Raw genomic sequence first — 72089 nt, 5'->3', positions numbered from 1 at the left:
CTTGAGCCCCACTGTAATCATACACTTAAGCATGGTGGCGTCCAAAGGGAAGGAAGCTAGAGCAAAAGAGTCGCCAACAAGTTTTAGGAACTTGTAAACCGTTCACAGGGTGAAGGTTACACCCTTTCACGATCCATGTGATCTCTAACTCCATAGTGGTCCTGAACCATGACTGAATATTCGGGGATGAAGGTACAAATCCAACCTAAAAGAGATTGAACCTGCCCTAAAAATAGACCTCTACTTTATTCTTCTCATATTCATGTGCGCTTTCTAACTAACATGCAATCAATAGGTTAACCCTAAACCTGTTTATATAAGTTGGTTGAATATTAATGCACAAACAAAACTATTATTGGCGATCACTTGAATTATAATCATATTAACCTAAACAAGATTATTAATTATCTTATTAAGCGTGATTACAAGTACGAATTCCCTTTAAACCTGCAAGAGAGGGCATGACCAAGCAATAACAATAATAATATATATCAAGCAACATAATAATGACAATCATCATCATAATAATATTCTCAATAAAGCATAATATTAATAGCAAGATCCTAGACATGATACTAACAAGGTTAATAACAAACCGTAGCATGTCACTAAACATTAAAAATCAAAGCTTTAGCCCTGACATGACACTAACATGATATTAGAAAGAATAGGAAGCATCATAATAAACATACATAATATCAAAAATATTAGTTAATCCTAAACATGATACTAGGAAGCAATAAAACATCCTAACATGATACTAGGAATTAACAAAATAATTTAAGCATGATTTCTATATCAATAAAGCCATTAAAGTACTTACTTCGATGCCTCGTACCTCTTTCTAATAACAAAATACACACGTTAGTAACTTCAAGGAAAATAAAAAAATCAAACAATTAAATTAAATAATTAAAATAGAGATTTGGGACCAAACCCTCAGAAATTATAAACCTTTCACGTTTAGGGCGAAGACAACTTCAAACTTGGCTAGGTGTGTCTAGAACTTGTGAATGAGGAATTTTGAGAGAGGGAAGGTTTAGAAAAAGAATAGAGAGAGAGAAAGCTTTTAGCTTTTAGAGAGAATAAGAGATGATTGATTGTGAATAATTGATGAATAATGATTGTTGATGAATCCTTGATTTATTGATGAATGATTAAAAACAGAGGAGATACGACCCCTATTTATAGGAAAAATAGAACGGGATCAAATCAAGTCCTATTCGGAATAAAACTAGCATATGTCGTCAGGCGACAGACATCAGCGCCAGGCGACAAGCTTAGCGCCAGGCGACAGAATTTGTCGTTTGGCGCTAATTAAAATATAAAACGCGATTTTGTACGAAATCCTCTTCTTAATATGATTAAGCAGCAAATTCCACGTTAAGCAGATTAAAATCATATTTGTGCCAAATCACATATTTTTTTCAAAATAAAACTCTTTAAAATATAATTATCAATCCTAATCTCATTAGAATTAAAAAGGAACCTTCTAAATATTCTAGAAGATTAAAATTAATCCTAATAACCTTAGGAATAATAATTAATAGACCCTCCTCTAGATCATTGAGCCGCATATAAAATCATTTTAGGCCCAATTTAATTTAATCCATAACTTCCTCATTATTCATCGGAATTGGGCTTATAATATATCATTGAAAAGCTCTTTTCGAGCCCAATCCAACTACTCTATTATTGGACCCTTATCATGGACCAAACAAAATTGGACTGACTACTTTTCATAAACAGAGTAAGGAAAGAAATATTTTCAAAAACAGAAAGATAAATATTTCAATAAAAACATCCTCATCACTAGACCTTTCACACTTTCACCTTGTTCAATAATCAAATGACGTGAAAGGTATTCATCACTGGGTTTGGTTTTGGGGAGACACATTTGGGTGTCTACAGAAGCCCCCACTTTGACTGAGTTTGGAGAAACGCAAGTTTCGAAAACGAAAATTCAAAGTAGCAATAGGGACGGAGAATGATTCAGAACGTTCTGCGATCCTAAATCATTCTTGTAACGCCGATACCTGCAAACTAGCGTTAGTTAAAACAGATAAAAGAGTTAAGAAACGTGTATCTTGCACCGTCGAGCACACGCCTCTGGAGTAACCGATTTTGTTTGACGATCTTCCTCAAGCTAGGGGATATCGCCTGAAGACTGCTACGCTTGCAGCTGCCTTCAATTTCCGCTGTTTATGACCATCTTCCACATCCTAGGGAACACGATTGAAGATAACTTCGCTTAAAGTCACCTCCTGTTTTCTGATAACCTTCCTCATCCTAGGGAACGTCGTCGAAGATAACTCCGCTTGAAGCCATCCTTAGTTGTCTGACAACCTTCTACATCCTAGGGAACGCCGTCAAAGATAAATCTGCTTGAAGTCATCCTCAGTTGTTGTGATAATATTCCGAAGAAAATTATCGAAGACCAACGCTTGTTGATCCTCAAAGCTCGCTTGAACTTTGCTGCTGTGATATTTGCTGAAATTACCGCGGTGCCAGTACGTCGGCGCATTTTGCTGCTTGTGAACCATTACGTCGGTGCTTGCGATGAGCCAATGTTTAGGCGCTTTAAGCTAAGTGAGACGATCTTTTATCAGGTCGATCACTTACTGTGATTGTAATCGAGCCGATTACTTAATCATGTCAAATTGCTTATAAGGGCTAACTGGCATACCAAGGAACCCGAAATTGCTGTATAAGGTCTGCATAGTCATTTATGGGGGCCACACATCCTGTTGCTGCACCAGCGGACGCTGCTACGATCTGTCGCCAGGATTCAGCTCTGTCGCCAGGCGACAGGCATTAGCGCCTGGCGACAAGATTGTCGTCTGGCGCTGACGTCGGGTTTTTTGAATAAAATCCCTTTCTTCTTCATTTGGCCGTGGCTGTTGCTGTTGTTCGTGATTTTGCTCGGAAGTTCAACTTACTCGTTCTCCTAAGTTTCTCAACCAAATTTGCTCAAATTTGTTGCAAATCAAAGCTTATTTCAGCTAGTTTCCCGATCCATGTAAGTTTTCTTCAAACTTATCTCGGTTTTTGCTGAATTCGAACATATTCATGCGCGGGTTTCTGAAAAATTCGAACCCAATTGTGCTTAATTCATTTCGTTCGTTAAGTCTTTTGCCATGAAATTGCTTGATTATGTTTATACATTATCTTGGGAGCATTTTGAGACTTGTTTTACTCAATTTGGTGAAGAAATGAGCAAATTGCCATTGTTGAACCCCTTGAGTTCGTGAGAACAATGTGACTTGTTTCTCGTGTTTTTGCTAGCCATTCTTGTCAAATTTGTCACAATATTTGTCATAATATTGCAAGAAATTGTTTGATTGCTGAAAATTGCCATTTATGCTTGAGTTGAAATCATGCTCTGTTTTAGTACTACGTACTCTGTTTTTGGCGAACATAGTATCATGCGGCTATGCGAACCTTAGATACTATAAAACCTTAATTTTCTGTTATTTTGCATAACATATCATGGCTAGACGATGAGGTTCCAGTTCTCGTTCTAGGGAGGCTCATCGGGAGGACGATCCCGTTGATGCCGGCGTAGGGACCTCTTCTTCTCTAGGGGATTTCCCAGAGTGGGACGAGCGCACTCTGTACTTTACGCCCGAGTTCCATAACTCAGAGCGCGTTAGGCGTGGGATTCACAGTGGGAGAGTTCGTTGCCATGGTTCTGGCAATGACGCTATCGGTTCTTTGTACGATACTTACTTCCGCGACCATGATGGTTTGCGTCGCCTATGGGAGTCTTGTGGCTTGACTCCTCTGCTCCGAGCCACTCGGGCTCTGTATTCTTTCGGGTCGAGCCGTTACATGATTCGAGCTTTGGTGGAGTTCTTTTGGGACACCACCAACACCTTCCATTTCCCTTGGGGTGAGATGACTGTTACCCCTACCGACTTCAGTCTCATTACAGGGTTGGAGTTTCGTTCGGTCACGCTTCTATTTGATAGCGAGATCACAGTCTTTTCTCCAGTGGTACTGGAGGTGTTGGGCCCTATCACTGTTCGGTCTCGTAGTGAGGCTGAGTCGACGCAGCTTAGCTCTAGGTGCATTCGTCGGTCCACGCTCACGACGGCTTTTCATGATGGTGCGACCACCCCTGAGCAGCAGGTGCGCATATTCGCTCTTATCTTGTTGCCAGGGACCTTTTTGCCTGATAGAGGTAGTCGAGTGCTACTCTACTACCTGCCTGCTCTTCGTGACCTTCACATGGTCGGGTCGTATGATTGGGCCAGCTTGGCCTATGTGGACTTCCTAGTCGAACTGCGACTTTCCAGTCATCATAGCTCTTTCGAGGGAGATATCGCGCTTTCTAGATTTTGGAGACTCGTAGAGGTATACTTTATTTTATTAAAGTTATCTCTAGATCTACATTAAAATTTACTGACACTTCTTTGTCTTTGTAGATCTGTATCTACGAGTACTTTCTGTCTCTTGTGCCGGCGAGACCTACGCCTTGCGAGCTTCCCGTTGCTGCCTGTTGGGGAGGCCGTCTCAATGACCAAGCTTGTTCGAGAGTTGATCCTCTCGGTATGTTCCTTGAATACTTGTCTCTTAATACCTTTTAGTAGGATTTCATCTCATGAATATGTGTTTTGTAGGAGCCTGCTATAGAGTTTCGACCGTGGGCTGATCTGGAGATTCCTGCGCTTGTTGCGCAGTACACTGCTCAGCGTCGGTACTTTCAGGGGACGTATGATGTAGTAGTGTACTTAGGTGAGAGAGTGGCTATTCAGCACTCCTCAGAGGTTTTTGTCGTTCTTGCTTGCCCTACTCGACACATGTTTGGCCAGACTAGATTGAGGACTTTGGCGAGTAGGTCACCAGCGGGTACTCCGTGGCGAACTCACGTCCGAGTGGAGCAGTGTTATGGGGAGATGTTGTTGCCACTTCTGGCTCCACCACCTATTTTTCCAGAGGGAGGAGAGGTATTCCTCGTTTCCTGTGTTTGTCCTTTAGATAGCCCCCAAGTAGATACTAATAATTTGGATTTGTTTTGCCAAGATACGCGTGTAGAGTTCGTTCCTCCACCGGTATCCATTACCTATCAGGGGGTGTATGGTCCGGTCGAGGAGATGATTCCACTGGCTCCTCTAGAACATCGTTTCATCGAACAGTCTATACCTCGGCATCAGACTTGGGTGAGTCATTTGTTCATTGTGTACTTATATATCTTTGATTGTTACTGACTTTGTCTCTTAATAGTTTACACGCGAGGTGGTAACGAGGATGGCGAGGGGTATGGACGCCTTTCGCTACCAGCTGGTGAGATTGAGGGACCGAGCCTCCTGTCGTCGTGACGACACTGCTACAGAGGTATTTCTCTTATCCTTATCACATGTTTTATTTGTTTATTTTTGCATCTGACTTGATTTATTTTTGCAGGGGCAGCCTATTCCTCCGCTACATACTCGAACGAGACCCGAGGCTAGTAGAAAAAGATCTGGGTTTGGCTCGAGACGTCGTCGTACCTCTTCTGGTGGCCAGTCGGAGATGGCTCCTACCAAGAGATCAGAGGGTTCGGGCTCTTCGTCTGAGGGTGCACCTGTTAGGCCGACAGGCCAAGGAGGCGTGAAATCGGCTCCTATAGGGGGTGGTGGGACGTACGAGGTTGGCTCGTCGTCGCAGAAGCCACAGCAGCCTCAGCCGTTAGCGATTCAGCGTCAGGGTGATCTTGGAGGTAGTGAGGAGCATACCCCACGATCTACATTGTTCTTTGACGCTTTGGGAGTTCCTCCTCATTTGCGTCCTCTGGCACCGTAGCTGTACCTATATTTACTTTTATTTGACTTTGTAGGACTTTGCTAGTTTATATTATATGACTCTATGTTAGACGCCCTGTATATTCAAAATTCTATCTATTTATGCTTATTTTATCTCTGCATTTTTATTTTCCATTTTATGTGCATGTAAGTGTGTCAAAAATTGTGACTAATTTTGACAATTTTGCGCGAAAATTTCCGTCATTTTTATTATCAATGGAGGGTATCCGACTTTCTCCCCCAAAAGAAAAAATGAAAAATAAAATAAACTTTGACTAAAATAAGCTTAAAATTAATTAAGCTCAAATTAATCGAAAAAAGTGTTTGAAGTAATGTTGGATAAGGTTTTAAGACAAAAGGTCAGAAATCTGTAAAGTCAATGTTTGAAATCGATTCATAGTCGAAAAAAAACGATTTGCATAGCGTGTCAAGCTGGCGTCGTGTTGGCTTTCTGTCGCTAGGCGCTAACCTTTATCGCCATGCGATAGGCCTTGTCGCCAGGCGCTGCACCTGTCGCCTGGCGCTAATCTCTTTTTCTCCGAATCCTTTCGGGATTCGAATTGTACCAGTTTTGTGCATAAATAACCCCCAAATCTGCCGATTTTGTATATTTTGAACAGATACAAAAATTTATAGTTTTAACTCTCATCAAGCAATCATGTCTGAGAGTTTTAGTGATTTTACTCGTGAGTTGTACCTGTTTTTGACTGTTAAAGAGAGAAAAGAACTTGACTTTTTTCACTTGGGAGGTATTTATGGTATTAAGGGGGTAGACATAGATATAGATTTTATTCATACCGCCTTAGAATATTGGGATCCAGACACCCATTGCTTTAGACTAGGCTATGATGAAATTAGTCCTTTACCGAAAGAATTTGGTGCCATTTTAGGCTTCCCCTCTTTAGATCTTGCGGTAATTCCCAATGTGAGTGAATATTATTATAAAGACTTTGAGCGTTTCTTTAATCATAAAGACAGGGATCTAACAACTATCGTAGAAGGAAATGTAGGTAATCTGAAAGAATTTGCACGCCATTATTTCGATAGACCATATTCCGAGTCTTTTCATGTTTATAGGAGGAGAGCTTTCCTCTTTTGTATGTTTAGCCAATATCTCCTCACTAGTGGTAATATTCGTGAGGGACAAGCAATTTTAGTATCTTTTATGGAACAAATTGAATCAGGGAGTAATCCAATGCCTTTAATCGTTGGAGAAACTATGCTTAGTTTAGATGAATTAAAGAAAAATCCAAAAGCACCTTTTCGAGGTTCTCCAATTTTATTACAAGTAGAAAAACAATATTTTTAATTACGGAAATAAAAAATATATATTTTTGTATAGTAATACTAATTATTTGCATTGAATTTTTGCAGATGTGGCTAATGGAGAGGCTAAAATTAACTAGTCCTCCTGATAACATTGACAAGTATACGCCAAACTACTTTGTAAGGCGAAAGAAACGCTTTTCCATAAAGATGGGCCGTCGGGAGTGGAGCAAAATATTTGCCTCTTGTGATTTTGCGATCAAGTGGGTCATTCCTTGGTGGAAAATTGAGAAGATGGTTGGTGTCAACAAGCAACCCTTTTTCCGTCTTCATAGCTTATCAAAGTTGACCTTTTATTACCCCTACAGGGTAAAAAGACAGTATGACCTTGCTCAAACTATTCCTTCTAGTGATCTTCGTTGCCCTTATGAATTTCCTGTTTCACAAGATATGGAGAGGTTTGATAATTATTGGAGTGCTAGGCCTTTATGGGAAGTTGTTACCCAAAAGGTTCCTCCTTCTTTGTCTAAAGATGTGAAGCAATGGATACTTGGTAGATCTAAAAAGGACCAGAACAAAGTTCAAAGTAAGACCAATGTGAAGCATCGTCTTGGAAACAAGAAAGCTCCTGTTAAGGAACGCCTAGGTGAAAAGGTTGAATTCAAGACTCCTGTTATGCCTAAGAAGAAACATACTACTAAGAGCAAGGAAAAAAGAAAAGCCGACTCTGCAAAGAAAGTGTGGGTAGAAAAGAAACATGGTGTAATGGCTAAAGGAGAAACTATTGATACCAAAATTGAATGCAGATCCTCTAAAGGATGCTTGCTAGCAAAAGTAATGGATGAAGAAGAAGAAGCTGACAAAAATTGGAAGAGAGCAAAGAAAGAGAAGAAAGATTAGAGCATTGCTTTACTTTCAATTTATTAGACAATTTTAATTTTTAAGTTAATTTATTTTTTAAGCTTTCATTTAAATTCCATCAATAATGTAATTTTACTTTATTTTATTAATGCAATTTTTAGCTTTCTAAATAAAATCAACGTTTACATTATAATTTCCATTAAATCAATGAAAACACTTAATTATTTTTCTGAAAAATATTCGAGTACGGAAGTCGAAAATTTCCAAAATACACCGAAATTTGCCCAGTTTAATGCGGAAAAATTGGCGTCGCAATTTAGGTATGTCGCAAGACGCTGCTGCTATCGGCCGACGCTGACGTCTGTTGTCAGGCGACAACTTTTCTGAGATGTGTTTGAAAATTTTCGCGCCAATTGCTCTGAGTTGATTTGTTGACGTTGGGATGCAAGATTTGTAAAAATTAAAGTGGCCGCACCTTATAAGGGTTGCCTACGTATCCTTTCCTAAGGAATCAGGTCAAACGTAGCTCTCTTGAGTTATCCTACTCAAGTAATTATGGGTAGTACTTCTTAAGTTGGTCAACATTTGTCATGTTTGAGAATTCATTGCCATCCATATTAGTTAGTTTTGCAGCACCTCCTAATAGGATGGTTTTGACAATTATATGGTCCAGACCAATTGGGCCTAAATTTGCCTCTTGGATCCAACACATTTTTCCTTAATGCTTTTAACACCAAATCTCCCACTTTGATGTTTCTTGTCTTGACTTTCTTGTTGAAGTGTCTAGCCATACGAGTTTGATAGCATTGCGTATGATGTAGAGCTTCTAGCTGTTTTTCATCGAGTAGAATTAGCTCCTCATATCTTGCTCTAGTCCATTCAACTTCATCGAGTTTACTTTCCAACGCAATGCGTAAGGAAGGTATTTCTAGTTCTACAGGTTGTACGGCGTCCATTCCATAGACTAAACAAGATGGCGTATTTCCTGTTGACGATAGAATTGACGTGCGATAACCCCAAAGAGCAAAGTGGAGTTTGTCAGGCCAATCTTTGTAATTTTCTGTCATCTTCTTGATGACCGTCTTTAAATTTTTATTAGCTGCCTCAACTGCACCATTTGCTTGAGGTCTGTATGGAGAAGAATGATGGTGTTGAATGTCATAGTTTTGTAACAATTCTTCACATTCTGCTTGAAAGTGAGTTCCATTGTCACTTATCATTTCATGTGGGACTCCATATCGACAAATAATGTTTCTTTCGATAAAGAATGCTACATGTTTTGCGGTGAGTTTTGCATATGATTTTGCTTCAACCCATTTAGTGAAGTAATCAATTGCTACTAATATGTATTCATGACCCCCTGTTTCTGGAGTAGTAATTTTTCCAATGATGTCTATCCCCCATGTTGAGAATGGCCATGGTGATGTATAGGTGTAGAGAAGAGATGGAGGAACATGTTGTAAATTAGCGTATATTTGGCATTTAGGGCATCTTTTGACATATTAATGACAGTCCCTATTCATGGTAGTCCCATAATATCCTTTGCGAATTATCTTTTGGACTAGCATTTTGCCATTTACATGTGTTCCACATACTCCTTCATAGACTACTCTCATAGCCCTTTAGGCTTCCTTTTTGCCTACACATAGAAGAGTCGACCTTTAGGTACCCTTTTGTGTAACTCGTCGTTGATGAGCACATATTGGGAAGCCAAAAGTCTTAAAGCTCGTTTTGCTCTTTTGTTAGCATAGGGTTGATATTCTCCCTTTGTGACATAGTTAAGGATGTCTGTATACCAAGGTTCTTCCTTTTCTTCTTCTTCTTGGGTTACTTCATCATCCTCTATTGCTTGGATATAAGCTGGTTTATGCCTTTTTTCTATTATTAAAGGCATTTGCTCAATTTCCGTAGGAATCCTAACCATTGAGGTTAGTCTTGCCAAGGCATCAGCAAATTGATTTTCCTCTCTAGGTAGATATGTGTATTCTACCTTTTCCAGTTGATTCGTGAGAGTTTCCAGGTAGGTTTGGTAAGGGGCCAAGCTTTCACTCCTTACTTTCCATCTCTTGGAAATTTGATTGATGATCAACGAAGAATCCCCGAAAATTCGAAGTCTCTTTACTCCCAACGCTAATGCTGTTTCGAGGCCTACCACGCATGCTTCATATTCTGCAGCGTTGTTGGTAATGTCGAAATCTAGCTTTATGGAGATTGGAATATGTTCTTCTTTAGGTGATACCAATAGTACTCCTACACCACATCCCTTTTGGTTTGAGGCTCCATCGAAGTAGAGAGTCCAAGTATCATCTTATGTGACCACTAAGTCTTCGTCTGGAAAATCATTCTCGTGTATAGGTGTGGAATCTTCTATTGGGAAATCTGCTAAGAAATCTGAAACCACAGATCCTTTAATAGCCTTTTGGGGCATGAATCTTACATCGAATTAGACTAAGTTGACTATCCATCTTGATATTCGCCCATTTAGTGTAGATTTCTCGAAAAGATACTTGAGTGGATCCATTCGAGATACTACAAAGACCGTATGAACGAGCATGTAATGTCTTAACTTGGTTGTGGCCCACACTAATGTGAGGCACAATTTCTCAAGTTGTGTATAGCGTATTTTATACTCGAGCATCTTTTTACTTAGATAGTAGATGGCGATCTCCTTTCCTTCTACTTCTTGTACGAGCATAACCCCCATTGTCTCTTTAGTGACTGTTAAGTACAACCTAAGAGGGATTCCTGGGAGTGCTGGTGCTAATACGGGAGGATTAGCGATGTAGGCTTTGATCTTTTCAAAGGCTTTTTGACACTCATCGTCCCATATTACTGGTACATTCTTTTTAAGCTTCTTGAATATTGGTTCACATATTGTTGTCAATTTAGATATGAACTTACTTATGTATTGCAACCGGCCAATGAATTCCCGAATTTGCTTTTCGGTTTTGGGCGGTGGCATTGACATGATTTCTTTGATCTTGGTTGGGTCTATCTCTATTCCTCTAGAGCTAATGACATATCCCAAGAGTTTTCCTGAGGTAACTCCAAAAGCACACTTGGATGGGTTCAACCTCATGTTGTATTTTCTTAACCTTTCAAAGAATTTTCTTAGGGCTACCAAATGCCCTGGGCGATCCTTTGATTTCACAATCATGTCATCTACATAGACTTTGACTTCCTTGTGCATCATGTCATGGAGTAAAGCAGTTGCTGCTCGTTGGTTAGTAGCACCGGCGTTTTTCAACCCGAATGGCATCACCGTGTAGCAGTATGTGCCCCAAGGTGTTATGAATGTTGTTTTCTCCATGTCTTCTTCTGCCATGAGAATCTGATTATACCCTGCGTATCCATCCATAAATGAGAGAAGTGCGTGGTTTGTTGTATTATCTACTAGAATATCGATGTGTGTTATAGGGAAGTCGTCCTTTGGACTTGCCTTATTTAGATCTCGATAGTCGACACACATTCGTACCCTTCCATCCTTCTTCGGAACTGGGACTACATTTGCAACCCATTCGGGGTATTTGGATACCCTGATAAAACCTGCTGTTATCTGTTTTTGTACTTCTTCTTTTATTTTAAGGGCTACGTCGAGTTTCATTCGACGTAACTTTTGTTTTACAGGTTTCATTCCTGGAATTAGTGGAATTGTGTGTTGAGCTATTTCTCTATTAATGCCTGGCATATCTTCATATGACCAAGTGAATACATCGATAAATTATTTTAATAGATTAATTAAATCGGTTCTTTCATATTTATTAAGTGTTAATCCGATTTTCACTTCTCTTTTAATGGTTGGATCTTTTGAGATATCAACCGTCTCAATATCTTCAATTACCGGTGTTTTGTTTTCAAGTGTTTCCATTGCTTTAATTATTTCTTTGTCATTTTCATTGTTAGTTAAGCAATGCTCATCATCTTGGGTTAAAGAATGACATGAGGAGTAAGCAAATGAAGACATATTATTAAACTCAGAAGCCATTACATCAAATAAAGCTATGTCCGTTGGGAGTTGATTACTAACTATTCTAGGAGAAGGTGCTAAAATAGAAGAACTAGGATAAGGTGCTATAACTAAGGACTTAAAAGACTCGATAGGGGAAGACTCTGACTCAGACGATTCTTCGAACATTGGTCCTTGTCCTGTTGTTATGGAGATCTTTCTTCCACTTGGAGTGGTCACCTTCATGGTCTTTCGCCATCCTTGAACTAGACCCTCCGCTGGAGTGATAAGTTTGGAAGGATCAAAGTTATCACTCTGTAGTACCGTTTGAATGAGCAAAGAATTGTCCTCAATATAAGTTGGCTCATTCTTTTCATACCCAAAGAGAAGTCCCATGACATTGAAGTCAAAGCATGGGGGTGCTTTCTCCTTATGGATAGGAGTTGGGACATCATCTAGAAAGTTACAGTCCAAAAATATTTCAAACCCAGGTTGTCTTATCCCATTCTTGACAAAGGGTTTAGGAAATTCATAGCATGGATAATCCTCTCCCTCTTTTATGAATTGTCCATTTAGGGTAAGAGGATAATGATCCATTGGGATTGCTTTCTTTTGGGTACGAGCATTCCTACGCACATTTGCTTTTTCCCGGGCTTGCTTAAGATCTTCCGGAGTCGATTCAAAACCAAGTCCAAAAGTGTCCAATTTAGGGAGGCCAGGTAGTCCTATTTGCTTTGCTATCCCTTTCTTCTTTCCGAGGGTCATTCCAGGAAAGTGTCCTTGTTTCTTGAGGATAGCATTTACCGTCATGTTAGAGTGGAGGTCGTAGTGAAGAGGGGTCCTTTCATCCTCCTCAATTAAGGAGACCTCTTCGTTAAAGCCTCACAAGTCATCATCATCTTCATCGTGCTCCACATTTATGATGGGATTCTCGAGAAAGTTAGCCAACCCCTCAGGAGTGGTTTCAGAATCTATTCCTATTTTGTCCAAAGCATTCATCACTGCCAATATATGTTGATGGGATGTTTCTAAGAGTTTCCATACGTTCATATCAACTTTAGCCTTCTTTAATTGCTTGACAACATCGTTGTCTTCTATGATGGGTATAGGAACTTGCTGAGTAGTAGGAGTAGGTTGTTGCACAATAATGGGAGGTTGCATTCTCCCGGATCTTGTGAGGACACCTATGGGCAAATCTTCTTCATCCCAAATGTCGTCCACTGGATATATTGTGGAGAGTGGGGTCTCTTCCATATCCTTAAGGTAGACATCCTCATCGTCACTGAACCAAACTCCATTAATAGTAGCATCTTTCTCTTGTGGAATTTGGACTATCTTTTTTATCATCAATTAGTTTCTGAATTAAATCCTTAAATTTAAAATAGTGTTCTATTGTATGTCCTCCTGATTGATGATATGGACAGTAGAACCTATCCGTCCTCTTTAGTGATTCAAATGGTCTCGGTTCGAGAGGTTTAATCTTGCCACTCTCGGAGAGCATTTTGAACATATTCGCATAGGTGTTCCCAATTGGAGTGTAGGACTTATGGCTCCTTTTGGGTGTTTCGACTACTTGAAGAGAGAATGGTTTCTTCATAGTAGTCTTTATAGGTATTACTTCTTTATTGACATGTTTATTTTGTTCTTGTTCTGTGCGTTCAAGAACTCTTCTACACATGCCTATCATTCTCTCTACCGAATATACGAGGAGCAACATATCTTCTTTAGAGGGCGGTCGTTGCATTAGGGACAATTCACTCATGGCGTCGAAGAATACTTCTTCCTCTTCTTCAAGGGCATGAGTTTCTTCGACTGGTTTGATTAAAGATGAGGGATCAATACAACTTTCCTCATCGGAAATAGCCAAGGAGTCAGAAAGTGGTGCACTATTGATGCTTGGCTTCTTGCTTGCGGGAGGCACTGGGAGTTTATTGTTATCGATCAGGTCCTGGATAGCTTCCTTTAGCTTCCAGCAATTCTCAGTAAGATGGCCCCTACCTTGATGGTACTTGCAGTGTACATTGGGGTTCCAATTAGTCGTTCTCTTTTCGACTGGTGGATCCCAAATGGTTCAATAGGAGTTATAAGACCCTTTACATGAAGACGGTCAAATGCGGTGTCATAACTCATACCAATAGGAGTAAAGTTTCTCCTAAATGGTTTCTTTTGTCCTTGATTATTCTTGGCGAGGACTTCTTTCAGATTAAAGGTGCTAACATTATTTGAGTGGGTGGTTTTAGAAGAAGAAGGATTGTCGTTCTTCTTTCCTTTCCAGCCACTGTTGGAGTTAGTGTTAGCAGCTTTTTGTTTTGCAAGGTCGTCTTCAATATTAATTCCAATGTCATAGACGGCCTTGAAAGTATTCAAGTTGCTTTGATACTTGAGATGTTTAGAATATTTTTCCTAGAGATTCTTTATGAACAATCTCACAAATTCCTTTTCAGTAGGTACTTCAATCATCTTAGCAGAGGTTTTAATCCACTTATTAAAGAAAGAAGTAAAACCTTCATTCTCTTTTTGTTTAAGTATCTCAAGTTCCCTATGATCAGTTTCAACTTGAATATTACACTTGTACCTATCAATAAAAGCATTTACAATAGCATACCAAGTAGAGGTTTTCTCTTTGTCAAGGGAAAAGAACCATTGTTGACAAACGGTTTCGAGTGATAAAGAAAACAATGTATGAAATTTTTTCTTATCTATCCCCTTAATGTTCATTATTGTCTCGAACGCTCTTAAGTGGAAGTAAGGATTATCCGTTGCCTTGAACCTAGGGATGTCATTTGCATTGAACTTCTGCGGAACAAGTTCCTTGTCCATTGAGACCCCTTGTGAGCTAATGCCCTGGAATCTATAGTCATTTGCTCAAGCTTTCTTGTATGAGCTCCATTTGTTGTTGCCTCACAGGGTCATTGACTTGAAGAGCTATACTCTTCATCAATTCAGTTAGGTTGGCCACGTCCTTCTTGAGTTCATTAACTTCTTCTTGAGATGCCATTATCTTCTTGGCTTTTCTTTTCCGACTGATGGGTTTGTCAAAAAGGAGTATTTGAACAAATGTATTGTCTTTGATTAACCGCCCTTCCTTTCTTGACCAAGCGCTGTAAATTAAACCATTTATTTGTCTTAATGACTTGACTCAAATTTGACTTTGACTTTATTGATTTTAAAAAACAAAAAAGCAAAGATAGGTTGTATTTTTGAGGATCAAGTAAGGGTTTAAACAAGTATGGTTTAATTGGAGGATTAATATCCGACTTACCCCCTTAAAAAAATGACGGAAAATACGCGTATACAAGATTCTCTAGACATGGTCAAAATGTGACATATTATGTGTGTGCTTTATTGGTGAATGTGAGTGACATACTTTGACTCTTGTGTGAGACCATGAGACTATGTGCTTAGACTCAATTAAGGACTGAACATGGTTACTGTCATTAATAAACCGATTAAACCGTTTTAGCAAATTGATTAGTCAGACTCGAGCAAAAATACGGGCTGTCGTCAAACGACAGAACTGTCGCCAAACGCTAAAGGTCAGCGCTAGACGACAATATTGTCGCCTGGCGCTAATCACTAGCGCATGGCGCCACATTCCAGATCTCTGCGCCATTACTGGAACATCGATCTAAGACTGTTTCCAGTATTTTACTCTAAAGGGACAAGCCTAAAAGCCGTACTAAGTCAAGTTTGATCAATTTAATTAGACTTTAATCATTTGTTAATTAATTAATTAAATTAGCAAAGTCCTTTAGTCATTAATTTATTTAACTCATTCACAAGTCAACAAACAGTTAGGGGAAAACACATATAAGATATGCACAACAAATAAAGCACAAGTAGTCATATAGTCACGATATGATGCAATGAGTTTGCAACCTAACCATGGCTCTAGTTCTCTAAAGTTCGGGATATGGGTTAGTCAAAGAGGGTCCATGGTTATGAGTCCAGATGCACCGCGCGGAAGCCTTACCTTTGGAAGGGTTGGCGCGAGTGGATGGGACCCCGCGAGTTAAACTCGCTTCCACGGTTTGGTGAATTCAACAAACTCGGATGTACCCTTCGTTGCCAGGAGCGTTCGATTGGGTAGATGGAGCGTGAATCCCTAGAGGGTTATGGCCATATGTAGAACACATATGGGTTTCAGAAAAAAGGGAAAAACTCAATCAGGAAGTAAAACCGAGGAAACAGTACTAGAAACTAGTCGAAACAAGAAGGTAGATTTCTAGCTCAGTATTGGAAGAATTTAGCGCGAGAAAATAGCGTTTATCGCCAGATGATGTTTCTGTCGCCAGGCGAAAGAATCATCATTCAGTGATGACGCTGTTTTCTCAGCGCTAATTCCTACATGCCTCGACAACTTTCTGTTCTTGAATTTTCCAGCTTTTTCGAAGCATTATTTTGATTTTAGTTGTGAAAGATATTTTCCTAATTTCCTACGTGTAAAAGTCTTATGTTTTTGATGCATTTCGGATGGTCTTTCCAATGCGGACCTTTTTATGCATATGCCACAATGTTAATCAAAATTACGCACATGAAATACTTGGAACTTTTCGAGTTTCATCCACTCATTCTAAATTATTGCCAAAATAAATTTTAGGAATTAAAATAGAAATCCTCCCCAGTGGTGTCGCCAAAAAACTGTAGGGAATATTTCAAGCATCCCACACTTGAGCCCCACTATGATCATACACTTAAGCATGGTGGCGTCCAAAAGGAAGGAAGCTAGAGCAAAAGAGTCGCCAACAAATTTTAGGAGCTTGTAAACCGTTCACAGGGTGAAGGTTACATCCCTTAACGATCCAGGAGATCGTTAACTCCAATAGGTCTGGAACCATGACTGGAAGTTCGGGGATGAAGGTACAAATCCAACCTAAAAGAGATTGAACCTGCCCTAAATAGGCCTCTACTTTATTCTTCTCGTATTCATGTGTGCTTTCTGACTAACATGCAATCAATAGGTTAACCCTAAACCTGTATATCTATGTTGGTTGAATATTAATGCACAAACAAAACTATTATTGGCGATCACTTGAATTATAATCATATTAACCTAAACAAGATTATTAATTATCTTATTAAGCATGATTACAAGTACGAATTCCCTTTAAACTCGCAAGAGAGGGCGTGTATCAATAACAATAATAATATATATCAAGCAACATAATAATAACAATCATCATCATAATAATATTCTCAAGAAAGCATAATATTAATAGCAAGATCCTAGGCATAATACTAACAAGATTAATAACAAACCCTAGCATGTCACTAAAAATTAAAAATCAAAGCTTTAGCCCTAACATGATATTAGAAAGAATAGGAAGCATCATAATAAACATACATAATATCAAAAATATTAATTAATCCTAAAAATGATACTAGGAAGCAATAAAACATCCTAACATGATACTAGGAATTAACAAAATAATTTAAGCATGATTACTATATCAATAAAGCCATTAAAGTACTTACTTCGATGTCTATTACCTTTTTCTAATAACAAAATACACACGTTAGTAACCTCAAGGAAATAATAAAATCCAATTAAATTAAATAATTGAAATAGAGATTTGGGACCAAACCCTCAGAAATTATAAACCTTTCACGTCTAGGGCGAAGACAACTTCAAAATTGGCTAGGTGTGTCTAGAACTTGTGAATGAGGAATTTTGAGAGAGGGAAGGTTTAGAAAAAGAATAGAGAGAGAGAAAGCTTTTAGCTTTTAGAGAGAATAAGAGATGATTGATTGTGAATAATTGATGAATAATGATTGTTGATGAATCCTTGATTTATTGATGAATGATTAAAAACAGAGGAGATATAGCCCCTATTTATAGGAAAAATAGCACGGAATCAAATCAAGTCCTATTTGGAATAAAACTAGCATTTGTCGCCAGGCGACAGACATCAGCGCCAGGCGACAAGCTTAGCGCCAGCCGACAGATGTTAGCGCCAGGCGACAGACTTTGTCATTTGGCACTAATTAAAAGATAAAACCCGCTTTTGTACGGAATCCTCTTCTTAATATGACTAAGCAGCAAATTCCGGGTTAAGCAGATTAAAATCATATTTGTGCCAAATCACATATTTTTTTTAAAATAAAACTCTTTAAAATATAATTATCAATCCTAATCTCATTAGAATTAAAAAGGAACCTTCTAAATATTCTAGAAGATTAAAATCAATCATAATTACCTTAGCAATAATAATTAATAGGCCCTCCTCTAGATCATTGGGCCGCATATAAAAATCATTTCGGGCCCAATTTAATTTAATCCATAACTTCTTCATTATTAATCGGAATTGGGCTTATAATATATCATTGGAAAGCTCTTTTCGAGCCCAATCCAACTACACTATTATTGGACCCTTATCACGGACCAAACCAAATTGGAATGACTACTTTTCATAAACAGAGTAAGAAAAGAAATATTTTCAAAAACAGCAAGAGAAATATTTTAATAAAATCATCCTCATCACTAGACCTTTCACACTTTCACCTTGTTCGATAATCAAATGACGTGAAAGGTATTCATCACTGGGTTTGGTTTTTTGGAGACACATTTAGGTGTCTACAGGTAGGCATAGGGAGGAAGAAACAATGGTGGAGAAAGCTTAAATAGTGGAGGTGTCGGTGGAGCGTCCACCTTAACTCATTAGTCCATCAATGCAGTACACGTAAACAACACAAATTTGATGTGTACATTTCACTATTCTTTTAACTTACGAATTTGCCATTAGTTAAATAAAGAATGTTTATCAATAATATCAATGGGGGCTCCCTCCTATTTCACTAGTGATGAGCCTCCCCAAGTTCCAAGTCTTAACTTATGCCTTATTGTAAAACCGTAGAGCAATGATATATATATATATATATATATATATATATATATATATATATATATATATATATATATATATATATATATATATATATATATATATATATATATATATTTAGGTTAGAAACGTTAGATATAACGGTTGAATTATGAATATAGTTGTTTGATAAATTTGAATGTAATTATGTTCGATCACCTTATGTTGCTACCTATCTGTACTGTATAAAAATACAAATCACTCATGCAACATGTCACCTCAATATCGTGCCAAAGGCTGGTCAAGATTATAGAAAACCTAGGAAACATATAGGGTGGAGTTGGAACCGTTGTTTAGAATGGCTTATACTGTTACATCGAGTGTTTTTATGTACCCATCCGTTTATAAATGTTTGTCTCATTTGAAATCTTACATGATTTTAAGAAAAGTAAAAAATAATAATTTAACGATAATTGTACTTGTATATACTTTGTGTAATTAAACTTTCTATCAATCTATGTGTGGGTATTTAATAATCTAATCAACTACCTCCATCTTTCTAAACTCTAAACTAGTCCTATATGCAAGCTATGTGGGCTTTGATGTATGAATATGAAAAACTTTTATAAGGTCTAATTAACTATGGTGTTTTGATTTTTGCTATTTTTTTTTACTTTGTTTATTTTAATACTAATTTTCATCTTTTGATTGAATTTATCTATTAAAAAGTGTAACAAAATACTGTATTTATTGTTTTGAAGTTAATTATTGTGAATTATCAAAAGGACATGATAATTGTTGTACACCAAATTAATTATTTTTTCTTAATAAAGGTGAGCATAGACATAACAAATTTTATGTAATTGAACAAAGTAACTTATTAATTATTTGTGATTGTTGACATGCAATTAAGATTAATTGTTATATTGAATTTTCATGTTTTATGTATTCTAGAGGGAAATTTTCCTTTTTATTATGATTGATTAATTTTTTTGTTGAAGAATTATTTACTTACAAAAAGCTCTTTTATTTTCTTTCAAAAAAAAAAAAAAAAAAAACTATTTTATTTAAAGCTTGATTGAACTTTTTATTGGAATGATATTTCTTTCCTTACATTAGCTAATATACCAAGCCAATTATCTTAAATTATTTAATTTCTTTTTATATTAAAAAATGATGAATAAGGGGCATTATGGGTACTTCAAAGTTTGGACACCAAATTTTAACTCCCCTCCCCTTGCCTTGTATAATAGATTTTAATACGTATTTGTATAGCTTTGGTCAAATCTTAAAGTTCGTTTACTTTTTTTTTTCTTTTTTTTTTAAAATACAATCTATGTCTTGTTATGTTGGTCTGGTTGTATTGGTTACATTCTATACTAATTTTTAATAGCAAGAACATTTGCAAACAATATACGCTGCCACGTCTTGGGTTTGCCCTCCTAAAGGTCATGTGAAGATAAATGTTGATGCTCACGTTAATGGGGGTACGGGTGGTGGTATTGGTGCAGTGGAAAGAGATGTAGAAGGCTTGATTTTATGGGCTGCTGTAAAAAGAATTTCGGCTTTGTGGGAAGTAGAACTAGCTGAATGACACGAGGAAACCCTAGGTCGTTGATTTCTAAGTATCCCCAATCAAAACCAAATTTATAACCAAACCCAACCCTAAGTATAGGGGAAAGTCCGGGTCGAACCCAAGGGAATGCGGTATAAGCTAAAGTCTCTAGTTAAGCTATTCCGAAATCTTAAACAATAGGGTTGGTCTAAGATAGAAAATCAACTCAATCAAGCTAACAAATAGAATTCAATAACAAAGCACTAGGGATTTAGGATCCGCATGTACTCACGATAAACTTGTTAATTTGTCGGGAATTTGATCATTCAAGCAATGCGAGGGAAAACGATATTTGCAATCAAAATCACTTAAAGAGCTATTTCCTCGAGTCAAGCTAGATGTCTCTACAAATGGCTTCAAAGGAAAATCGCAAAACAAGATCAATCGATAAGAATAGCTTCCAAATAAATTTTTCGTGTCATTGAAAACTACTATGTAATCTAGCTTGATAAACAAGGTTAGCTACTCCTCATCAAATCAAACATATGCACAAATCCCATCAACCAATTTAATCACATCATCAAATCAATCATAAACCTCTAAATTGGCTATAGCTTATCACTCATACATGCTTCACCACTTCCCTAGCTAGCAAAGGAACTACTCACTACACATTGTAAAATTGAAAAGCATAACAAAACTAATCATCAATATCATCATCAACATTGTAATCCAAATATCAACAACCAAATCAAACAAACTATAGAAATTCAAAAATATATCAAGAATAAAACATAAAATTGCATTAAAAAGGAAAGAAATCTTACAAAACTTTGATCAATATCAAAGTAAATGGAGATCAAAATGTAGCAATCATCAATTAGCAAGTTTCTCTCTCTAAAATCTAAGAACAAAGTTTCCAAAATCTTGAGCTTCTCTCTCTAAAATTCCAATCAAAAATCTAATTCTAATTCAATTCTAAGCTTATTCTCCTATTAATTCTCTCTCTAGAAATGAAGAAATTCTATATATAGTAAAACTAACAAAGGAGAAGATAGTTAGCCGTCCAAAAAGAACCCCAAAAGGCGCGCCCTCTCCTCTTAATGCGCGACTGCAAAGAAATGGGTACGGAACAGGGGGAAAGCAGGTACGCGGCCGCATCTCCCACCTGCGCGGTCGCACACAGGGCCTATACGCCCGCGCCAAGCTCGTGCGCGCCCACGTCTGGAGCTTCCTCGTGCGATCATTGATGCTCCCATGCGCTCCACTTGATACATGTTGGGGGTGGCAGTCTCCAAAGGTCTTCACGGTAGGTTCAACACCGATTTTAATGCCCACGCAGCATGAGAGCGCGGCCTTAAAGACTTGGTTTTTGCACTCCTTCACTTTTGAGCTTCAAGGGGAGAGGCCGGCTTGCATCTTGAGCTTTATAAACCCCGAAAAAACGCCATTTAGCTTCTTAAACATCACCAATCTCCTGAAATCAAAGAGAAGCTAACAAATAAAGGAGAAAAGGAAAAATAAACTAAGAAATACAAGAAAATGGGAAAACAACTAAGGAAAACACAAACTAGAGAAATAACAAGTAAAACTAAAGAAAAAGAGATAGAAGAGATATAAAAGCAATCAAAATTCATCCTAAAAGAAGCTAAATGAGTGCCATAAATGACACTCATCACTGAAGCAGCTGCTCTGTGATTTGGATGTCAGGTGGCTCGTAGACTTTGGTTCACTAAAGTTTGGCTTGAAGGCGATGCTCTTGGTGTGATCAACATTATGCATATCTTCTCCTCTGTTTGGTCTCCTATTTGGTTAGTGTATGATGATATCAATTTGCTAGCAAAATCTTTTGTGGAATGTAAGTTTTCTCATGTGAAAAGAGCAGGAATGTTGTAGCCCACTCGATAGCACGATGGGATACTAGTAAATGTAATGAGCATATTTGTACGAGTTCTTTCCTCCAAGGCCTATTAACCTTGGTGGAGCTCGATCTTATTTAATTAATATATTGCTCTTTTTTCATATATGGGTTGGGATCCGGTGAGACCACCCTTTATGTGAGAACTCGCACTTTATATGAGGATAAATCTCAGCTGCTAGATTATATCAAATCCAACAACTGAGATTATAACCCAAAGCCTGCCTAACTAACAATTACGCATATGAAATTTTGTGTAATACCCCGTATTTTTGAAACATATTTTCTAATTAATTAGTATTATCTTAAAAGGGTATTTTAGTAATTTATTTTACTATTTGAATTTTGGAGCCAAAACGATATTTAAATTTTGGCGCCAAAAGTATTTTAAAACTCAATTATTATTTTTGGATTTTGGATAAGATTTATTATCCATTTATTTTATTTTAAAACCTGGATTATTTATATATATTTCGGATATTTTAACTAAGCAAAAATTATATTTTAATTATTTAATTAGGAGGTCCGAATTTCCTAAATAATAAGCTTTGATTTTCGGATTTTCTAAGTGTAGAAAATCTGATTTTCTTAGCGAATTTATTTAGTGAATAATTGATATTTTCTTAATTAATTATTTTATACAATATATATTATTTACACAATTATTTCCTTAAAACTAGTAAATTAATTCCCTAAATATCTAAAGGGAGGTCCGAAAATATGAGTTTAGGAAAGCCCAATTTTCGGCCACCATGATGGATTTTTGGGTGATTTATTTTTGGTAAATTGTATTTTTATTTATCTCCTTACAATCTCTTACTTTTCTTAATTTTATTTTCCATCTCACAAAGATTTGATCATCTTATTTCCCTACCTTATTTCATCCTTGATTATTCCCCAAGTAATCTCTTTTGCCATATTATTTTTCATGACAACACATTTTCCTTAATTCTATTATTCTTAATCACCTTAATATTTAACTTTTCATAATTTTTTAACTCTCTTCTCCAAGTAATTTCCTTAATACTTTTTACCATAATTCTTCCCTACATTCTCCTACCATAATTCTTTCATTCGTGAGCCTATAATTACCCCCTCATATCTCTCATATTCTTCACACCAAAACTCAATTCTCTTTTTCTCTCTTATTCTTCTTCTTTTTTTACCTAAACCTTTTCATACTTTCTTCTCCTCTTTTTACACAAATCAGCCCATATACCTTTGAAGCCAATTTTCGGGCACTTCTGATCAGTTTTTGGGGTATTGATGTTTCACAAAAGATTGTTCCTCTCAAAAAATCCTTGAGGTTAGACTCAAGAATCACCCAATTCGGAGTTATATTTAAGGAGTTATGGCCTCTGCAAGTTCTGCCTATTCTTTCCAACGAAAATTCAATTCTCTTTAATTCTATTCATTTTCCTTCTTCATGGTTAGTTTTCTAAAATACAAATACCTATTTCAAAGTTATAATTTTATATTAAAGTATTATTTTAAAAGAGTTTTATAGTCCATGCACATTAGATTTGAGTTTATGTTGTGCTAACCTTATGGTTATGTTATTTGCAAGGTGTATTCATGATTGAACTTTGAAAATGCGAAGTATTAATTGATATTCGAAGTCAAGGTACGTTTAGGTAGCTAGATACTTTCAAAAGTGATTTGGTTTGAATAGCATGTTTTATATGATTTTATTGGTGATTGAATTAAATTGACTTGAATTATGATTTATGAAATAAAGTATGATTTTAAGATGTGTGTTTTTAATAAATTGATCTTGATATTATGATTTTATTGAACTAGGGTTTATGAAATAAAAAGTATGAGTAAAGGATTGTTTTTAATAAATAAATTAAAGGTTGATTTTATGTCATGTCTTGATTAATTAAATTATTAATCATGTTTTAAAGGTTTGATTTTAAAGGCATGTGGAATTTAATCAAAAGGAGTTTGAATTACATTGGAATTATTAAAAAGGATTTATTGAATTATTGAATAATTATTATTAAAGCTTTATAAGCATGTTAGTAATCCCACTATACGGATTTGGTTTATTTGATAAGACTTTGGACTTTGTATGACCGAGTCTTTCCTTAAGAATAGCCTTGTTATATAAAGAGATTAGCCTGGGGGGTGTGCACACTTGGGTGAGGAATTTGGATATTTAATGGAATTGATTTTAAAGGAATTGGTTTTATTAAATATTATTGAATTATTGGAATGGTTGAAATATTGGAATTTGGTTTTGAATCATGAATTGGAATTATTGGTTATTTATTGGAATTGGTTTTAAAAGCATGTTTGCTACTAAATTGAATTTAATTATCTTACACTTATCGTACTTAGCATATTTTGCTAATTCGTATTTCCTATTTGTTTTGGTTCGCCCTGTTTGCCTTAATGGTAAGCAGTGTTGACTAATTTCAGGTGAAGTCAATATGTGAGCATTTGGAGTCTCGGGAATATCTTCATCTAGATTAGGAATGTCAGTTCTTATTTTTATTTATGAGTACTCATGACAATGGTTACTATTATGGTTTATTAATAAAAGAGTGTTGAAGTTTCCGCTGCAAAGTATTGGTTTTATTTAGTAAGTTTGGTAGCCTTGCGTAATCACGCGGCAGTAATACGCTTAAATCTAACTCTACAGTATAATTATACGTATTTTTCTAGTATTTCCGTAGAGGGAGATTTGGGGGTGTTACATTTTGTTACCTCCAATCTCTGCTTTAACTTTTTCCTCTATTCTGTCTGCAAATCAAAGCTCAAAAACTATCAATGGCGATTCATTATTTATGCTCTTCCTTCTTACAAGTAATCTCTCTATTCTTTCTGCACCTCGAAGCTCAATAATGGCAACTAATTAGAAATTATCATGGGTCGACAATTTCTCTCTCCTATTCTTATTAAACAGTAAACAATTTCAACGGTCAACAATTTCATCAATCATTGAGGCTTGTTCGTACTTTTGATTTTTGAATTGCATGTTAACCTTAATGTTCAATTTTTTTTTTTATTTTACAGCTCTGAAAATTTTGGAATTGCATCAATTATTGAATTACATGTTAATTTAGAATTTTCATTAAAATTATCGAATTACATGTTAATTTTTGAATTGCTTTAATAATCATTGAATCGCATGTTTAATTGCATCAATTATTGATTTGAATGAATTTACTTCTTTGAATTTTTTTGAATTGGATCGGTTATTTAGGTTTGATTAATTTGATAGAGATTTTAATGATATCATATTAAACTTCATAGTGACTGTAATGATATCAGATTAAACTTATGATAAAAAATTAAGAAATGTTATGAAATTTCCATTTGAATGCTCTTATTATGTTGTTAGTAGGTTCTTATTTTCAATTGAATGTTGTTATTATGTTCTTATTTTCACTTAAATTTAAAATGAGCAAACCTAAATATGTATAATAATAGAACATTTCTTACAGTTTTCTAAACTTCTTATTGAGCAAAATAGAATTAAAATGAGCATATATTAATGAGATTCACAGGTAATTCAAGGATTTATAAGTACTCAGTATACCTAATATGCACAACAATGCATTTTTCTTTTCCAAATATAGGAGCATGAATAACTCAATCTTACAATAATCAACAATTATAATGATTCAGATAAAGTCGAAGCTAATGATTGTTATTTAAGGAATAAACACAGTTGTTCTGGAAAAAATGTGCAAATAGATTATGAGCAAAAATAATTAAAATGAGCAAATATATTCAAAATGAGAAAACATATTATGAGTTACTTGGTCTGCTTGCCTAAGCACAAGCCCCACCCCCTTCTTGGTCTATTTCCTGCATAGCAACCCCACTCCGTTCTTCCACTTCCCTGCACAAAATTATCCCCCCCTGCCCCCTCCTTCTGCTTGCACTTCTGATTTCAGATTCTAATTTCAAAAACCGATTTCAGTTCTAATTTTAGATTATGAAATTATTGTGTGTGTGTGTGTGTGTGTGTGTGTTATTGTAAGAGTGTATGTGTAAGCGTGTATGTTTGCTTCTGCCCATGTACGTTCTTATTTAAGAATATGATTTCAGTTCTTATTATTGAGTGTGTGTGTGTTTAAGGGGGTGCAGAATTATAGCGGATCAATTACAATTATGTTTTCTATATTATCGTGTTATTCACTTGTTACCGTTTTGTTGATTTGCTCTTCACTTGTTCATGACTTGTTATTTCTATTATGTTTAATGACAGAAATGATGAGCAACAACGAAATGATTGGAGCTAGTGTGCCAGCAAAAATACTTGTCAAACCTTCCAAAATTTTATAGAATAAAGGCACTGGAGTTCATGCATCAAATGAACAGAATACAAAGAAGAAAGGGACTGGCATTGATAAGTCAAATATTGAAACAAGAGGTAGAAGTGCAAAAGACTACACGGAGAAAAAGAGAAAGTTGTAGAACAAAACCAGAAAAAACATGAGATTAAACAGAGGTTGTGGTGAATTAAGTCATCATGATATTATAAATTGTCCAAAAAAAGTATACATATAAGATTTAATATTTTTAGCACATCCCCTCATTATTTATCGAACATATAGAAATTTTGTGTTTTTAATTTTGTTGAAATTTAGTTAATTTTACATTTCTTAACGAAATCAATTTTTTGCTTATTTACTCATTTCTCAAATGAGCAATCAATTTTTCTTAAACATGTAGGAGTGTCTTGTTCATTATGAGATTGATTTCATTAGTCATCGGAATGTTATGAGGTTGAGCAAATTAGCTATTGAATAAATTAAACTTGCAGCAATTGATTCTATCATTGAATCATATGAATCTGTGGTTATTATTTATTGAACATATAGTTCGTATAAATGAGCAAAAGAGTTAGTTGCTCATTTTTCAAATGAGCAAACATTTCTTTAATTATTCATTAAATCAGCAAGCATTTCTTTGCTCATTAGTAAAATGAGCAACCATTAGTTTGCTCATTTGTCAAACAAGCAAATAATTTGTTACTCATTTGTAAAATAAGCAAACATTTCTTTGATCATTTAGGAAATGAGCAATCAATTTTTTGCTCATTTAACAAATGAGTAAATACTTAGTTGCTAATTTAACAAATGAGCAAAAACTTAGTTCCTCATTTGTCAAATGAGCAAATAGTTAGTTGCTCATTTGTCAAATAAGCAAACATTTCTTGATCATTTGGGAAATGAGCAATCAATTTTTTGCTCATTTAGCAAATGAGCAAATACTTAGTTGCTAATTCAACAAATGAGCAAAAACTTAGTTTTAGTTGCTTATTTGTCAAATGAGCAAACATTTCTTTAATCATTCATTAAATGAACTAGCATTTCTTTGCTCATTTGTGAAATGAGCAATCAATTATCTGCTCACTTGACAAATGAGCAAATATTTCTTTACTCATTTGTCAAAATGAGCAAATAATTTGTTGCTCATTTATAAAATGAGAAAATATTTCAAATAAACGCTAGGTATTAAAGTCACCATAATATAACCACCACAAAGTCACCATAATATAAAGTCAACACAAAATATCCAATTTCGATTCAAATATAACCACCATTTTTACATCATTCAAACACTACCAAAGATCTAATTTCGATTCAAACTAAGTATCTAATTTCGATTCAAATCAACACTACTAAACTACTTACAGATTGATAAAATCATTTTTTCTCTACTTCCCTAAACCTAGAAAGCCAAATCAACACCACGTGTATCTAAATCAACACTACCGAGTAAAATACCGAGGTTTCACTAAGAAGTAGCTTTCTTCAGCCTTTTCTTCTTTGCTCCTTCAGCCTTTTCTTCTTCAGCCTTAACAAAAAATTTCTTCTGCTTTTTCTTCTTCTAAGGAATTTGTTTAACGGGCTGAATTGTGTTTACTTCAATTGAAATTATTGACATGGTGTACTTTACACGAAGTTTTTCTATGATTATCACCTGTAAGAAATAAAATAGAAAAAATAAAGCCATAAGAAAATTTTAAAAAATGTAAATGCAGGAAGGAGGGTGAAACAGGAAGCAGAAGAATATGATATATAATGTAAAACACCTTGGCAGGAAACATTTCTCCTTTTTTCAAATGAGCACAGAACAATTTGCTCATTTGAAAAAGCATCAATACTAAAGAAAAGTCATGTTTCCAGATGACAACTTGTATGAGTATAAATCCAAAAAAAAAATTTGCTTTAAATAGATGGGACACAAAACAAGTAGCTCTAAATGACAAATTATGAATGATGGGTCGCCTAATTACAGCATATAAAATTACTACAAGTATAAACCATCACTGTAATGGATAAAAATTAATGAATGGCGAGATCAATTAACAAGGGAAAGGTTAAACTACTTTGGGAAGTAAGATTGAAGGTTTAGGCCATCATCATCCTCTCAAACCCCTATATTGACCATAGCCAGAATTCAAAAAAAGAGGAAAATGTTATCATTTGAGCAAAGAATAATATGCTCATTTGACAAATGAGCACAGAATAATTTGCTCATTTGAAAAATGAGGAAAGAACAATTTGCTCATTTGAAAAATGAGTAAAAAATAATTTGCTCATTTGAAAAATGAGCAAATTATTGCCTGCTCATTTGACAAATACTATTGCTTTGCTGTCAACTAACTTTCTGAAATTGATTCCCATAATTTGAACAATGGACGAGGTGAAATCCGACTATGCAATGTCCCATGAACGTGAAACTTCAAAACCTCCACTTTATTGCCTGACTTCAACAAACCTTGAAATTCATTGCTGGATTCATTTCTTCTACCTTAATCATTTGTGTTTTTTTTTCTTTAATGTTTCCCTTAAAACCTTTTTTTCCTTTGTCCTTAGAAGCATTCGTCTTGAAGCTCCTTCCCTTATGTTGTGGAAATGTAGAACCACCAACAACCCCTAATTGTGATGCCCTGCTAAATCTTGGTCACCACCAACATTAGCAGCAAAATCTGTCTCAACAAATGTCATGCTCATACAAAATAAAAAAATATTCTAATAATCATAAATATATATATACATACATACATATATATATATATATATATATATATATATATATATATATATATATATATATATATATATATATATATATATATATCACATAGATTTTTTTTTTTTTGGAGGTGTAGTGAAGAGGATACTTTAGGGGAGGGTCTGGAGTATGTTATGATAGAGAAGCATAGGATGATATATTATCTAATGCTCAATTGTCAAATAAGGAATCAATAATTTGCTCATTTAGCAAATGAGTTAGTTGCTCATTTGTCAAATGAGCAAATACTTAGTTGTTAATTTAACAAATGAGAAAAACTTTAGACTAGTTGCTCATTTGACAAATGAGCAAACATTTCTTTAATCATTCATTAAATCAGTAAGCATTTCTTTGCTCATTTGTCAAATGAGCAAATAATTTACTCATTTGTAAATAAATAAACATTTGTTTGATCATTTGGGAAATGCGTGGTTCCCTTTTTTTTTACTAATCAGAAATAGAAATCAAAATCCCACATAAGTCGATAATTTGACTAAAAATAAAATTAGAGGCGCCACTCTATTTTTGCCCGAATAGAGACGGTCTTTTTTTTATAAGTATGGTATTAAGAAATTAGAGATTTAGGTACGGGGTATAAGTTAGGAAGATCGAACGTTTGGAATTCGTCTCTTCCTTTGTTCTAACGAACATGCTCTTACTAAAACGTTGTTAATTGGTTATGGTTATTCACATGCTTTTCCTTAAACTAATGCATAAAAATACGAAAGTTTCCACATTGTCAATCACACTCAAATGTAAAATAAAAGTGAATTAAACCTTATGAGATATGGTGGGTTTGAGCATTAAAGTTGCTTTACGTACCATTTATTGTGGGATTTGAATCCACTCCCGGATCAAAACCATACGTAGTTCTTACAAACATCCATTTATACATGGTCAAGATTTCATACAAGGTTTCGAGAAGGTTTATTTTTTTTGGGAGGGGTGTTCGATCCCTATAGGGTCATTTGGATGAGGCTGAGCAATCTTGCTTTCGAGATGGAGGTCAATTTATCAAGGTTGAGGAATTCACTAGAATTAGCGACACCATAGGAGTTTCTTTTAGGAGAATGATTTTTTGTTTGTAAAATGCGTTTCAATTAACGACTTTACTTAGGGTTGACCAACTTCTGAAAAGAGATTGTATGGGCTTATTTGAGTGTGCTTAAAGGGCATTTTATTTGGTATGAATCGAGAGGAATACGAAGGAAATATATTTGAATTGTATGAAATTGACCTATGCAAAATGGACATTTCATATGGCTTAAATCTAAATGATAGGTAGTGAATTGAAAATCTTGATCATGTTAGATTACATAAGTGATCTATCAGAGATAATGCAACTTTAAAAGTATAATCTTCCGTGGCAAATAGATCATCTCGTAACTTATCATGATTGAAAATTCAATTTTACCCTCTTATTTTTATATAAGCCATAAACCATAACTCGAAAGATTTATTTTATTAATAAAATGATACAAGCATGCAAAGACATATTTTACTTAATTAAAAGTTAGTTGTCTCTTTATTAAGAAATGCATAAGGAAATTTTGCTCTTTCAAATGGTGATGGAATTAAAGCTTAAACAAAAGTCCTTTAAAAAGTATAAGGCATTCTATTCCAAAATAAATAAATTATTTATATTGTTCCTTTTACATAACCATAGGATATGAAGAAGACTTGAGAAAACAAAGGATTTAGTCTTAAGATGATACATATGTGTCTCTTTTTGGATGAGATTAAAATTAACTTGAGATATGAGCAATTTATAGTTTCCTCAAATGACTTAACTTAAAATATTTTGAGAGAATATTTACCAGAGGTATATATAATAGGGTGACACAAATTACATAATAATGTTCATTCTTTTCTTCCTTAAAGTTCTTAAGGGTTTCAAGTTTCCTTAAACTTTCGGGCACCATAACTTATGTTATAACGGTTGGATTTGAGCATATGATAGGTCTTTGGAAAGGTCTACCTGTCTTCTATAACATTCAAAATTTGGGATCCATTCAACGGTTGAATTAAGAGATAATGAATTTTCTCTAAAATCACGCTAGTTTGGGACGTTCATGGGGAATTGGGTGATAAGGGTCAAAGTATTTCGAAATTGGCATGATCCTTTTAATGGTAAATTAAGGACAAACATGTAGATGCTCTATAGGAAATTCTTCCTTTTTAGAAGTCATTTGATATGCCAAAAAAAAAGGGTATTCTTGGTTGGAAAGAACAGCCTCAAACCAGTTTAATATTTTAATACCTTGTTTTGTAAAAATCATGGAAAATAGAGTATTCATCCTATGAGAACGTGTGACCCCAATTTAGAAAGCTTGAGGAATCTACTTTCTAGGTAGTCAATTCAAATTTTATTATTAAAAAAGGATATTGGTCGAAATTGGAACATGGACAGACCTGTAGTAAGAAATTTGTGGTGTTACTAAGCCTTAATGTTTAATTTTTTGTGGATTGGTTAAAATTTATTTTTATAAAAATCCAAGTCTTATACACTCCTAAATACATAAGCTTTCTGTAAAAATTTTATTTTTTATTTTTATCATGGAAAACGATTTTTTACATAATAAAAAGTAAAGTGGTCAAAAATGGTACTTTGCTAGAATTCCATCATCAATTCTTTAGAGCTTCCTTTTGCATTTTGTACAATTATCATTATTTCCATTTCGTGTTCTAAAAAATGAAGACACATACAAGAGGAACAATCAAACAAACCACGTATACTCACTCTCGAACTCACTCGGGGTCGGTCAAATTCTACTTGGTTTCCAAATTAGGAAACCAGCACGTATAGTGCCTAGGAGTTTACGGAACACACAAAAGTAGAAAAGTTAGTAAATGTATGTAAAAATAATTGGAAATCACAAATAAAAGGAAAGAAAATATTACCTTTGACTTTGGGTAGCTATCTTGAGGAATTAGTAAAAGTAATGTCAAATATGATCGATGAATTTGGGGTCAAATCCTTCTACTATATTTTTTTATTTTTATTTTACTGAAAATAAATTTTTGATTACTTTTTTTTATATCTAATTATAGTGCCGAAATAATTTAGACTTCATTTATGAGTTTTTTTTTTTAGTAGTTCTCTTCAATATTTTTTATTCTCCCCTTCTTTGTGAAGAGTGGGTGGTATTTATAGGAGCAAATGGGAGCTAAAATACAAAAAACAAAGAATATACTACTTATACGGAATAAATACGTAAGAATACAAGAGTTGGGTAGAAATGGTAACAAAATTCATCTTAATGAGGTAGAGGACAAATAGAATTAGCCTACTACTACATGCAAAACTTAATTACTAATTTGATTGAATAAATGACAATATTATTAATGACTAAAAATAATTAAAAACACTAATATAATTTTAATACAATTATTATTTGATACTACTTTCCTTTGAAGAGTGTATTTTCATGTACTTACTCTTCGTATTTCAAACTTACCATAGCCAAGTCAAACTACTACGAAACCCACTTATCAGAAAATAACAAGGAGAAAAATGGCGTTTGCCATTGATTATGGATAGTCATATCACCTTATCGTTTGGGAATAAACACAAATCAGTGATACAACGTATTGTCATATCACATCATTTTCTGATTTTCGTTGCTAAATTACAACCATGGCTTACCATTTTCTTTCTCTGTAGGGATTTGACATATCAAATGAGTGGTAATGGCAGAGGTATATTTGCTTAGACCCACTCTTTCACTGTCAAATATTGTCATCATTGCAATAACCAGGAAGAGAAATAGCATGCATACTTACACTTGTTATTTCTGAGTGTATGGAACAGAGAAAAAAATGAGTCATGAAGGTATAGCTGTAATAGTGTTTTGGTGAGGATTTGAAAGGAAGGAAGAAGATGAAAAATGGAGTAGTAGTACGTTAATCACAAAGTTCCATCTAATAAAAAGACATTTTATGAGTGAAAAATTAAAAAAAAATAAAGTAAAAATAAAAAATAAAAGTTGGGGGCGGGGGGGGGGGGGGAAGCCGTGACTTTAGCATTGGTAATTGTATGCATGCACATTTTCATGCATTTTTGTTTTTTAGTCATTGTTATTTTATTATTATTTTATTATTGTTATTTAAGCCGTGGCTTTTACTCTTTTGTAGCATATTTTCATGCACATTTTCATACATCTTTGTTTCTTAGTCATTGTTCCTTAGACATTTTCATGCACATTTTTAAATTCTTTTTTTTTTTTAATTATGTATTAAAAGGTGATTGAAAATATTAGAATAATAATAACAATAAGATACATGAAATCAGTAGTGCTAAACTTTATCCAGGGTTAGAAAGTGATGCTATAGGAACGGTCACGGTTTTAAAATTGTACAGATTAAAGGGTCAATATTTGATACTCTCGATCAGGATATGTCAAACGGAATAATTGTTACATACGTCAGTGGTAACAATATCATTTTTATTTCATTTTTAAAAGATAACATTATTACTATTATTAGACTAAACGATTACACGATTAGGATATGATAAAAATACGGATAAGATTTACTCCCTGTAAAAGGAAGATTTCCCTTATCCGAAATCACCATTCACCCCCTTATCTATCCAAAAATACACCCCTTACCTTTTCATCTTCGGTTTCCATGGCTCCCGCCAACCAAAATCGTCAAGCTCCATCTCCTTTCGACGAGCATTTTTGAGTGCTAAATTTATATTTAGCTTTGATTATGGCGTTAGTAGTTCTACTAATAGCGTTGATGATTTTCATAATCATGAATAAATGACGACTTGAAGTTTCCGGCACAAAGTGTACAAGGTTCGAGTTGCGCTTCAAATTAACATCGTGTTTTATTCATAAATTAAAAGTACAAATTATAAGAGTTTTGTGTACTCCGAAATTATAAATAAACATCACTTGCATTCATCTCTAATTATTGCGGTTGTTGTATAATTAAATTTGTTATTATAATTGTGAAATTATGCAAAATTTATTAGTCAATTGAAAGTAAAAAAAAAAAAAAAAAAAAAAAAAAAGGTATAAAAATAGGGGATCAAAATTTGGTGTCTACAAAATGAGCAATCAATTTTTGCTCATTTAGCAAATAGTTAGTTGTTCATTTGTCAAATGAGCAAATACTTAGTTGCTAATTTAACAAATGATTGCAACAACAAACATAACATACATTTCATCATATATGCTATACAAAATCAAAAACCTGATATTTCATAAATGAGCAACAAAATATAAAACGAGCAAGTTTAATCCAAACAATAACTATTATACTAACCAAGAAAACATAAAATGAGCAAATAAGAACCGTACATTTTCCTTTCCAAAGGTACAGCCGTAGAATCTTTAGCATGGGTAGAATCAATAGCATTAGTAGAATCCATAGGAACCGAAGAATCCATAGCATTGAATAGTTGTACAATTATAAAATAAACCGAGAAAAATGTAAGCTAACTAAAACAGTTCTACCATCCTATATCGTACTCAATTATTTACAACGATTGTATTTCCATACACATCGATCATTCTATTTGTTGTAAATTGCAATGATTATATTAACCACAAAGATAAATTTAAAGTACAATATCATTAAGAATAAAAAAATAAATAAAAAAGAACAGGGTAAAAGGAAAAGCTAAAAAACCATATGTGATAATGGGTGCCTCTTTGCTATGAATTGCTTCTTTATTAGTGTGTCTGGCTGTCATGTTGCTTCCTGATTTCTACTTTCACTTCTATTCTCTCACTCTTTGTAATAATTGTGCTAATGAATTGATTAATACATTGCATCATATCTTTTGATTTGGTTTATATCTGAAACTGATTAATGCACACAGTTGGAGACATAATTGATTGTCTTGACATCTTAGTAAACGAGTGAATTTTTTTTTTTTTAATTATGTATTAAAAAAAAAAAAAAAAAAAAAAAAAAAAAAAAAAAAAAATCATCCTTCTGCGCCTATGCCTCAGGCTAGGAGTTCTGAAATTGATCACTTTATGGAGTGTTGGGCACATATTAGCCACTTCTGCATAGATAGTTTTCTCTTAATTATAAGCAAATACGAGTTTGCCAATTATAAAATTCAACAACCGAAACTAAGATCATACTCATATTATATCAAAAGTCATTGAAACTCAAAATTATATCATAAAATTAATCAAAGTAAGCTATAATTACTCAAAAGATGATAATTAAAAAACAAAAAGCGAACAACAAAATTGCAGATTGTAAGTATTCCAAAAACAAAGAAAAACCCTAAATAAAATACAAAAAAATTAAAAATTACACAAAATTAAAAAAAATCTATGATAAAATTCTCCAAATTGGACACCTAATCGTGAGAAATGTCTACAAAAATCGGCAAAAATATCTCAGCAATAACAATCGAAATCACAAATCACTGAGCAAAAAAGAGCAAAAACCATAATTTTATACTCAACATAATAAAAAATCATAAACAAAAAAATAAATTGAATAAACAACAACAAAGAACGAAAACTAAAATACCTTATTTGTCCAGAATCAAGGTATATGAAGAGCGAAGAAGATTAAAGCAAGATCGATGCAACAATGGGAGTACCAAAAACGAATTCACAGGAAAAGAGAGAATATGAAGGAGGAGAGAGAAAATGAAAATGAAAACTGAGAAGATTGAGGGTAGTCATTCAAGCTATGAAATTACCCATTTACCCTTAATAAGGCAGGTTGAATAAGAGTCGTCAGTTGAATCACCTCAATTCAAAGGTCTAGATTTATTCTCACATAAGTTCGGGTTCTCACATAAGGGATGTGTTCTCACATGATCCCATATACGTAGTCTATATATATATATATATATATATATGCTCCATCCGTGTTTTAGTAAGTGTTACACTTCCTTTTTTGGCAAAAAACTACCATTAAATATTATATCTCTCTCTTCTCATGGTCCCCACTCAAACCATTACTATTTTTTTTTATTATTATATACTTCCTCTCACATTCATTACTTTTCAATAAATTAGTAACCCCACTATTTTTCTTTTACAATTTTTAATACCCCAACTACCCCACTTACCTCTTATTTTATTTAAGTCAATTAAATTAACGCGGTGTATATGCTGTTGCGTGGTAATTCCAGTTTTTTACGCGTATTTAAACTATGATAACTTTTGATTCGTAACTCAGAATAAATCATATAATATATTGTTGGAAAGCTTATCTAGTCTACTTTCCAACCCAATTAGAATCAGATAAAAATTATTTGTAGATTTTAATATATGACCATTTTAGTGAAAGGATATCGGTTTTGGGCCGAGTTTAATGTTTTGCTCGTATCTTCTTCGTTTTAAATCGGAATTGGGCTTATGATATACCGTTGGAAAGCTTATTGAAAGGCCTATCCAACCAAATCAAAATTATAAGGCCATAAAATCAGTTTAGATCGGTTTTGTGGTGTGGACACGAAAAGAAGAAAATAAGTAATGGCTTGGGGAAATAGGCTAAGAATTGGGTTGGTTTATTGAATGGAAATATGAATTAAGCACTCCAAATATTAAATACTCAGCCCGAACAATAATGGTGGTGAAAGGTTGTTCATCATCGGGTTTAGTTTTAGAGAGACATTTTTAGGTGTCTACAATTATACACCTATGCAAAATCCACACATTTCATAATGTGCAAAATTTATTTTGGAAAGATTGTCAACAATAAACTAAATTTTTCGTAGTTGGCTCAAAATAACCGAAAACAATTTGACTTTTATAGTTTTATTTAAATAACCAAATGACATACTTGAAACCAATTAAACATGACACTTAATTGTAATTATAAATAATTTGTTGCATTTAAAATTTTTAAGTAGTAAAAAATTTAAAATAACCACCCGCCCCACTACATAGGAGCCTTCCACCACCGTCACAGACCACCACACGGACCACTCCCCTACCCTTGACCCTTTCATATTCCCCTTCTCTAAGCATCGATGGCCAACCACCTTTTTCCCCACTCTATCCCTTTCTCATCCCCTCTATAAATGCTAGTCGAGACCCACCCAAACCTACCTGAGCCACCCACCTCGAAATCAAGATCCTTAAACCCACCGAAAGTCCGGAACCACCTACCTCGTAACCTAAATCCTTATACCCACCAACCACCTACCATGAAACCAAAATCCCGAAAGCCACCTAAACCACAACTTATTATATTATATATATACATACACACACTACGTATATGAGTTTTTTTTGGGAGGAAATCATTTATTTGCCTAGGAACTCTATTCTTTATTTATTATTATAATTGCACATTAAGTTACATTTTCCTAAAGTCTTTTATAATTCAAATACTATATACATTTTAAACCCAAGTATAGCTCAAAAATTATCTATTTGATAAATATCTGAGAGAAAAACAAATTACAAACAATAAAAACCCAGAGCAACACTTGGGTCATACCACAGGCCACATCGCCACAATGCACTTCTGAAGTTCTAAACTAGCTTAGTAGTCATCCATCGTGAAACAACAGTTGGATATTTGTGTGCATTGTTTGTCTTCGACCATTGACCTTTTTTTCGGGCCAAAACAAATGCAGATATAGTATATACTTTTGTGGTTTAATTTTTCGTATTGATCTACTTTGAATTGAACTCAATCTCTATTAAACTTACTTAGATCAATTCTTTGTTACTTTAAATTCAGATGAATGTAATCAATAAAATTGTAGGTAATAACCTCTTATATTATTGGTTATATCCAAATTTAGTATATACTTAATTTTGTTATTTGATTTTTCGTATTGATTTTGTCGACACATCTTATGATTTTGTAAAATTATTGATTTTTTTTATCACGCCTAGAATTATGGTAATGGTAATATATATCTAATAATGAAATAAACATGGAATGTTTGATAAACAATCGTGTAAAATGAATTAAAAAAGAGGATAAAATTTGGTAAATAAAATATTAATAAAATCTTAGGATAATAAGTGATGTACTTTCCCCCAAATTTTAGTTTTTCCTAAGATTTTGTTACTTCTTCACGCAATTTGGTAAATAGAATATTAACAAAATATTAGGATAATAACTTACGTACTTTCCCTCAAAAAAAATGATAAAATTAGGAAAATACCATAATTTAATTAAGGTTTATGAATTTTAAATCTATCTTATTTTTTTTAAGGAAATATTTTAAGTCTTTCTTTTCTAAAATAAGATCAGATTCATTCAAATTTTTTTTTGACATGTTTATCTTGAAATAAAAGCAAAATGTTAGTTTCCCTCCACGACGAAAAAATCATAAAGTTGGAATTTTTGCAATATCCAAAATACATATGGTCATTCGTCAAACACAATAAACTTTATTTTTTAGGTAATGACCAAAGTACTCATAGGCTAATTCCTGAGCTATAAACAGATCACAAAATTTACACATGTGTTCTAAGGATCAAACAAGGTTTATGAGAAGAAAATTAAAAAATAAATAAATTGGGTCTTCTCCTGTGATCGATTATTACATATATTTGTATCCTAAAATCAATAATCGTTTTTTTGTATAACATTAATACGAATCTCATAGTTTTTTTTTATCAAATTAATGGTCGGAAAAACACAAAATTTCTTAATAATTTTTTACAGTAATTTTCGAACCCTAATTTTGAAGAAGAATGAAGAAAACCCAAATGCTAATAGGACATTACCTATAAAACACAGTATTATTGTTTATATTGTCTACTACCATACGTTATTTTGGATATTGCTAATTATTAGTTTATAATGCATTAATATCTTAATATTTTTCTTAATTGATAGCAAATAGGGTTGATGTCCTTACTAGCCAGGTCACAATGTATGTTTACTAGGTCTATCTTAATAAGAATTATTGGAGAAAATATTCTTTTTTCTTACCCAATGATTAGGTACTACGAGTTTTTTTTTCCTTTTCGTTTTAGTTTAATCTAACCACACATCTCCCACATTTTTAGAACATGCATCCTTATCCTCTTCCTTGAAGAACTCTCACTATCGCTAGAAACATGTTTTCCATGTTTGTAAGAGACATATTTAATGTTCAATGGGGTTTCTATGTAATATGTGAAAATCTAAAGTAAATAAAAAATAGTTTAATGTAAATATTAAAGAGTCTAAAGTAAATATAGATGATCTCTAAAAGTAAATAAAATAGAACTTATAGTGACTAAAATGAATTTAAAGTAAACCTATTAGCTCAAGTGGTAAAGCACTATGCGGATGCATGGAGGTGTAGGTTCGATTCCTACATAGGTTATCTGTAAAATTAAATAAAAAAAACTTCTAAAGTAACTCAAAAGTAAATTAAAGTAGGTAAATTAAATTAGTTATAAACCCATAAGGTATACAAATAGATGTTCTACTCCTTATAGCAAGCCATATTGGAGCTGCTGCTGCTGCCGCAAGGAGGTAGGGACATATTGTTATTGCTCTCATTCCAATGATGTCATTGCATCTAGCCATGTGAGTGCTGTTATTGCTAGGGGTAGGAGTCTGCGTGCGGCTACTCGTGCGGGTGCTAGTGCGCTACTGCTGCAATGAGAAGAAGTGAGGCAGTTGCTGCTCGCTCTAGTGCTGCTATTGGTGCTGCTTACACATTTTGGCGATGCCCTCCAACAGATACGGTTACAATGAATGCGGGTTCCTATGTTTGTTCAGGCAGGCCGCTATTGGGCTTGGTCAAAATATAAGAAACAAATATATTGAGTTTAATGTAAAGGTTTTCAAATTAAAAGTATATAAAACTATATCAAAAGTAAACAAAAAAAAATCAAAAGTAAATCAAAACATAAAACTAAGGGCTAGTTTGGCATTGTTTTTTGTTTTCAGTTTCCAGTTTTTTTGAAAACTATAAACCAAAAATAAGAAACAAGAAAAAAGCAAAACCACAGTAATGCCAAACGAACCCTAAACTTTATTACAAATTCTAATCTTCAAGTTATTATAGAAATGAACCTATATGGGATTTGAACCCACATCTTTTGTGTAATTGCACAATACTCTACCAATTGAGCTAGTAGTTTATATTTAATATTCGAATATAAAGAAAAATATCAAACGTAAACAAAAAAAATATCAAAAGTTAATAAAAACATCTATACAGTATACGTAGAACACTCATGAGAGGTTTGGAACTTCATATCATTTTAAGCAGCTCAAATAAATAGATTAACAAACCTACTCGTAAAAGATACTATTCCATTAGAAAGAAATAATTCAGAAATTACAATCTCGATTGCTCGTATATTCATTAAAAGTAAAACAAAATAAATCAAAAGTAGATAAATAATCTCAAAAAGTAAGTATAAAATTGTAAAGAGTATATGTTTTGTTCATTATTGTGTTGTAGCTCTATTTAAACTTTTGAAACTTTAGAAAACAACAAAGTGATAGTCACATGTCTCATGTCACAAAAACCATCATATGATTACACATAATGAACAGTAGAGTAAAGGCAATGCACCATTTATAATTATCATTAAATTAGTTAGAACATGCTAAAACAATGTCTTGGCTATTAACTAAGTTAATTATTGCCCTACATTCCTACAAAGATTAGGTTGATACCCCAAATGACTATACAAACTTTCTACTTATTTCTGCAATTTGCTTACACATTTCAACAATCTGCACACACATTTAAGCAATTTGCACACATCGTTTCAGCAATCTGCACACACATTGTTTCAGCAATTTGCACACATTGTTTCGGCAATCTTCACACACATCAGCAAGCAACAAACACAACTCGCCCAAACATCCAAAACACACTAGTCTACTACCCTCATCTTGCAATGCCAACAATTGCACACAAACACGGGCAAAAGTGCGTACATATACATACATTGAGCAAGTGAGATAGTTTTTTTTTTTTTTTTTTTTTTTTTTTTTTTTTTTTTTTTTTTTTTGACAAGAAGTGAGATAGTTTTATATAGCAGCATAACGCTGTGCAACATTAGAAAGAACAATCATTCCCATATATCAAACAATTCCAAGCAAATAATTCATAAAATTGAAGTTTCAACAAATGAGATCACAAGTACTCAAACATAGAATCGTAAAAGCTGTAATACAAAGTACATCAATCGAAATCACAAATACCGAAACAAAAAAAAAAAAATGTGAAAACCCTAGTTTTCGCAATCGAAATCACATAATATAAATAAAAAAATTCAAATTAAACCAAACTTAACAATGATAATTGAAATCAATTAACTTGTTCAAAAATAACCAAAAAAAAGATCCATGGACAAATTCAACAAATTTGATATGGTTAAACAGGGAAAAATAGCAAAAATGCTGATTTCAAATTCTAAATAATCAAAATTTAAAAAAGCAATACTAATCAAATCAAAAAGAAAAAAAAATTAAATAACTTACTTGTTCAAAATCACAGGTGGTGACGAAAATCGAATTCAAAGAATTTCATATTCGAAGAACAGTGAAAAAATCGCACTAGAGAGTTGAAGGAAGAGAGAGAAAGCGAAAAAAGAAAATCATGAAATGTTTGGGTAGTCATTCAAAGTGCAAATTTTCTATTTTGCCCTTAATGAGGCGGGTGAGATATCAACCGTTAGATGAAGCGTGATCAACAGGCGAGATAAGTTCCTAGTTCTCATTATTCACCTTGGCTCTCACATTATATATATATATATATATATATATATATATATATATATATATATACACATGCGCGCGCTGCCACGTGTCCCACTCTTATTGTTACACTTTTATTTTTAATTTATTTCTTTTAATTATTTGTTCCTTCATTTCCTATATGTCGTTTCATTGAAAAGTCACTTGTATTTTGTGATTCTCCTTTCACTTGCATGAAATTCGTCTCTTTCAAAAATACAATTAATTGTTCATTTGCGTCTCTTGGTTTTATCAATTTCTTATATAATAGGAGATAGTTCAGTCAAATATTGTTAAGTATCTCTTCATGTGTCTTTTACATGAAAAAAATTAAAAATTAAAAGTATGAGAATATGAGAAAGCATCATTATTTTTACCACTAATCTTTCATTATTTTACTTCTGTATAAATTTTTGTATTCATAGACTTGTTTTGGCTTAATTCCAATTGAAAAGCAATCTCAATATACAATTGAACAACCAGTCATAATAAACATTTTATTTTAGTAAAAAATTTACCCGTGTATTGCACGGCATAAATACTAGTTATATTTATATGATGTAGCTGGGTGGTAAAGAATGTAAGCAAATTCTCTTTGTGATTACCTCCATGTAATCCCAATTGTTTTTATAGTATGAAGCAGAGGTAATATTAATAATTATTGAACATTTTTGGGTACTTTAGTAGAAAAGACGATTTTGTTAGTATTAATCCCAGTTGTGTTTATAAAATACAACTACTTCCTTTGCTTTTTTATTTTATTTTTAATTGCACCATTTGTGATATCACACTACAAATGCATTACTCTAATCATTAATATCTTTAATTATACTTCTTTATGTTTTTCCTTACCTATAAATCACAAAAGAATAAAAGACGGCCAAATGAGATGGTTTGAATCCATACCTTATAAATACCTTATAAAAAGCACAAGATTACTCTTATGGATAGTGTGCTGCCAATTATATCCTTTAAAATATGTAATAACATGTTTCCTTATCCCTACCTTTTTTTTGCAAGAATAAAAATGATTTCATTAATGAAAGATAGTCAATCGACACTTACAAAAAATTCCTAGGAAATTTAGAATACCAACACAAGTGCAAATCACCTTAGAACTAGTTACATCACAGATTTGATCAACCACCGCCTTAATAAAAAAAAACTTCATGCGAAACAATACAATATGTGAGTTAGCACTAATTCTACTTGAGATCCACTAATGAATAGTTGTTTGAGTGAAAATACTCATATGGTCTTCTAAATACTTTTGAAGATTATGAAACCCTAACTCTTCAATTTTCAGCAGAAGAACAATAAAAGAAATTAAGCCTAATAGAATAACCACATCTTAAAGATGGGATCCATTTATTGAAAGAAATTAAAAAGTTTTTTTAGGACTTACCACTGTAAAAACACCGGTGGAAGCCCTTATAATGATTCACACATGAGACCAGAAGAAAAGAAGAGATGAAAGAGAAAGAGAACGAAAGAGAGAAAAGAAAAAGAGTGAAGGAAAACCTTAAAAAAAAATAAAAAAAAATAAAAAAAAATCTAGCAATGGAGACTAGAAAAACCCTAGAGGGAACCAGAAACCTCTTCCAAGGAGAAAACCTAGAGGAAACGGATAAAATATTAGGAAAATTAAGGTTATCCAATACCCACAGTACAATATTATTCTTATGAATATTGTGCAGCCAATTATACCCTTTAAAATGGATATTTACATCTTTACCCTTATTAAGACCCTGTTCTTTTGAGCTATTCTGATTTACTCTACTCTGCTAAAATCTGCTCAACTCTGCCTTAATCTGCTCTGCTTAAAAATAATAATTAATAATAATAATATTAAATATTTACTAATAATATTAAATATTTACTAATAATAATTAATATTTAATATAAATAACTAATATTTAAAGATAATAATGATTAATATTTAATAATAATAATAATTTAATAATAAAATATTTATATTAATAATTAATATTTAATAATAAAAATAATAATAACTAATATTTAATAATAATTATTATTATAATAAATAATTAATATTTAATAATAATAAAAATTGATTACCCGACTCGAAGAATTCTTTCCTAATATGAAGGTAATCAATTTGGAGAGGGAGTGGGCTGACCACGCTCCAATTAAACTAGTGCTAGGGGATGAAGAGGGTGCGGGTGCTAAGAGAAAGGTCGTCTCTCGGTTTGAGCATATATGGACAGAAAATGATAAGTGTGAAGAAATTGTTGAACAAGGGTGGCAGTTGGGAGGGCGTCTATTGAGACTAAGCTGGGTGTTTGTGCTGAAATGCTGAAGACGTGGTGTGATAAAGAATACGGTCGGATTTTTTGTGAGATCAGAAAGAAGAGAAAACGTTTGAGTACGTTAAATAGGGAGAGTCGGTCTGCTGGTAGGGTGAATGAGAGGCGAAGAGTTGTGAAAGAGATTTCGGAGTTGCTGCATTACGAGGAAATGTACTGGAGGTAGAGGTCTAGAGCATTATGGTTGACTTTAGGGGACCGAAATTCAAGTTTTTTCCATCGTAAAGCTTCCTAGTGCTGGGCTAAGAATACTATTACATCATTGGTTGATGATGAAGGGGCAAGATCTGAGGATATTGCTGGCGTGAATAATGTGGCAATGGGTTATTTCAAAAACTTGTTTACGTCTTTAAGTCCGGTTTCTTTTGATGAGGCTTTGGTTGGGGTAGAGAGAAGGGTGTCTAATGATATGAATGCGGTTCTTAGTGTAGGGTATACGGGGGAGGAGGTCTTTACGACTTTGAAACAGATGCATCCCGATCCTATGAAGGTGCCCGGTCTGGATGGTATATGCCCTTTATTTTTTCAAACTTATTGCCATATTGTTGGTCCTGCGGTTACTAATTTGGTGATTGGTGTGTTGAATGATAATGTTATTTCGGAGTCTGTTAATAAAACTTTCATTTTTTTAATTCCGAAAATAAAAGGGCCGGATAAAATGGTTGATTTTAGGCCTATTTAGTTTATGTAATGTGGTGTATAAATTAATTACGAAGGTTCTTGCAAATAGCTTGAAAACTATTTTGTTAGATATTACGTCGATTAATCAGAGTGCCTTCACTCCGGTAGATTGATCATAGATAATATATTGGTGGCCTTTGAGGTTTCATCATATGAAAAATTCTATGAGTGAAAGTGGTCACATGGCTGTGAAACTGGATATGGCTAAAGCATACGATAGAGTTGAATGGGGATTTTTGAGAGTTGTGATGATGAGACTTGGGTTTGTAGAAAATTGGATTGATCGAGTTATGCATTGTGTTTCAACAGTTACTTTCTTAGTTCTTATAAATGGGGCATTTCGAGGGAGTTTGTTCCGGCTAGGGGCCTACGTCAAGGTGATCTTCTATCCCTTATTTGTTTATTTTGTGTGCTAAGGCTTTATTTGGTTTGTTGTCTAGAGCAGTGGAGAGAGGTAGTTGACATGGTATCAAAGTGGCATCTACGGCTCCTTCCATCTCCCATTTGTTGTTTGCTGATGATAGTATTATCATCTCTAAGGCTTGTGTGAATGAGGTAGAGACGATAAAAAAATATTTTGAGTACTTATGAAGCGGCGTTGGAATAAATGGTGAATTTGGGGAAGACAACGTTGTCTTTTAGTAAAGGGGTGTCGAAGGATAGAAGGGGTGCTCTAGCAGAGTTCCTTGGTATTAATGTGGTTGATATTCATGATAATATCTTGGATTGCCTACCGTGGTGGGGAGATCTAAGAGGGTTCTTACTAAGGGAGTTCGAGAGAAGTTATGTAAGAGGTTGCAAGGGTAGAAGGGGGGAATGTTATCAAAAGCGGGTCAGGAGGTCTTGATTAAGGTAGTGGCCCGATCTATCCCGACCTAGGTGATCAGTGTGTTCAAGTTTCCCTCCTCTTTCTGTGATGAGTTGCGTTCATTGGTGGCTAATTTTTGGTGGGGGCAATGGAAGGGGTGCGTAAGATTCACTAGATTTCTTGGAGGAAGCTTTGTGAGCCTAAGGCGGCGAGTGGATAGGATTTCTTTGATTTTTAATTTTCTAATGCGGCTCTTTTAGGGAAACAAGCTTGGAATCTCATTCAATATCCGGAGAGTTTGGTGGCGAGAGTGCTTAAGGCCCAATACTATGCTGATAGTGATTATTTGAGTTCCGATATTGGTAATTCACCAAGTTATACTTGAAGGGGTATTTAGGGGGTTAAGTGGGTGATTAATCGAGGTGTTAGATGGAGGGTTGGAGACGGGTTGGATATCTTGGTCTGGACGAGTCCTTGGATATATACCAGGTACAAATTCAAGGAAAATTATTTTCCCAAGAGGCGATGCTCTGGAAAATTTGCGTGTGTGTGGCCTGCTTAACCTGGCAGGAACTCAATGGAATGTTCCTTTTGTTAACCAATTGTTTCTTCCATTCGAAAGAGACAGAGTTTTGAGTATACATATTAGCTTTCGCCTCCCTCATGACTCGGTATGCTGGGATCTTGAACGAGATAGGGAATATTCTATGTGTTCTGCTTATCGCGTGATCTTTGGGGAGTTGGATGCTGAGACAATATATAGCATCGTCTTCTTCTTCGACTGCTGTATGGAAGAAAGTATGGCACGCGAATACCTTTCCGAGAGTAAAGTTGTTTTTCTGGAGGGCCTGTGTTGGTGCATTGCCTACAGCTCGTGGTTTACATGGGAGGGTATCTAGAATTTCGCCTTTGTGTTCGGTTTGTGGGGTGGACGAGGAAATGGAGCTACATTGTTTGAAGGAATGCTTTATTGCAAGATTAATTTGGGATAAGAGCGGTATGGATTGGGGAGTAGGGGAAGCAAGCTAGAATTTTGGTGATATAGCATTGGAGGTTCTGAAGCGTTTGCCTAGCAAAGAACATGGGTTATTTATGACAATATGATGGGTGGTGTGGACTGCGTGAAATAAACGGGTGTTTGAGAGGGAAGCTTGCAATCCGTATAAATCAATGGAGTATGTGAACAAGCTTATGAGTGAGTTGCAAGGCAAGGAGGAGGCTGCGGTGATGGGGGGGTGTGCTGCTAGACAAAGGTGGAAACCACCAAGGAGGGGAATGTTTAAAATTAATGTTGATGCAGGAACAATAGAGGGATTGGGGTCTTTTGTGGGTGCGATTGTGCGGAATGAAAAGGGGGAAGCTGTGTTGGCAGCAGCGTGGAATGTGGAGGATCGCTGGCAGCCCATCATTGCTGAGGCTATTGGGTCTGCAGGTGGCTTTGGACTATGGTTTTAGGCGTGTTGAAGTTGAAAGCGATAGCTTGGGTATTGTGAACACAATTCTTGCTCGAGAGAGAGGGAGCAGCTCCCTTCATATTATTCTTAATGATATTTATCATGTTCCTAGTTTGTTTGAGTTTATTTCAAGGGAATGTAATAAGGTGGCCCATGAGTTAGCTCATTTTCTACCGTGGTCTATTGGTTGTCGTGTGTGGGAGTCGGATTTCCCGAACTCTATTGTACCTATTTTGCTTGCTAATTCCACTATGAATGAATGAGTTTGCCCGGTTGAGGGGCTTGTTCCCTCCATCTCCACCACCAGTGCACCACTCGGTTTCATCCCCACCACCAGAATTGCCTCCTCCCTTTCCCGACCACCACTTCCAACCCCCACCACCAGGTCGAAACTCCCACTTACCCACCAACCAGCCTCGATTCCATCGTAGCCAACCACCGCAGCCAAGAACTCCCACACACCCCACCAACGAGCCGGAATTCCCCACCTCACCCAACCACAACTCCCTTCTCCCTCACGAACAACAGCCACTAGCAGCTATTCCCTCTCCACGCACCAACAATAACAATCCCGCATCACCATTCCCCAATCGCACACTAAACCACAGCCAACGCCACCAATTACTACCAATCCGCACCCCATATGCAATTCGTCACCAATTTCAACACTTTCGCCCTCCACCGTTGATTGCACCACCGTAGATTACGTTGAAATTTGTGATTGACGGTGATGATGGGCATGGTGCGCAAAGAAGAGAGTAGGGTCGTGGAGGAGAGTAGGGTCGGAGTGGTCGGCGGTTCGGGGTGAGGGAGGTGGGCTGGTCACCGACGGCTAGCGAGGGAGGGGGTCGACAGAGGGAAGGGTTGTTGGCTAGAGAAGAGGTTGGAGAAGGGGATGCGCCATGCGCGTGGTGGTCGTTGGGGTTAAGGGCTGGGTTTTTATTATTTTTTTTTAAATCTACAATTATTTTATTTTTTGTAAAGAATATATATATATATATATATATACACACACACACACACCAATTATATATGACAAGTGTCATAGACAACCGGTTTAGCAAGTTATAAGTTTTTTGTCTTGTTTAAAATTGATACCCCCTAAAGGTTTTAATATTAAAAAATAATCAAAAGGTTGTATTATTAAAAAAAAAAGGCCCAAAGGTTGTATTATTTTTGGCAATTTTTCCTAATAACAACAACAACAACAACAACAACAATAATAATTAATATATAATAATAATAATTGGTAATTGATAATAATAATGATATTATTAGTAATAATAATAATAATGATAATTAATATTTAATTACAATTATAATAATAATAATGTCATAATAATAATAATAATAATAATAATAATTAAAGCGGCCCAGATTTCTTTTGATGTGGCCCTTCGGGCATCTTTGGAGCGTATTGTTATTGCTTCGGGGCCTGGTTTTGGTGATTGACAATGGCGTATTGCCACCTTGCCTTTTGCTTAGGGTGGATTGGTTGTTTATTCAGCAGGTGATGTTCGACACTATGCTTTTCTTGCGCCACGTTTGCAGTCTAATGGTCTTTAGGCTACGCTTCTTCGCAATTTTGGTATTGTTGGTCCGGGATCGGCCTTCGATGATGCTCTTAGTCTTTATCATAGGAATGTGGAGACTGACCTTATGCATAACCCTAGTGAGATCGCTGTCCCCAAACTCATGAAGAAATTGGCAGATATATATTTCACAAAGGTTACTGCTTCTGCAACATCCACTTTCTCCGCGTCAGGTTGCCTTATAAAAATCCTAGCAGGAGGATCACTCTTTTACCTGGTTGCGGGCGGTCCCAATATCAGGGTTGGGTCAGACTATGAATGGTAAGGCTTACCGTTCTGTTCTTTGCTATAGATTGGATATTCCGTTGTTCTCGATTTCGGCACCGTGTTTCGATTGCTCAAGGGTTTTCGATGGGGATATATTTGGAGATCATGCAGTAACCTGTGCTAGGATGCTGGGTATTAAACATCGACATAATGTTGTTGCGACACTCTTGTTGATATTTGTTTTCGGTCCGGGATTTCTGCGAGAAAGGAGGTTAACGTTGGGTTGACTGGAGGCAACGATGGGGCTCTTCAACCTGCAGATGTGTTGCTTTATTCTTGGGATAGAGGCCTTGATGTGTGTGTTGACTTGACGGGGTCTTCTCCTTTGACACAATCAGGATTGTCTGACTTTGTTCCTGGTCGTGTTGTGTTGGTTGCTGCTTAGCGGAAACGGGACAAATATGGGGCCCATTGCAGGGCTATTGGTTATAATTTTCTTCCCTTCTCCTATTCTTCTTTAGGGGAATTAAAAAAAGATATTGTTGCATTGCTGAAGTGGGTTTAGGCGTTCGCAAGAACTCAGGATATAGGTGCTCGTGCAGCTGCTCACATCTTTAGCAGGATCGAATTCGCTATACCTAGAGCAGTGGGGGCCCAGGTTGTATCTCGGCTCCCTACTAATTTCTTGTAAATCGATTAACTTTGTAGGTTTTTGTTAATAATAATAATAATAATAATAATAATAATAATAATAATAATAATCTGCTCTGTTGTGGTGTAATCTGTTTTGCTCCTCTCTACTGATCCCTACTCTGCTCTGTCTAGAAGCTCAAAAGAACAGGGCCTAATATGTACAATTTTTTTTCTTCATTAATGTTAATTGCCTTTTTTTTTAAACTACTCTTATGAATAGTGTGCTTCCAATTATACCCTTTAAAATGTGCATTTGCATCTATGCCCTTATTTATACATATAACTTTTTCTCTTTTCATCAATGTTAATTATCTAATTTTTTTTTAAAAAATCTTTTAAGAATAGTGTGGAAACATTCATGCTCCTAAAAATATTTATTTACATATTTTCTGTCATTATCGGAACCACCACTGAAAAAACTCACCATACATAGATGGTATAGTGTGCATTTTAGCCACTTTGGTTAACATTCAAATCCAAGTAGTTTAACCATAAAAATAAAGTATACTTTTTACATTAAAATTGCAAGCAAGTCCTCTATGCGATTACCTCCCCTCAAGGAAACCCCCAAGGCCCTAATATATACCCAAAACAATCCCTTAAAATCTCAATAATATCAACCTTGACCTCCTCCCAATCCCAATTCCCAAACTTTCGCAAGTTCTAGTACTCCTAGTCTTGTATTTTTACTTTACACAATCTCCCATTTCTCTTCCTCTTTCATTTTCTCTCTCCTCCTTCGCACGCACCTCGTCCACCACCCAACCCTTCATTTTCTCTCACCGTCAAAGGCGGAAATCCGAATCCTCTCGAAGATGTTGAGGGTGGCGGCAAGGCGCCTCTCTTCTCTCTCCTCTTCTTCATGGCGTCCCGCCGCCTCATCCTCTGTCGTCTCCAAATCCCCACTTTCTCGCGACGACCAGGAGTCCAGATCTACCCCTTTGTTCTTACCCCATTATTATACCCACCTTCGAGGTTAGGGTTCTCTTCTGATTTCAAGATGTTAAAAGAATTTTTTGATTTGGTTCAGTTTTTGTTGTTTGGTTTTGAAATTAGGGTTTTGTTTGATTGTGGTTGTTTTGATTCTGCTGATGATGATTTTGTTGCTGGGATTTGAAAAAGATCTTGAAAAGTTGCGATCTTTGGTTGTTTTTAATATGAATTTGTTGGGGCTATGCTTTGAATTTGTATATACTTGAACCCTTATTGCTTGATTAGTCGGCGATTTGATGAATATGCGGATGTATGTTACTTGTTTGTTGTGGTTGAATTCTGAATCAATTTAGGCTAGGTTTCAGGAGAGGTGAAATTATCTGGATTTGTGTAATTCGAAAATTAATAGGAGCCTGCCCTGGAGCTGGGAGTTTAGATGCCGGTGATTGGGTGTATTAAACTTATCGCGTCGGGTTTTTTTAATCGGGTGTATTTTAGGGAAAATGGAGAGTTGGAGATAGGGATGATTAACTTGAATTATTTGGGAGCGATGTTATTTTGTGTGGGCATACTACCTGTTGATTGCTGCTATGATTGTGGTAGCATTGGGAAGATGAAAATTGGGATCGAAATCCGTAGTTTAATAAGCTTCATGGGTGGATAGTTAATAGGAGCAACTGTTGCGTAAAGCAGTTGGCAATTATAGGTTTTCAATGTGGAACAATTTTTCTTGGGGAATTTGTTCTCCTGAATAATCGCTGGGTTGGGCCTTTTAATTTTGCAACATTCATTTCAGCAGTTTATAAGTTGCAAACTTGCAATTAAAGATGCTTGGTACTATGCTAAACCTTGTAAAACTACATATATCAGCTGCAATCCGTATCTGCACATCTATGCAGGGTCAAGAATTGGGGGATATTTTGTGTGAAATGTCAAAACATATTAAAACATAGGCTAAGGTGTTTCTGAGGTCAGTCTTTAAATATACAGTCAACCACAAATTAAAATTTCGTCTGAAAAAGTAACAAGAAATCAAGTCAAAGGGATAGCCAGGAGTTGCTTTTTCAAAATTATGTAAGAATTTCAGTATTTACAGAAAGTCATCTTTATCTCTCAGGTAAAGAAGAACTTGCACTTGAATCCTTTTGAACTGCAGTTCTATTTTTTTTGCCTCTTTTGGTAATTTGATATCTATTTATTGGAAATAGATTGGTTGCCAAGCCATAAAACTGAGGAAAAACACAGTAAATGAGTAGATCTTCCCAAATTGCACATAGATGATCCATGTGGAAGTTTGTTTTGTCTTAAGAATACTATCAATTAATCACATTGCAATGCAATTGTTGACAATAGGACTTATAGGAGAACTGAGGCTACTTTTGAAGGAATATAATTTCTTATTTCTAGCTTCCCTTGAGTTTATCTTGATAGCCATGGGAGAGAGCCCTTTTTGCTTTCTTATTGTTACCGGCTTTATTTATTTGATTCAACATTTATTTATTTTTATTGTGATGCTTGATAAATACTGTCCATCCTTTTGGCTGGTATTTATTATTGGCAGTTCATTTATATTGGTATTATTTTCTTATCTGAAAAGGTACATGATGTTAATGATTCTATGTTAGTATTATTAGTACATGTAATATAGGTGTTTTTTCAAGTAATCGTCTTTGTGAATGTTATGTGAATTTTCCTTTGATTGTGAATGTAGAGCACCATGTCCTGCTGTATCTGGTTCTGCAATATGCTTCATGTTTGTAATAGCATTTCATAATGTGTGTAATATCTTTTAACTACTAGCTGATTCAAAGATATTATGTTATTCTGGGGCCACGCCGGCCACCTACTGGGTTTTTGTAGTTGTGGCCATAGGATTTTGTGCTTGGTACTCTAACTGCCAAAATTTTGTAGTGGTGAAACATTTATCTTTTGGACTTGGATGGCTGAATGCAGGATTTGCTACTGAGAATCTCGTCCCAAAAGCTGAACATGGCATTATCCCTGATGTTCCAGCTACTGTGGCTGCTATTAAGAATCCCTCATCAAAAATCACCTATGATGAATACAACCATGAACGATATCCTCCTGGTGATCCCAGCAAGAGAGCATTTGCTTATTTTGTTCTCACTGGTGGAAGATTCGTCTATGCTTCACTTGTCCGCCTGCTTGTCCTTAAGTTTGTGCTGAGTATGTCTGCCAGTAAGGATGTCCTTGCTCTGGCATCACTTGAGGTTGATCTCTCAAGCATTGAGCCAGGCACTACTGTGACTGTGAAGTGGCGTGGAAAGCCTGTCTTTATCAGGCGTCGAACTGATGACGACGTCAAGCTGGCTAATAGTGTTGATCTTGGTTCCCTTCGTGACCCACAGAAGGATGAAGAAAGAGTTAAGGACCCTGAATGGCTTGTTGTGATTGGTGTCTGCACTCATTTGGGTTGCATTCCTTTGCCAAATGCTGGAGACTATGGTGGATGGTTTTGTCCTTGCCATGGTTCTCACTATGACATATCTGGTAGAATTCGGAAGGGTCCTGCACCTTATAATCTTGAGGTACCAACTTACTCTTTCTTGGAAGAGAACAAATTGCTAATTGGTTGAGGAGTGAGATGGTGAAAGCCACTTAAGCCACAGGGATGATGGCGATATCTAGAATTCTTTTTGGTTTTCCTTTAGCTATAAAACTTGGATATCAGAATATTCTGAGACATTTCCAGATAAATTTATTTTGCTATAAGCATGCCAAAGAATGCTTGTGTAATTTTAAGTTTGTAATTTTAACTGGTTGAGTTGCTGTTGTCAAATAATCTGCTGGGCAACTTGCTTAGTATAAATTTTTGCTGCTAGTTACCATCCTGCATACAATACATTCAACTCTTGTTGTTATATTCATATCATTGTTAAGCAAAATTTGATTGTAAAGATTTGAACTTTAGATGCATGTGGCTCTGTGGATTTCTAGAAGTATTTACATCTCTGCAAAGACTCTATTTGCCTTACAAATTGCTCTCAAGACAGATCAAGGGAGTGAGATTTTCTTGATTAAATTTAACATTTTACTGTAGTATCTAATAGTAGCCGTGAAAAGAATCTGCAGAGGGTTCTGCTTGATCTGGTGTGACTATCTTTCCAAAATGCCCTTGACATATACCATCCCTTTTTCATTCAGCTGTAGCTCCTTCCTCATTTGCTCTACTTGCTGATCATCTCCTTGAACTATGACGTCGGACAGTGTCCCATCCTCTCCTACGACCATTTTGATCTTGATCTGCTCCTTCCTTGCTGCACGTTGCCAGTAATATATTCCACTGTATTGGCAAGAAATTACAAGTCCATTAATGCACTAGATCAGAACCATATGCATCATTGAAATTTCAGGATTTGATCATTTTGGTGCCATTGAGGCACTTTAGGGAGAAGCTAATGATAATTAAAAAATTTCACCCTGCTTACTTGAACAAATTCAGGATATCCCTCTCAAAATAACTCTCTTATCAGTCTTATGGCCTATCGAGTTAGAAACATCCAAAATGCACTATGTGACCGTGTTTGTTTCTCCCTTTATCCCACTAAGACTGTCCTATATTCCTATCTTAGACGTATGATTGACTCATTGTGTTTGCCACAATTATTTATCTCCCCAAAAACCCCAAATAACTCTCGCATATAGTTCCGGATGGATAAGTTATCTAATCAGTAAATCACTATGATAAATGAATCATGCAGGCCAAACTTTGATTGGCAATTGAACGACATTATTTACAATGTTAAGAATTTGAAGACTTACGCCAAAGGACTAAGGGCAGTGATCAAAAACCAATTGTTGCCCACATCCGGAAACGTAATCGTAAGCACTAGAGCCACACTTGCTAGGCTTATGCAGGTGCAGAATGTCAGCAATGCTGCTTGCCCCCTACTCGGTACCATCATCCCTTCAAATCTGTTCGGAAATAGTAGTCACATTATTATTACTTTAAATTATATTATCGACATGCTATTAACCCGAACAAAGGAGGAAAAAAAATTAAAAAATGCTGGAAATGTGGGAAAGTGTAGTCCACGAAAATAGAAGCAACTTACGTAATCGTCTCTCCTCTATCGGTAACCGCAAAATTGTTACGAGTAAAGTAGGATAAGATTTCTCCTGCAACCTGATTTGGTGCCTTTTTATTCTCATCTGCTTGCACATAAGTCTTTTTTACAATCTATGATTTCACAACAAAAATTTTAGTAATTAACAAAAATCAATTACAAGAGTAAAAAAATCAATAGAATTCCAATGGCAAACTTAAAGTCCGGGAGCCACAAAGAGTAGTGATGTATATACTGATAATGGGTATTGCCCTTTTATAAGTTAATCGACTAAGCTAGTTAGCATCCACTCGATTACGAGAATTAAAGTTAGAATAATACCTTAGATTTAACAGAACGTTTGATGAGAGACCAAAGGCCCGGAACAGAGATAACAAAGAGACCCAGAGAAGTATAATAGCTAGCAACAGAATACCCACCACCTTCTGCTATTACAAACAAAGATGGATTTTCATGAAGATGATTGGCTAAATCTGCTGCTAATTCAATTTCTTGGAGGGAGGCAGAAACTGCAATTTTTACTGCCCTTTTCGGCTTCGAAATAGCTGGAAATTGTTGTTGTTGGGTATGGTAGGAGAGAGAAAATTCTCTGGTTTTGTTGTAGTTGGAGATTGAGGAGCAAGATGATAGTGGATGAGAAGGAGAGAAGAGGTTGGCTGCCATTTTTGTGAAGTATTGAGGTTTGTGAGGGGATAAGACAATGAACAATGTGAAATGCTACAATGGAAGAACTTGGTTGGAATATGGTGAAGTTTTTGGTGTTAGAAATTGGTAGAGTTGATTTTGTTTAAAAGATGAGCACCACAAGCTTTGAATCATGGCCATTGAATTGGTATACATTGATACACGTTAAAATCTAGACCATATACTAGTTCTAGGCAATGAATACTAAAGGTTACTACTTTGGTTGTAAATAAAAGGTCACACATTTTATTAGATGGATTTAGATTGAGAAGAAAATTATATGATGTATGGTTCAAATAGAGGTGGGCAACGTGTTATGCTGGGCCGTGTCTGGTGGTGGCTCGTGTTGTGCCGTGCCGGGCCACCATTTAGCACACCCCATTCCGCGGTACGACATGACCCACGTGCCTGGCGTGCCGGGCACCCGCCCATAATTTTTAAAAAAAATTTTAAAAATTTTCTTTGAACAACTTTTAATGGATATACTATTTAAATAATTTTATTAATTTATGTTTATGTTTTTATTATTATCATATTATTATTGTTCTTGTTATTATTCTTATTTTTATTATTATAGTTCTTTATTATTATTTATGTTATTTTCTAGCCGTGCTTGGCGTGCCGTGCTTGCGGGCCAAACTATCGTGCCGTGCTCGTGCCGGATTCTTGAAAACGTGTTCACGGCATGGCCCACTCTTCGGTCACCGTGCCGTTGGCGGGCTCGTACCTTGCCGGGCCAATCTCGTGCCGAGCACGTGACGCCCGCGGGCCGGCACGGCCCATGCCCACCTCTAGGTTCAAAGAAGAAATCCAATGAATTGAATTTTTAAGTTTTGATCGAAGTGGATTGAATCATTTTTTTTTATAGTTTTTTTATTTTTCGATTTGTATCTGGCTTTGATAGGTTTGGATCTAACATAACCTAACCAAATTAAATTCTAAATCTAAAACTTTTCCAAAATGTAGCCCAAGACAAGGAGCTAGTCACTAGCTAAATAAGAACTATCTTTCAAAAATAAAAAGCTCAATAAGAACTAAAATATTAAATGAAAATAGGGACCATAAATCTCCTTTCCTATTTTCATTAGTTGCTCTCATTCTCACTCTCTCAATCTCTCTCACATCTTACCATAGGCTCTCAACTTTTCTTATTAGTCCTATGAGAAGGTAATTTTGTTTATAATATCATAATTTGTTACTTGATATGGATATGGGTAGGTTGACATAAAAATAGTAAACACAAGCCTAATACAACATAAGAGGCACACCAATAATGAGCCATGAATTGTATATTTTTGTTGAAACTTAACATTAGATATAGTTGTGGATTTGTTATCAGAGTAAAAGTATCTGCCACCCAAAGTTCACGTATTCTATCACTTATTAATGCAAACTTAAAACCTTCAAGAAATTAGCAAATATTTGAGAATACACGTGTTGCATATAACATGCTCAATGAAAAGTCAAACAAAATTTTCTTCCAAAAATATTTGTTTTGAGATTTTTGTTTTATACTTACCTCCATTTTTTTTAGCTGACACGTATTCCTTTTCAGGAAGCTGTTTTTTTTTGTTAACAAAAAAAAAATTTGACACGTTTCCTTTTTGGGTAAGTTTTATGCTTTATATTTACTAGCTACCTGTAGGGAATATTTCAAGCCATTAACCCAAGCTTGAACCCCACTGTGATCATACACTTAAGCATGGTGGCGTCCAAAGGGAAGGAAGCTAGAGCAAAAGAGTCGCCAACAAGTTTTAGGAACTTGTAAACCGTTCACAAGGTGAAGATTACACCCCTTTAACGATCCAGGAGATCGTCAACTCCAAAAGATCTTGAACCAAATAGGGTTCGGGGATAAGAGTACAAATCCAACCTAAAAGAGATTGAACCTGCCCTAATAATAGGCCTCTACTTTATTCTTCTCGTATTCATGTGCGCTTTCTGACTAACATGCAAACAATAGCTTAACCCTAAACCTGTTTATCTATGTTGGTTGAATTTAATGCACAAATAAAACTATTATTGGCGATCACTTGAATTATAATCATATTAATCCTAAACAAGATTATTAATTACTTTATTAAGCGTGATTATAAGTACAAATTCCCTTTAAACATGCATAAAAGGTGTGATCAAACAATAACAATAATAATATATCAAGCAACATAATAACAATCATCATAATTATAATCATAATAACTATAACAATAATAATCATGTTAAAGCATAATACTATTAGCAAGATCCTAGGCATGATACTAACAAGATTAATAACAAATCCTAGCATGTCACTAAGCATTAAAGATCAAAGCTTTAGCCCTAACATGATACTAACATGACATTAGGAAAGAGTAAAAGGCACCCTAAACAGGATACTAGAAAGCAATAGAAACATCCTAACATGATACTAGGAATTAAACAAATTTAAACATGCTTTCTACAAGAATAGAGCAATAAGATTACATACTTTGATGCATTGTATCTCTTTCTAATAACAAAATACACGCGTTAGTAACTTCAAGGAAAATATAAAACAAACAATCAAATTAAATAATTGAAATAGAGATTAGGGACCAAACCCTCAGAAATTATAACCTTTCACGTCTAGGGCGAAAGCAACTTCGAACTCGGTTAGGTGTGTCTAGAACTAATGTATGAGGAATTTTGTAAAAGGGAAGGTTTAAAAAAAGAAGAGAGAGAGAAAACCTCTAGCTTTAGAGAGAGAAAGAGATAGATGATTAATTATCGATGATTGTGAATGAATAAAAATGAAGGTTTAGGACCCTATTTATAAGAAAACAGTCCGAAAATAGGTAGAATTTGATAAGGAATAAAACTCCACTCTGTCGCCACAAAACCGACTTTATCGCCTGGCGACAGGGTCTGTCGCGTGGCGGCAAGGCTTGTTGCGTAGCGACAGTCCTGTCGTTTGGCGACAAGCTCTGTCGTGTGGCGATAAGGCTTGTCGCGTAGCGACATGCCCTGTCGTTTGGCGACAACCTGGATTCCTACGCGCTTTCAAACACGGAGTCCGCTTATCAATTAAAATTGACTCGTAAAGTCCGTATGAAAACTGAAAACGTATTTTTCATAAAATAATATTTTATTCCAAATAAAACTTATCAAAATATAATTATTAATTCTAATTCTATTAGGACTAAAGAGAACCTTCTAGAGAATTCTAGAAGACTATAATTAATTCTAATAACTTTAGGAATAATAATTATCATTGGGCCCTCCTCTAGATCATTGGGCCGCATGTAAAGATCAAACCGGGCCCAGTTTAGTATTTTGGCCATAACTTCCTCATTATTCATCGGAATTGGGCTTATAATATATCGTTGGAAAGCTCTTTGAAAGCCCCATCCAACTACACCATTATTGGACCCTTGTTGTGGACCAAACTAAACTGGATTGGCTGTTTTCTTAAAATAGAGTTGTTTTCGAAAACAGAAAGAAAGAACTTTAATAAAACTAACCGCAACACGTGACCTTTCACACTTTTACCTCGTTCGATTATCATTCGACGCAAAAGGTATTCATCACTGGGTTTGGTTTTGGGGAGACACATTTGGGTGTCTACAGAAGCCTCCACTTTGACTGAGTTTGGAGAAACGCATGTTTCAAAAATGAAAGTCAAAGTAGCGATAGGGACGGAGAATGATTCAGAACGTTCTGCGATCCTAAATCATTCTTGTAACGCCGATACCTGCAAACTAGTGTTAGTTAAAAAGATAAAAGAGTTAAGAAACGCGTATCTTGCACCGTCGAGCACACGTCTCTGAAGAGTAACCGATTTGTTGCATTTTGTTGAAGACCGCTCTGCTTGTAGCTGCCTCCTATTTCATTGAAGATTACTCTGCTTGTAGTCATACTCCGCGGCTTGTGACCATATTCCACATCCTAGGGAACACGATCGAAGATAACTCTGCTTGTAGCCATCTTTAGTTTTTGTGACAACTCTCCACATCCTAGGGAACGTCGTCTATCATTGCTGCTACATCTCGAGCTTTTTTCTTGAATCATAGTGACAACCTCCCAATCATAGCAAAAGTCGTCGAAGACCGCCTCATCACGAACCACTCTTCTCAAATCTTGGTGACAACCTCCACAATCTTAGCGAACGCCGTCGAAGACCGCCCATCTCGTGCTATCTTCTCAAATCTTGGTGACAACCTCCACAATCTTAGCGAATGCTATCGAAGACCGCCCATCTCGTGCTATCTTCTCAAATTTTGGTGACAACCTCCACAATCTTAGCGAATGCTGTCGAAGACCGCCTATCTCGTGCTATCTTCTCAAATCTTGGTGACAACCTCCACAATCTTAGCGAATGCTGTCGAAGACCGCCCATCTCGTGCTATCTTCTCAAATCTTGGTGAAAACCTCTATAATCTTAGCAAATGCTGTCGAAGATAACTTCGCTTGAAGTCATCCTCAGTTGTTACGATAATGTTCCAAAGAAAATTACCGAAGACTAACGCTTGTCAATCTTAAAGCTCGCTTGAACTTTACTGTTGCAAATTTTTTTTTTTGCTGTAATTTCCGCGGTGCCAATACGTCGGCACATTTTTGCTGTTTGTGAACCATTATGTCGGTGCCTTCTGCTGCTTGTGAACCATTATGTCGGTGCCTTTGCGATGAGCCAATGTTTAGGCGCTTTAAGCTAAGTGAGACGATCTTTCGTCAGGTCGATCACTTATTGCGATTGTAATCAAGCCGACTACTTAATCATGTCAAATTTCTTATAGGGGCTAACTGGCGTACCAAGGAACCCGAAATTGCTGCATAAGGTCCACATAGTTACTTATGAGGGCCATGTATCCTGTCGCCGCACCAGCGCACACTGGAACATATTGTCGCTGTAATTCTGCTCTGTCGCCGGTCGACAGATGTTGTTTCCAGGCGACATCCTTGTCGTCTGGCGCCGGAGTCAGGTCTTCCTTATTTTGCTTTTGCTGCTGCTGTTCGTTGCTCGGTTTCGCTCCGAACTTTTGAACTTGGTCGTTTCCTTTCAACCAAATCTGCTCAAATCTTTTGTAAATTAAAGCTCTTTATCTCTAATTTACTGATCTATGTAACTCCTCTCATCTTGGAAGAATCTCATGTGTCATATTCGCGGTTTTTCGAAAAAATCCGGGAATGTTCCTGCTTGCTGGGATGCACCTGCATTTATATTTTGGACTATAGGACTTTGCTTATCTTTCTTTAGGGTTGACCTAAGACTTAGTGTTGCTTGACTCATTGACTTGAGGTTGGCTCAATGTGACTGACTGACTTGAGGTTGACCCAAGGTGAGTTGACACTTGTGACTCATGACTCGTGTGTGCATTGTATTGTGATGTGCTTGATGCGAAAAAGAAAAAATTCAAAAATTTTCCGTCATTTTTGTGGAGGGTGCCGACTTTCTCCCGAAAAAGAAAGGCACAAAAAGGAAGAAGTTTTTGATGGTGCATGTTGAATGAACTTAGTCAAACGTTGTTTGATACTATTTCTCAAGGTGCAAGGATTAACTCATCCTAGGCTATCTCAATTGTTGACTCAATGATGAGAGTATTTGGGTAATTTAGGCACGGAGGCTAAGCACTTCATACTTTGTGATGCAACGATGATTGATGTTGATATGACAAGGCATGCTTCAGCGTTGTGTTAAGATTTCACGACAAAGGGTTCCTAAGGAAAGGACTATTTGGTCATGTATCTGTGTAGTGTGTGAAAGTGACACTAAGGTTAGGCCGCAAGGGCTAAGTGTGTGGAAAAATATTATTTTTAGAAGAGTCAAATAGTGGTGACTCTTAGGCTAAGTAAGCTAATAATGTAAGGATCAAGCCCCCAAGTCTAGCTCTAAATATATAGGTATGAGCATAGGAGATCCCTTGATATGATCATGATGTGTGAATGTGAATGTGAATATGAATGCATGTTTATTACGGCCGCACCCCGATGTGAGGTTGCCTACGTATCCGTTAGGAATCAGGCCGAACGTAGCTTTAGCCGAACCTCGCACAAGTATGTGTATTCCTCAAAGAGGTCTTTTGAGGGTTGTAACGCGGTTAGGCTAAAGGTTGAAGAAGAAGGGGATAAAGGCTCAAGACCCTAGATAAGCCCCCAAGGTGTGCAACCTTGCTTTGAATCTTTGTATTTGTATGCTTGAGTGTTTTAACTCTTTTTTCTCTCTTTTGTTTATATTTTGCTCTTGCTTTATCATTTTTTCAAATTCAAATCTCTTTTTTATAAGCGTGGGCAATCCCGATCATGCGGTCTATCACTCACTTGGCATTCATGTTTCTCAGGCATGGTACCGAGCACTCGATAAGAAACGCAATCTGAGACATGTTCATATCAAAGACATTGGAACACTTGCCCTTTTGTACACTTTTATTGTTTCTATTTTGCTATTCTTCTGAAGTTACTCAAGCTTTTTATGAAATTGAAAATTGCATAAGTTGCACACCATCCCATCCCAAGGTTAGGTAGATATGGGTTGAAGAAGGAAAGGTCAATCGTTAGATGAGGCTCAAAGTGGTTTTAAAAAAAGATTGTATATTTGAAAGGTGAAAGGTGAAAGGTGATATGATGTGGCTACAAGGGGTGCCTCAAATCATTGGTATACCTTGTGCTCAGTTCGACATGGATTTTTTTTTTTTTTTTTTTATTTTTTTGAGTGGAAAGCTATGCAATGGTCATATGCAAGAAATAAAATGCTCATTTTATTGAAAGGGAGATAGAAAAAATCTACAAAGAAAATCTAAAGAAAGAAAAAAGTGCCTATGCTAGACTTATTGGGGAAAAGAAAAAAGAAAAAAGAGGTCATGAAATCTTGTCGTTGAAGCTCGCCTCTTGTCTTGTGTCGTTTGCTTTATCATCACTCGCTCTTCTTGCTAGCTGGAGGTATGGGAAGCTTGTTATTATCGATCAAATGTTGGATAGCCTCTTTTAGCTTCCAACAACTCTCAGTAGTATGACCCCTACCTTGATGGTACTTGCAATGTGCATCTGGGTTCCAACTAGGCAATCTTTTTCTGGGCGCGGGATCTTGAATAGGTCCAATGGGAGTAATGAGTCCCTTGGCATGGAGTCGATCGAAGGCAGCATCGTAGCTCATTCCAATGGGGGTGAAGTCTTTCCTTAGTTGCTTCTTAGATCCTTGGTTATCCATGGCTAAAACTTCACTAAGATCAAAGGTACTAACATTGTTACTAGAGTGGGCGTTTTCGGAAGAAGAAAGATTGTCGTTCTTCTTTCCTTTCCAGCCACTGTGGTTACTATTGTTAGCAGCTTTTTGCTTTGCGAGGTCATCTTCGATTTCGATGCCTATGTCATAGACAGCCTTGAAAGTATTCAAGTTGTGTTGATATTTGAGATTCTTAGAATACTTCTCTTGGAGGTTCTTGATGAACATCCTCACAGATTCTTTTTCGCCAGGGACTTCGATCATGTTAGCAGAAGTTTCCCTCCACTTATTAAAGAAAGAAGTAAAGCCTTCATTCTCTTTTTGTCTTAGCATCTCAAGTTGTCTATAATCAGTTTCGACTTGAATATTGCATTTATATCTATCAATGAAAGCGTTCACAATTGACTCCTAACTAGAGGTTTTCTCTTTATCAAGAGAAAAGTACCATTGCTGACAAACGGTTTCTAAAGATAGAGAAAACACAGAATGAAAAGCTTTCTTGTCTATTCCCTTAATATTCATTACAGTTTCAAAGGCTCTTAAATGAAAATAAGGGTTATCAATTGCCTTGAATTTTGGGATGTCGTTGGCATTGAACTTCTGCGGAAGAAGATCCTTGTCCACCAAGACCCTTTGTGAGCTAATGCCCTGCAATGTATAGTCATTGGATAATTTGCTCAAAATTTCCTGGATGAGCTCCATTTGCTGATGTCTCACAGGGTCATTGATTTGGAGATTCAGATTCTTCAACATTTCAGCCATGTTAGTCACTTGTCCCTTGAGTTCGTTGACTTCTTCCTGACTTGCCATTATCTTCTTAGCTTTCCTTTTTCGACCGATTGGCTTATCAAAAAGTTGAACTTGAATAAAAGTGTTGTCTTTGATTAATCGTCCTTCTCTCCTTGACCAAGTACTGTGGAAAGGGAAATTAAGGGATATTCATTGTTAATTATTTGACTCAAATCTATTCAACATGCAATAGATGGAAGAAGGTAGGAAGAATGAATATTGTGATATGGGGAAAGCATGTAGAGAATGGAAATATGATGTAGATATGAGATATGAAAAAATTAGGAATATAATGTACCCCCAACTCAATTGGCGGAAAAAACCGACTCATGCATGAACCTAAGACATGGTCATGGTGACTATATAAAGTGTGTGCTAAGACTAGTGAGTGTAGGTGACATGTTAAGACTCGTGTCATGACCATGTGGCTAGACTATGTGACTAGACTAAATTAAGGACTTAACAAATTGATTAAACTGATTAGCAGACTGTTAAATAGACTCGTCGTGATGACTCGAGTAAAAATCTGGACTGTCGCCGGAACAACAGAACTGTCGCCACAATTTAAAGCTTGTCGCCAGACGACAAACCTGTCACCAGGCGACAAGCAGTAAACTGCGGCGCCACAGAACAAACTCCTGCGCCATTTCTGGAACATTAATCTGGGACTGTTTCCAGTAATTTTACTCTAAGGGGACATGCCTAAAGTCGTACTAAGTCAGATTAATTATTTCATTAGTCTTTAATTAGTCAAATTAATTAATTAATTCATTAATTAGACAAAGTCCTTTTTAGTCATTAATTGGTTTATTTAGACTTAAACACAAGTCAAACAAACGGTTAGCACATATAAAGTATGCACAACCAAAGAATGCACAAATAGTCAAGAAGTCACAACATGATGCAATGAGTTTGCAACCTAACTATGGCTCTAGTTCTCTAAAGTTCGGGATATGGGTTAGTCAAAGAGGGTCCATGGTTATGAGTCCGGATGCACTGCGCGGAAGCCTTACCTTTGGAAGGGTTGGCGCGAGTGGATGGGACCCCGCAAGTTAAAAACTTGCTTCCATGGTTTGGTAGATTCACAAACTCGATTGTACCCGTCGTTGCCAGGAGCGTTCGATTGGGTAGATGGAGCGTGAACCCCCAGAGGGTTATGTCATATGTAGAACACATATGGGTTTCAAAAAAGTGAGAAAAACTCAATCAGGAAGTAGAATCGAGCCAACAGTGCTAGAAATGGTCAAAACAAGAAGGTAGAGTTCTGGCTCGGTATAGGGACTGTCGCCGCAAAAGTTCCCCTGTCGCCAGGCGACAGAAGCACTTTACAGGCGACAAGCCTTGTTTTCTAGACGCTAGTTCCTACATGCCTCAGCAGGTATCTACGTTCTTAGAATTTTCCAGATTTCGCAGCGTTATTTCAATTCTAGTTGTGAAATATGTTTCTCAAATTTCCTACGTGTAAAAATCCTATGTTTTTGACTCATTTCGGATGGTCTATCCAATGAGGACCTTTTTTTATGCATATGACAATAATGCTAATCAAAATTACGCACATGAAATACTTAGAACTTTTCGAGTCTCATCCACTCATTCTAAATCATTGTCGAAATAAATTTCAGGAATTAAAATAGAAATCCTTCCCAGTGGAGTTGCCAAAAACTGTAGGGAATATTTCAAGCCATTAAACCAAGCTTGAACCCCACTGTGATCATACACTTAAGCATGGTGGCGTCCAAAGGGAAAAAAGCTAGAGCAAAAGAGTCGCCAACAAGTTTTAGGAACTTGTAAACCGTTCACAAGGTGAAGATTACACCCCTTTAACGATCCAGGAGATCGTCAACTCCAAAAGGTCTTGAACCAAATAGGGTTCGGGGATGAGGGTACAAATCCAACCTAAAAGAGATTGAACCTGCCCTAATAATAGGCCTCTACTTTATTCTTCTCGTATTCATGTGCGCTTTCTGACTAACATGCAAACAATAGCTTAACCCTAAACCTGTTTATCTATGTTGGTTGAATTTAATGCACAAATAAAACTATTATTGGCGATCACTTGAATTATAATCATATTAATCCTAAACAAGATTATTAATTACTTTATTAAGCGTGATTATAAGTACAAATTCCCTTTAAACATGCATAAAAGGTGTGATCAAGCAATAACAATAATAATATATCAAGCAACATAATAACAATCATCATAATTATAATCATAATAACTATAACAATAATAATCATGTTAAAGCATAATACTATTAGCAAGATCCTAGGCATGATACTAACAAGATTAATAACAAAACCTAGCATGTCACTAAGCAATCAAAGCTTTAGCCCTAACATGATACTAACATGACATTAGGAAAGAGTAAAAGGCACCCTAAACAGGATACTAGAAAGCAATAGAAACATCCTAACATGATAAGAGGAATTAAACAAATTTAAACATGTTTTCTACAAGAATAGAGCAATAAGATTACATACTTTGATGCCTCGTATCTCTTTCTAATAACAAAATACACGCGTTAGTAACTTCAAGGAAAATATAAAACAAACAATCAAATTAAATAATTGAAATAGAGATTAGGGACCAAACCCTCAGAAATTATAACCTTTTACGTCTAGGGCGAAGGCAACTTCGAACTCGGCTAGGTGTGTCTAGAACTAATGTATGAGGAATTTTGTAAAAGGGAAGGTTTAGAAAAAGAAGAGAGAGAGAGAAAGCCTCTAGCTTTAGAGAGAGAAAGAGATAGATGATTAATTATCAATTATTGTGAATGAATAAAAACGAAGGTTTAGGACCCTATTTATAAGAAAACGGTCCGGAAATAGGTAGAATTTGATAAGGAATAAAACTCCACTCCGTCGCCGCAAAACCAACTTTGTCGCCTAGCGACAGGGTCTGTCGCGTGGCGACAAGGCTTGTCGTGTAGCGACAGTCCTGTCGTTTGGCGACAAGCTCTGTCGCGTGGCGATAAGGCTTGTCGCGTAGTGACAGGCCCTGTCGTTTGGCGACAGCCTGGATTCCTACGCGCTTTCAAACACGGAGTCCGCTTATCAATTAAAATTGACTCGTAAAGTCCGTATGAAAACTGAAAACGTATTTTTCATAAAATAATATTTTATTCCAAATAAAACTTATCAAAATATAATTATTAATTCTAATTCTATTAGGATTAAAGAGAACCTTCTAGAGAATTCTAGAAGACTATAATTAATTCTAATAACTTTAGGAATAATAATTATCATTGGGCCCTCCCCTAGATCATTGGGCCGCATGTAAAGCTCAAACCGGGCCCAGTTTAGTATTTTGGCCATAACTTCCTCATTATTCATCGGAATTGGGCTTATAATATATCGTTGGAAAGCTCTTTGCAAGCCCCATCCAACTACTCCATTATTGGACCATTGTTGTGGACCAAACTAAACTGGATTGGCTGTTTTCATAAAATAGAGTTGTTTTCGAAAACAGAAAGAAAGAACTTTAATAAAACTAACCTCAACACGTGACCTTTCACACTTTTACCTCGTTCGATTATCATTCGACGCAAAAGGTATTCATTACTGAGTTTGGTTTTGGGGAGACACATTTGGGTGTCTACACTACCCCACTCGCTTTATAATTCACTCTCACTCTCTCTCTTCTCCTTAATATGTGTGCCTAAATTGAACGGAGGATCTATATATATTTCAAGCTATCATTTAGTAAAAGCTCTATAATTTTAGAAGTGTTTTGTTATATATATTTCTGATTTACTAGCTACCCCACTTGCTTTATCATTCACTCTCACTCACTCTCTCTCCTTAATATATCTGTCTAAATTGAACGTTTCAATTAATTAGAAAAGGAGGAAGTATATATATTTCAAGCCATTATTTAGAGCATTGTCAACGATCTTCTCTCTACCCACTTTCTCTCTCTAAAATCCAAAAATGAGGATACTTGGTGAGAAAATTTTATCCCTCTAAGGATAAAAAAAATCCTCACCACTCTCTCTTTTACTTTTTTCAATACCCAACTAACATTTTCTCTCTCCTACAGATCACTATATTTTATTAACTTATGTTTTTATTACAATTTATACTTTTATAAAATAACAACTATGAAACAAATAAATCTAATTATAATTAAAAAAAATTAATAATTATTTAATAGTAATTATTAGTTTAATTAAGAATTTACATGCACAATCAACCATTTGATTAAAAACTCATTTATTTTTAGAAGTTTGATAACTTTACAAAGATAAATATATTATGATTACATTTAATTTTAACGACTGCATTAAATTAAAGAGGTACGAATTCGATTAATTATTTTACAAAATAAAATAATTAAAGACATTTTAATTGTTTACTCATCGCTAGAACCATATATTTGCCAAATGTGTTCAACTAAATACATTTTTAGAGAAAAATGAGTTTCTCTATCACGTAAGGAAATTCTTCTTTGAACATACGTGTCGAAATCAAGGTTGGTCGGTCAGCCAACGTTGTATTCAAAAGGCTCGTTGTTGCTCACTATGGAACTTGTACTTGGTCTTGTTAATTGTGGTTTATCTTTTTCGTAGTACCTTCTTAAAATTTCAGCCCGAGTGTAGTTGTGGCGTTCATCCTCGACAATCATGTTGTGCATAATGATACAAGCTTTCATTATGTCACACAAAATGTCTTCGTCAACACAAGTGAGGGTTGTCGTAGTATTGCAAACCTAGCTTGTAAAACCCCAAAAGCTCGTTCAACATCCTTTCGAGCTGCAGCTTGTTTATCAACAAATAATTTGTCCTTCTGAATTTGAGGATGTGTTATTCCTTGAATGAAAGTAGCCCATTTTGGTAAATACCGTTTTCCAAGTAATTTCCCATGTCGTACTCATGCTCGTTCATTGAAAAATGTATTGGACGTGCTTGACTATGCAGAACATTATCAAATACCGAGACCGATATAGGACATTAAGATCATTACAAGATCCGGGGATTCCAAAGAATGCATGCCAAATCCATAAATCTTAATCTGCTACAGCTTCTAAAATTAGGGTCACATTCTTACTCCGGCTTACGTATTGCGCTTTCCATGCCGTAAGATAATTCTTCCATTCACAATGCATGAAGTCAATGCTACCTATCATGCCAAGAAAATCACGCATTTTATTTTGATGCAAGATTCGCCTTAAATCGTCATTTGTGGGACTTCTTAAGTTCTCGGGTGTAATTATCCCTTGACAAAAATGTTGCAATGCATTCCGATAGGTTGTTTGACTAATGCGTACATAGTCATCCAACGTATCTGGGGCCAACCCGTATGCTAACATTCTTATCGTAGTAGTGCATTTTTATTATGGTGATAACCCAAGCCTTCCAACATCAATGCAGCTGGAAGAATTGATCACCGTCAACCACTTTGTTCATGATGCGACAGAATATAGGCCTTTGCATTCGAAATCTACGGCAAAATTGTTTGCTGTTACACACTAGATTATCAACAAAGTAATCATTAAACAATCTTTCATGACCTTGTTCCCTATCTCTCCTATTTATATCCTTTCTAGGAGGTTCCGGATCACATTCATTTTCAATTACGGGTTGGGCTTGTGGTTGGGAAAGCAACATATTTGCAAGTGATTTGTGAAGAGTTCGTCAACTAGCTCATCCAATTGTGCATATTGATCCGAATCAAATGAGCTAGAGGTTGAGCTAATGGAAGACATTGTATTTGTTTGAAATCTTGGATATTTTTGGTGTGAGTTGTGGATTGATTGTTTATTAAGTATATATAGCAATGAGCCGGAAATATGAATGACAATTCAATGCATTAAAACAAATTAAAATATTGAAATGAAGCATGCATGACTACTGAATAACCTTTCAATGCATTAACAATATACTATGAAGGACTATGCAATGCATTAAAACAAAATACTGACTAGGTTATTATGAATAAAAAAAAAAGGTATATGCATGACTAATATTGTGATTATGACTATTGAATGCATAATAAGACAAGTACTTGATAAGGACATGTATGACTCCTAAATGACAATTCAATGCATGATAAAGCAATGTAGTGAAAATTCAATAAATTAAATAAAATAAAATTGAAGACACATAAATTAATTAACATGGTAATAAAACAAAGTAACCTTTTTTTTTATTTTTTTATTTTGATGAGAACTTTAATACAAACTTAATACAACATTACAATAGAAAAATACATTATTAAACGTAAACTTATAACACCATTGAAATACAATAACATTAATTAAACTTAAACATAAAATACAACTAACCATACCCCAAGACAAAACATTACACTTAGGTGTTGTTTGGTTGATATGGGATTTTATTTCCCATAGGCAATTGCATTTTATTGGAATTAAATTCCCACATTCAATTTCCTAGGAATTGCATAAATTTGTTTGGTTGTTATAAAGAAAATTACAATTCATGGGAATTTTGAGTTACCAAGGGGGGCCTTTGTAATTTATTTTCCACATTTTGTAGGAATTGGAAATTCCCATGAATTTGCAATTCCTACATATTTCACTTTTTATAGCCAACCAAACAAACCCCCAATTTCTAAATTCCTATGATTTTTCAATTTCCCCATTTTTTTTGTTCAACCAAACAAGGCCTTAAAATTAGAGTTAATTAACTTAAACCCTTCGACCGTACACTTGTTGGATTAAATCATCCTTGCATGCCTCGTTAGCAGGGGTCAGGGGTTAGGGGTGTAGTCTTTGCTAAAAGAGCTTGTAGCAGATCAAAATTCATCTTCCTCTCTTGTAATTCAACTTGCTTCTGTTTTCTCTTTTTCTTTTCCTTGACAAGTTCCAACCTCTGTTGTTTCAAAATTGTCTCGCTTTCTCTAACTTCAGTAACGCCTTCATTTGTTCACCAATGGTAAAAAATGCACTTTTGGAAGCCATCGCTTTGCCCCTACGCTTAGCCTTAGCTTTTTTTATTTTTTATTTTTTTATTTTTTAATTCGGTCAGCTTCGTTGTAACCACTTCCACTTTCCGAAAGTTTACCCGCTTCCTCATAGCAAGATTGCCACTGTAGTATATCTGTTGCCATTCTTCTCCAGTGCAACTCTAAACTCTTCAAAGCTCTTGGTGGGAGTATATGTGGTATCTCCCTTTGAGCATTATTATATGCCTCATGTATTTTTGGCCAAGGCTCAGATGCTTTTTTGCTCGTACTAACAATCGCACATTCACTTATTTATAAATACAACCCAATTAGAGCTTTATCCTCTGCAATTGATCAATTGCGACTTGCTTTAGCAAGTGGAAGGTTGGTCTGCATTCTTAGAGCCGTTGGAGGGTATTGAGGTGTCTTCAAGACATTTTATTCTTGGCTGTCCATATATTGACAGTTGCTTCCTTGATAAGCTGGAGGTGTTAGTTGTTCATAGTAAGTGTTTTTAGGTTGATTTTCTACTGGTATTTGTTGTGGTGAATGATTTCAAAGTGTTGAGAAATTTGAGAGAAATTAGGGTTGTTGGGATCCATTAAATTGTACTATAAAATAACAATAATAATAATAATAATTATTAAAAATAATTAGAATGTAACAACAATAATTTTATAATTAATAAATAGTAAAGAGTAATTAAAAAAATAGACGTAACAAAAATATAATAACTTTAATATAAAATAAATATAAATATCTTTAATAATTTAGTGATAAAAAGAAAGTTAATTTTGTGGTATTTTTTTAAGCATGAAAATCGGGTTTTAAACAAAAAAACCGTTGCAAAAGAGTGCTGCATTTTAATTGGTCCTCAGAGCTGACAAGGTAAAGTGTCAGTGCCTCATTGGGCATGTTGACGCAATTTTTTTTAACTGAAGGAACCTCCAAAACGACGAGTTTTGAGGTGTTGTGAAGAACAACGGTGCACAAAATACGTCGTTTTGAAGTGCAGCAAGCCAAAAAAATTAAATGAGTTGCAAGTGGTGCCCACTTGCTACTATTCATCAATCTTTTTCCTCACGCCATGAGAAAAACTAGCTTTCCTCATGAGGAAAAATGGATTTCCTCATTGCTGTGATGTTATTGAGGAAAATTTTCCTCATTGTCATTGGTGCTCTTAGTAAAAGCTCTAAAATTTTAGAAGTGTTTTTTTATTTTTTATTTTATTTTTTATATATATTTCTTATTTTCAAACCAATAATGAGTTGATTTAGAGGAAATTCTATAAAATTAGTACGACGGAGCAACTCAAGAGTATGAAGAAAAGAATGGAATAATTTTATAATCAATAACACATCAAAAGTTTTCAAGAAAGAATGGAGATAATGATGTAAGGATGGAAGCAATTAAAGCAATAGAATGCTTAAAGATTGTTTACTATTCCCATGAGTCCATGACTATGCCAACTAGTCAACCAAGTCCCTAGGGAGTGGGATACAACTAGGGATGTCAAAAACTAACACGACACGATGACACGACACAAACCCGACACGAAATGAAACGGGTTAGGTTTGGGTAGAAATTTCCATCCCAAAACCAACATGCATAACCCGATTACATTAATGGATGGGTTGGACATCAACTCGTTAACCTAAATCTGACATGCTTAACTTGTCTATTGAAGTAGTTAAGATAATTGATTATTTTATGCCAATCGTACTAACCCTCCTAACTACGTAATTTGGTAGTATAAATATTTTAGTAAAAACTTTTAGTGAGTAAATTATTTGGTTTAGAAGAAAAAATTTACTATATTTCACTTTAAAGTCTTCTATAGTCACTTGTATGAATTAATAAAGTTGTTGACACCGAAATTTTGTTAATTATTAGGTGTCAGATATATGTAAATAA

At 35.3% G+C, this 72089-nt stretch overlaps 2 protein-coding genes and 1 long non-coding RNA gene across 3 annotated transcripts; 1 reads left to right on the top strand and 2 right to left on the bottom strand.

Moving 5' to 3' along the window:
* Positions 1–39501: 39501 nt before the first annotated feature.
* LOC145563972 (uncharacterized) lies at positions 39502–41710 on the bottom strand. The gene is made up of 2 exons (XR_014094699.1): positions 41582–41710; positions 39502–39875 (listed from the first exon to the last, which is right to left on the bottom strand). It is a non-coding gene; the product is annotated as an uncharacterized LOC145563972 (long non-coding RNA).
* An 8518-nt stretch (positions 41711–50228) lies between these two features.
* LOC145562468 (cytochrome b-c1 complex subunit Rieske-4, mitochondrial-like) lies at positions 50229–53419 on the top strand. Its single transcript, XM_081622762.1, has 2 exons — positions 50229–50573; positions 52485–53419. Exons 1-2 carry the CDS (start codon positions 50414–50416, stop codon positions 53126–53128), a joined length of 804 nt encoding a protein of 267 aa, XP_081478888.1. The 5' UTR covers positions 50229–50413; the 3' UTR covers positions 53129–53419.
* Positions 53420–53424: 5 nt separating this feature from the next.
* LOC145562467 (protein COFACTOR ASSEMBLY OF COMPLEX C SUBUNIT B CCB1, chloroplastic-like) lies at positions 53425–55469 on the bottom strand. Its single transcript, XM_081622761.1, has 4 exons — positions 54941–55469; positions 54608–54732; positions 54315–54467; positions 53425–53835 (listed from the first exon to the last, which is right to left on the bottom strand). Exons 1-4 carry the CDS (start codon positions 55280–55282, stop codon positions 53649–53651), a joined length of 807 nt encoding a protein of 268 aa, XP_081478887.1. The 5' UTR covers positions 55283–55469; the 3' UTR covers positions 53425–53648.
* Between the last annotated feature and the right edge of the window lie 16620 nt (positions 55470–72089).

This window comes from Chenopodium album, chromosome 10 (assembly GCF_948465745.1).
Source record: "Chenopodium album chromosome 10, dcCheAlbu1.1, whole genome shotgun sequence".
Lineage (NCBI taxonomy): Eukaryota > Viridiplantae > Streptophyta > Magnoliopsida > Caryophyllales > Amaranthaceae > Chenopodium > Chenopodium album.
Note: the sequence above shows the minus strand (reverse complement) of the source record. Positions and strands in the feature narration are given on the sequence as shown.

What these genes read in the sequence shown, in the direction of transcription:
- LOC145562468 (XM_081622762.1), top strand. Translation starts at nt 50,414, where the DNA reads ATGTTGAGGGTGGCGGCAAGGCGCCTCTCTTCTCTCTCCTCTTCTTCA. An exon ending in TTATTATACCCACCTTCGAG is followed by an intron (nt 50,574 to 52,484) that starts GTTAGGGTTCTC and finishes GGCTGAATGCAG; the next exon opens with GATTTGCTACTGAGAATCTC.
- LOC145562467 (XM_081622761.1), bottom strand. Translation starts at nt 55,282, where the DNA reads ATGGCAGCCAACCTCTTCTCTCCTTCTCATCCACTATCATCTTGCTCC. An exon ending in AACGTTCTGTTAAATCTAAG is followed by an intron (nt 54,733 to 54,940) that starts GTATTATTCTAA and finishes GTGAAATCATAG; the next exon opens with ATTGTAAAAAAGACTTATGT. An exon ending in ACTGCCCTTAGTCCTTTGGC is followed by an intron (nt 53,836 to 54,314) that starts GTAAGTCTTCAA and finishes TTGCCAATACAG; the next exon opens with TGGAATATATTACTGGCAAC.